Source organism: Physella acuta, unplaced genomic scaffold (genome assembly GCF_028476545.2).
Source record: "Physella acuta isolate Inbredline_101_S28 unplaced genomic scaffold, ASM2847654v3 ptg000876l, whole genome shotgun sequence".
In the NCBI taxonomy this organism is placed as follows: Eukaryota; Metazoa; Mollusca; class Gastropoda; family Physidae; genus Physella; species Physella acuta.
In genome coordinates this window covers 375,747-447,835 of record NW_026732393.1, presented here as the reverse complement: position 1 = coordinate 447,835, position 72,089 = coordinate 375,747, and the positions used below count along the sequence as shown (strand labels likewise).

The 72,089-nt window shown below is 39.6% G+C and overlaps 1 protein-coding gene across 1 annotated transcript; it reads left to right on the top strand.

The window, feature by feature from the left end:
• Positions 1-25,587: 25,587 nt before the first annotated feature.
• Positions 25,588-40,482, top strand: LOC131952553 (transcription factor ETV6). Its single transcript, XM_059315275.1, has 11 exons — positions 25,588-25,646; positions 28,681-28,779; positions 31,246-31,384; positions 31,704-31,801; positions 32,398-32,548; positions 34,157-34,315; positions 35,007-35,387; positions 35,697-35,831; positions 36,052-36,143; positions 36,936-37,039; positions 39,469-40,482. Exons 2-11 carry the CDS (start codon positions 28,732-28,734, stop codon positions 39,572-39,574), a joined length of 1,413 nt encoding a protein of 470 aa, XP_059171258.1. The 5' UTR covers positions 25,588-25,646; positions 28,681-28,731; the 3' UTR covers positions 39,575-40,482.
• The last annotated feature ends 31,607 nt before the right edge of the window (positions 40,483-72,089 follow it).

The following is a 72,089-nucleotide window of genomic DNA, read 5'->3' as shown; positions in this document are numbered from 1 at the left end:
GGAATGTGTGGGTTAGGGGAATGTGTGGGTTAGGGGAATGTGTGGGTTAGGGGAATGTGTGGGTTAGGGGAATGTGTGGGTTAGGGGAATGTGTGGGTTAGGGGAATGTGTGGGATAGGGGAATGTGTGGGTTAGGGGAATGTGTGGGATAGGGGAATGTGTGGGTTAGGGGAGTGTGTGGGTTAGGGGAATGTGTGGGTTAGGGGAGTGTGTGGGTTAGGGGAATGTGTGGGTTACGGGAATGTGTGGGTTAGGGGAATGTGTGGGTTAGGGGGATGTGTGGGTTAGGGGAATGTGTGGGTTAGGGGAATGTGTGGGTTAGGGGAATGTGTGGGTTAGGGGAATGTGTGGGTTAGGGGAATGTGTGGGATAGGGGAATGTGTGGGTTGGGGGGGGGGTACGTGTAAGCAATTTTCTGTCAAAAGGAATGAATAAGTGTCTTTTTTATACGCGATGTGTGGGTGGAATCTGCAGGGGGTGAGGGTGGGGGTGGGTGTGTGGTGGGTGTGGGGGTGTAGATGTATGTCGCAATTTGTAACAAGATACTGGAATACATTTACGTCTGCAACTGGTGGCGCTAAAGAATAATTCCAGTTTTAAAACTTTGGCGTTGTGTAAACACCTTTCACCTGGCCGAGAACTGCACAAGTGCAATAGCACAGAACAGTAAACTGTCTTCAAAGTAAGTGTTACTTTTATGGTCCGTTACTCGAGTCATTTTAGATATTTGACTGATTAGAATAGAAGAATTTTGTAATGTCATTTCAGATATTTGACAGCGTAAGAAAAATAATCTAATACAAAATGTCTGATATTCTACAGGCAGAGGCGTAGCGATCCATTCCAGCTCCCGGGGTGAGCTATCAATTTTGTGCCCCCCCCCCCCATTTATAAATAAATAGGGGCGTGGTTGAAAAAGCGCCACCCCTCTCCCCCCTAACTTGTAAATGTAGTCACACAGAAAACGGTTAAATAAGTCCGTAAAACTAGGTATCAGTCTATTTTCTTTACTTCGACTGTTGATAATTTAGTAATGCAGCTTCGAATGAGCTTTTAATATATATTTTTAGTCCCAGTTTGGCGACCCCTAAGGTCGGCGCCCGGGGCGGCCGCCCCACCCGCCCTACCCTCACTACGCCTCTGTCTACAGGTGGGAATAATTATTTAGTAGTTAATGCTGCTCAAAAGAATTGATTGTATTTCCTTTACTTTAAAAAAAATTCTCTTATGATTTATTTTTATCTGTGAACTTTTCAGAAAGTCATTTGAATCTTAACTGTCAGAAGATTGATGTTTAAGTAGATGACAGTTTGTCATAGATAGTTACATAATTGACCAAAATATGATTTTTCACATACAAGATTAAATAGTTGCCACAAAAATTATGTTTCACATACAAGATTAAAAAGTTGCCAGAATTATGATGATTGCAATTTATAATTAAATAATTTACTGAAATATATTGTTTCACATAGATAATTAAATAGCTGCAAAAATTATGTTTGACATAGAAGATTAAAACTCTGCAACAAATATAATGTTTGAAATTGATAATTAAATAGTTGTCACAAATATGTTTGAAATTGATAATTAAATATTTGCTACAAATATGATGTTTCACATAGCAGATTAAATAGCTGCCACAAATATGATGTTTGAAATTGATAATTAAATATCTACCACAAATATGATGTTTCACATAGAAGATAAAATAGTTCACAGAAATGATTAATGATACAAAAATACGATCTTCAACATGTGGAATAAAACTGTATGACATTTAAGCTTTTACATACAAATAGAAATATGATCTCTTCAAAACCTGAGGTTAAGATGTGTGTTAAATGCTATACATATAATATTTCACATTAGTTAAATATATCTGTCAAATACTTGACTTCATAAGATGTTATACATATGATATTTCACATAGGCTATGTGACTCAGCTATGACTTATCACCTATTTCACTCTAAAATGTGCCAGAAATGTGATCTTATGCTCAGCTGATGAAGGAATTAACCGACTAACTTAAGACACAGCGGGGTGTGTGTCCCATATTCCTTTAACATCATCTTATTCTTGCTCCAACATTGCTAAATAACATTTTTTGTTTGTTTTCAAACAGTAAACATGCTATTTTTAAAACTTATCTTCATATTAATTATCAAAAATGCAGTTTTAATGTTAACGAACTTTTTTTTTTTCTTATCTGCCTACTTAACCGATTTAAAAACGCATTTGTGCATTAATGTCATAGATATTTTGTACTGCAGGGAGGTAGTGTTATTATTTATCTTTTGTTTTACTAATAGCCCCCCTCCCCACTGTCCCCACTACGCCTACCCTTTCTATTCACGTATTCATATTGCCCATATTTTCCTCAATGAAAAGGCCACAAGCACATGTGCAACAGGCAATAGCGCACTCTAGTCGAGAAAAAGAAAATCGATTCCGACCACCGTTCGTGTTACGCAAAGCGATTCGCCGACTGTTATCCAATCGTAATTGGGCTAACAGGGAAGGGGAATCCCCATTGGCAAGAGTTCTCAACTTGCCGCCGAGTATGATGTAAAACGAGGCTAATGTCAACTGAAGTGAAGGCTGTTGCTAATGTTTTCTGGTCCAGAATTTCCCAATTAAATATGTTTATCGTTTTTTAATATGTTTGCGTTCATCTTATTAATTTTTTGTATCGTTATTGTTTCTTTTGAAAATAAAATAAAGAAAGAAATAGTATATTTAAGTCTAAATTAATTTAGTCTTCAAAGAGTTGTACATGTATGTTGTCGTTAGACAAGGCTGCTAAAACGGGTGTCAGGGGGATGTATCTGATGTGTGTGTGGTGGGGTGTATGTGGTGGGGTGAGGGGGATGTGGGGAGGGGTGGGAATCAGCTACATAAGCTCAAGTTTTTGGGAAGGTGAAACACACTTTTCGTGTCTATTTGAATAACTGTGTTTGATCTAACTTGATCTTACTAGATAGTATCATGGGTCCACAGGGGTACCGAGCAGAAAAATATTAAGGCTATAAGCTTAATGCTAAGCCTGACAATAGATGTGAATCTGCATATGGATTAAATCAAAGGTTGAAATAATTAATGTGTTTATTTAACCTCGCCCCCCCCCACCCTCTCCCACCCAGCTCCAGTGGAAGTGGGTCGAGTTCCATAGAGATGTGACCTTGAGATCCAGAGCCTGATTGGTGCAGCAGGACCCGTAACATTCTCCACCCCTCCCCCCTAACTCATCCAACAAACATCCCCCCTCCCCCGTCATAAGCTTTCTGTTTTATAAACGAATATCACTCTAGCGAGCCAGTTAAACAAACTGCTAATAAAAAAAAACCAACCCAGGTCGGCAGAACGGTACGAATGTGGGTCAGACCATGAGAACCCCTGGTCTAGTTTCTCTACCGCTGTTACGTCACGTGGCCTTTATCGACTAGCGCTTGATCTATGTCGCGCGGGCCTCGCTAATGTTTACAGTGCCGCAATTTAAAAACAAAGATCTTTCGCCGAAACAAAGCTAGGATCTAATCCTTGTATCAGGTCGCGTGGGATCTCCAGTGGTCACTTAAACTAGAGGCACAGGGATTAACTCGTGCTCATTTCTTACGTGTCTCGCTTCGATAGACTCAGTCACGTGAGTCTTCTGTCACGGAGGGGGGAGAGGGCGTAGAGTGATCAGGACAGCTATACCTACACCTACCTGTGTGTCTTGTTTCCCCAGCCTGCGTGCGGGAGTGGATCCGTGGATTTTCGTCCACATTCGGAAAAAGATTGATCCGTTTCTCGGATGTAAGCACGTGCACACTGGATGAGTTGTTGACGGACATGTCATTCAGTTCTAGACACACAAGGTAAGTGGACGCTGGATGTCTTTATGTACTCACAGGATGCATGTTCAGTTTTAATTTTCTTACACGACTATATACGATATTATATGACACATTCGAGTGTTTTAATTGTTAATAAATTGAGTACATCTTATATAAAAGAAATAACATTAATAGTAAAATTCAATTTTCAACAAATCATTTGAGACAAAATATAAATTTTAAAAAATCAACATATGAAAATAAGAAAATATAAGTTAAAAAAATTAAATCATATTAATATAAGAAATGCAATTAGTTGAAAAGAAAACAACCCCCACACTACATAGAAAACTGTCTTAAATTAACTTATTAATGCTGTAAAGAAAAGTTAAAATTGTGTAAAAAACAAGAGAAACCCAGTATAACCCAAGACAAATATAGCATACTGTTTTAAGGCTTTATACAACATAACATTGTGTAGAATTGTGTGGAAAACAAGATTATGTTGTTGTCTAGATGTATTGCTGCAGCTTTATGTTGTAAACAAGATTATGTTGTTGTCTAGATGTATTGCTGCAGCTATATGTTGTAAACAAGATTATGTTGTTGTTTAGATGTATTGCTGCAGCTATATGTTGTAAACAAGATTATGTTGTTGTTTAGATGTATTGCTGCAGCTATATGTTGTAAACAAGATTATGTTGTTGTTTAGATGTATTGCTGCAGCTATATGTTGTAAACAAGATTATGTTGTTGTTTAGATGTATTGCTGCAGCTATATGTTGTAAACAAGATTATGTTGTTGTTTAGATGTATTGCTGCAGCTATAAGTTGCACCGTTTGATGCTGTGTTTGTCTGTATACCCAACATTTACCACCACTAGCCCCACCTATTGTTTACAAGAGTTAGAATATCTCTTACAACTCACACCCCCTCGACTCCTGACCCGGAACTATTCAAACAAAAGGTGATGTTCGATGCTTGTGATCGATATTCTCACAGAAAACCAATCGATTTCTGTCCGGCGCTATTCCTCCACTTTTCTTTAGTGATGGTTTTATGCGCTAGTTCATACATCTATCCAAACTATTATGTCCATTATTTAGTTTTCTTTAAATTCCTTTTTTTCCCAACCTAAAGTATAATGTGTATTGTTTAATTTTAAAATTCTTCTGTTTTCTTATTTTATTTCTGTTTTCTTATTTCTTATTTTATTCTCCACTTTTTATCCAAATTATTGGATAGTTTTTAAACTCTTCTATTTTCTTATTTTATTCTCTAACCTTTTATCATTAATATGTTGTGATAAACTGCTGAGCTTACTAATGTTTTAACATAATTTGAACTTTATACTTTCTTCTTCCATACGGTACAAAAACATATATATTCAGTTAAAACATAAACAAGATAACAAAAGTTAAGACTAGCAAACTTTAATTTTAATCAAATACATGTTGGTCTGAAACTGTGTGTGTAAACAATTGAAGTTCTGCCGTGGGTGTAATGTAACAAAAACAAAAATATGGCAACTATTGGCAACACAGGAACCGTGGTCTAATCTAGAGCCGTTGACGCTGTTGTTACAAGACTTTGTGCGAACTGTTCGCATTTTACCACAAAATAAAATTTGTATGGCGGGTCCAACAGCTTGTCGTGACTCGCCCCGACAAGAATTATTTTGTAACCCCCAAAAATTTCCTCGGGAAACTTGTTGCAGTGTTGTATGTGCGAGTGGTCACGCTTGGTTGTTGATTGTAGACCAGGTAACAATTTGTTTGTTATTAATTAAAGGTGTGGGACCCATAGAAAATTCTAGACTCTCTTGAAGCAGGTGTAGATCCAAATTAGAACTGGGATAACACGAAAAAACATTCCGGGGTATTTAATCAACTGGGATATATTTACTGCGAAATAAAGCGAAAAATAGAATACACGTCGATTTAATTTAATTTTATCTTTGCAATATGATTACAAATACAATCAGTTTTTTTATATTTAAAAGATAAAAGATAACTTAAATGCATATATCTTTATATATATATTTCATAATCTAATCTAAGGAGAAATAAATTTAGCCATACTAAAACTATTTTAAATTTATTTTACTTTTGACGAAACAAATCTGGATAAACTTCGAGTGTTAGTTAAAAAAATATAGTGTTCATTTAGTTTTTCTATACACATCCTTTAGAAGACTTTATCATGCTGTACGTTTAAATTGTTCTTTATTCTTTATAACATTACAAAATTTAAACTAAGATACTTACATTACACAAATAAAACAAAAAAAAATTTGAACTAAAATACCTACATTACACGAATAAAACATGACGAAATTTAAACTAAAATAGGCTACATACATTACACTAATAAAACAAAAAGAAATTAAACTATCAAACTTAATTACACCAAAAAAAAAAATAATGAAATTCAAACTATCAAACTTACATTACATAAATAAAACAAAGACATTTTAAACAAAAAAATTCATTGTAAAATAAAATGTCTGCATAAAATAAAAGTAGACCTACAAAAATACGAAAATTTGGTTGTAATGGTTGCCTAACAAATGTATTAATAGTAACACAACTTTTGTGTACATCTGTCGGCCTATACATATAAGGATGATTATATCTACATCTGTAATTTATTCTATATGTACATGTGTAAAAGTAATTTTTTTTTTGCTTAAGCTGTAGACGTTAGCGTAATAACGGCTGTTAAAGTTATTACAATTATAGCCGTAAAAACCTAAACAATAACATAAGTACAAAAAAGGAGTAAAATTCTTATATTCACAAACTTAGAAAGTAACAATCTGAATTGCACAATTTTAGATAAGACGGTATTTCAGCACTAGATGAGGCTAAATTTAACACTGAATCCCCGGCTGTTGAAACTTATCACGTGTGCTTTGGTTAGCCAATCACCTGATCTAGAACAATCTGTCAACACACATAACTAACACATATGCTGCATACAATAGAACAATCTTTCAACACACAGAACTAACACATACTGCATACAATAGAACAATCTTTTAACACACACAACTAACACATACTGATGCATACAATAGAACAATCTGTCAATATACAGAACCAACACACATACTGCATACTATAGAACAGTTTAAACAAAAACATATGACTGAAATGTGTCTGTAATGACAAAGACACACATGGCAGACAGTAGATGTCTCCGTTATGTGAAAAAAAAAATACATTAAAGCCACAAAACTGACCAGCAACGTCTGGAAATATCTCATAGACTAATCCCAGCTATAAATAGGTCAAGCTACGTCATACGGGCTAGTACGCTCACACCAAAGATTCCAGAAGCCAAACCTAACAGATCAATGCGCGGCTAGCGGCTAAATCTCGAAACTGTGAGAAACATACTCACCACTGTCTTGTTTATTACTGCCACAGTGTTTCTTCCAGACTTTTTTTTCCGGGGGGGGGGGGGGGGGGGGCACTTGAAATTTTCGGGGGGGGGGGGGGTGACACACTGTTAAAAGTATATAATTTAATTTCGTTCGGGGGTAGCCTTTCTTTGGGGAGACGGGGAGGGGGGGGGGAACAGAGCGCCTGGAATAAACTCTGATTACTGGTGTTGTTCATTGCTGTCTACAGTTTAATAATGCGGTATTTTTTTTTATTATGTGGAGACTTGATTATTTTTATAGAACTTTTAATTAATGTAAATGAATTCTTAATACAATAACACACTATGCTAAAACCTATTTGAAGTCCCTTAATGGTAATTATGTTCTTTAAAAATGTTAAAAATATTATCTTGCGTGCTGTTTTCTTGAAGAAATTGATTTTAAAATAAAAATAAAAATATATTCCCTGCCCAAAATCTTACGGCGTCAGACAGCTTTTGTTACACCATTTCGTTAAGTAAAATTTTAAACAGCTGTGAGCCGCTTGTAACATTAGACGGTAAAATAAAAACGAGGTGACTAAACAACAATTTCGATAGTTGTGGAGACTACAAAATAGTCGCCAATCATAAAAAATTAATTTGTCGAGTAAAAAATTATATTAGCTAATACAGATGACAGTACTTATTATGTGATTTACTCATCAAATAACAGCAATTTATTTAGTTATTACCTGTTTTTACTTTCCCGTATATACGAAGTATAGAGAAAGTCTTGTAATCGTGCAAAAAAAAAATCGAGATTTTGCAAATCTCGACGTTTTACACCTCCCCGAGTCAGAAAAACATAGTTTTGCAATCTTGTCCGTATGTCTGTGTGTATGTGTGTGTGTGTGTGTGTGTGTGTGTGTGTGTGTGTGTGTTCTGTAAAAACAATAACTTGAGTACCGTTACAATTAGGTTGATGACATTTCATATATAAGTATTATATCAAAATCGTAGATCCGTATGAACTTTTGAGCGATTTCGATAACCAGAAGTGGATTTTTTTTTCTACTTTGAATTTTTCAAAAGCCTATAACTTGAGTACTACTTCAGATAGATGAATGAAATTTCACACGTAAGTAAAAGATCTAATTCTCTACCTTTACTCAAATTGTGAGTAATTTCCGTTGACCGGAAGAAGTAATTTACGCTATTTTTGTTTTCTCAAAAAACGAATGTAAATTTATAAAGTACAAATAATATTCCGCACTATTATACACATTTTATTTGGCATTCACTTGGTGTGCAATTCTTTTTTCTACGAGATTTTATTCTATTTTAAAAAGTTTAAGTATTTAAATTGGTTTAAAAATCATGTCTATATCCCGAGTTGCCATCCCCTGTTGTTTTATATAAGAATATTCGAGAAAGTTTAGGGGAGATCACTCCCAGTTTATTTACTGTGATAATATACTGAGAGAAATTTCATGATGCCCGATTTTGCAAATATTACATACATTCTTCAAATAATTATTTTGTGAATATTTACTGATTTCAAAGTTTTATAATTTGAGGTCAGCTCATAAAGAAAGAATCTAATAAATCTATTAAAATAACCAACAATAATGAATTGTAAATATGATTAACCGTTTAACTTGCAGACAAAAATAAAACAGTGCTTCTTGTCTAGAGTTTCAATACGTTTTAACACTGTTCTGTACATAAAATATTACCGAGTTTGTTCTTCCTGTTATTTTATTTATTTAGCATCATTTAAACATAATCTAAAACCACTGGTTAAGAGGTCCATGGCAACATTCCATCGTTGTCCTCTGTAAATTATCAAGTCTTTAAAACTGTACCTTGTATAACCAAATATCGCGAACAAAAGCGTTTTTAGCGTCGCCCAGTGATTTTAGCGGCATTAAAATTAAATGTTTTTATAAAAATGTTTACATTACACATGCTAATTATTTCTAAATAGCCCTATGCGAATACTCGTGTGATTCTATGTATTCAAACTGCGAAATGTGCTAGACGGTTCTTCAATATTACAACAATACGACAATGTAGCATACAATTACTTTTAGTTTAGAAATGTTCAGAAATAAATATATTTATTGAGATACATTCTTATTTTATTTCTCTTAAAGCTCGGGTAGACTTCCAAATAGCAATTAGTGCATTTAGAAAGGTCCCACTATTATCTACAAAACAGGAATTTACCCATTGATTATCGTAAGATAGAAAAAGAAATGACAGAAGCTTGGTACCCCCCCCCCTCCCCTTTATTCTGCTGGTCCTAGGACCTTTGACCACAGGTGCTTTGACCATAGGGGGTTTGACCATAGGGGGTTTGACCACAGCGGAGCTTTGACCATAGGGGCTTTGACCATAGGGGGTTTGACCACAGCGGGGCTTTGACCATAGCGGTGCTTTGACCATAGGGGGTTTGATCATAGGGGGTTTGACCACAGGTGTTTTCTCAGCAGATGGTCTTTGATCACAGGTGGTCTATCAACTGGTGTTTGATCACAAGCGCTGTGTCCGGCTTTGATCATAGGTGTTTTGTCCACATAGGGTCTTTGATCTTAGGTGGTTTTTCCAATGCTGTCCATATAGGTTAAAGATTTATTTTAAAAGTTGCTCAATTATATTTTAAATTTCGACATGATGTAATATGTTAAATCATCATGTATAAATACAAGTCATCTAAACTACTCTATGTCAAAAAGAACTTTGTTGTATCGTGGCCTAGAGTTTTGGCTACACAGAGAACGCCAGGACGGGCCACGCTTTTGGCTGTGTACAAAGAATCGCACTTGTAAGTGTAAAGCTTCAATAGTTTCCTTGAAGGTCTACAGATGGACTGCACACGGCAAATAACAACTTTCTTGCAAGGTGTCGCAAGGGCAAGCTACCCAGCTGAGAAGTGATATAAGATGCTGTACGAAAAAGTACAACGTACTGTCCAGACATATGGTCAAACAGATGTACTGACATATTTGCGTGCTATAGCACATCTGTCATTTAGTTAACCATTTTATGTATTACATCTTTGACTATATTGTTGGCAAGTTTTGTATCATTCTTTATCCTTTATATATGCTATGTATTTTCAAGTACATTACATTATTTATTTGTGAAACTTGTTATATGTCGCATTATTTGTGTTTCATTTATATTTAAAATAAATCTATGAGGCCTAGCACCAGACTTTATGTGGAGAATAAAATATAGTTCTTGGCTTTTTTAAAATACATGTTAATTTCTATTAACGTACTCTCAGGAAACATGTATAAAATCGTGTTAATTGTATCACACCTATGATCAAAGCCGGACACAGCGCTTGTGATCAAACACCCGTTTATAGACCACCTGTGATCAAAGACCCTCTGCTGAGAAAACACATGTGGTCAAACCCCCTATGGTCAAACCCCCTATGATCAAACCCCCTATGGTCAAAGCACCGCTATGGTCAAAGGCCCGCTGTGGTCAAACCCCCTATGGTCAAAGCCCCTATGGTCAAAGCTCCGCTGTGGTCAAACCCCCTATGGTCAAACCCCCTATGGTCAAAGCACCTGTGGTCAAAGGTCCGCGCACCATTCTGCTTACAATAAAAGTAATGCTGGTGGACATATGTGTTACATAGTTCACATTTTTCCCAATTAGTCAATTAGATATCAGGGAACAGATAAGGTAATCATTGTGGGAAACATAAAATCAATAATATTTCAATCCATTCGAGTTGTTTCCCTTGCTGACGGCTGTCTCGCTAACGGCAGCTACCTAGTTGACCAGGGGGGACAATTTTATTATTGTTGTCCTGGATATAGAGGTATACTTATCATTGTTGTCATGGATATAGAGGGATACTTATAATTTTTGTCAGGGATGGAAAACTCTGCCTGTCGTTTTTAAGGTTGTCTTATACATTTATGTTAATTACAATTAAAATTTATGACTTTATTCGATTGTGTATTACCAGAGACAAGCGAATACGTACAAGGTTAGATATTGACATCTTGATTTAGAAAATGTATTAAAGGAAAGCTAACTTTGATCATTGTTTGCTTTCAAACATGAGCATTTTTTTAAATTTAAGTTTTATTTGCAATGAGAAATTTTTTTACCCACCGATTTTTCGGTGTTTATTAAGATATTGAAAAGCAAATATTATAATATCATAGCTTAATTAAAATGGAAAGGATACAGTTAACACTAACTAAGGACACGTTAACGCACAGCATTGGGTAAAGACAGTTTAACATTGGGTTAGGACATATTTAAGATCGGGTTAACACCACATGCTACGAACAATAAAACAGTTGCTAACGACGCCCTATTATCTTAGCTCACTCACCCATGGCGAAACAAGACGACAGCGATAACTAGCATCCGTCCATAAAACAATATTACCACGGTTTCTGGAAGATTCCAGGCACACTGTTCAACAACAGGAAGTAGTGATGTGGTTAGAGATTGGACAACTAGGAAGATATGAGCCGCCATTTTGTCTCAAACATCCGGGTTCTGGCCTGAAGAAGGAAGTCAAACTTAAAAACCTTGAGAATTGAAAAAAAAAGTTATTTTCTTTCAGATTTCTATTTTGTTTCAATTTACGCTAATAACTGTTACGACTTTACAAATGTCACAATTTTCACAAATTGTTTCAGTTTTCCCAGTGGTTTGTGTATCCTAAAAACGGGCCAAGTTGTATTACCAATCCCCTTCTTGTTAGTTTTTAAAAACGTAAAATCGAAAATCCCTGCAAGATTAAATTTTCGAAAACGACACACCTTTTTTTAAAAATAAATTTTCCATCGTTACACAACTCTTCAACTGTAATGTTAAAACTAGAACCCTTTCATGTATTTGGTCAATCATTATATCGACTACATCAAATTGCTTGCAAGTTCGCTTAATTTTTGCAGAAATTTGTGTTTTTGTAAATAAAATACTTTTGAAAAATCTATTTTATTTTAACTCCGTTACTCAAACTCGCGCATGCAAAAAGGAGCAGACGCTTAAAATAATTAATTAATTAAGATGTTTAGTTGACAATGTATGTGGTTGGTGGTTAAATCTTTTAAAACAATTATGACGCATTCCTTACAGATAAATAATTATTTTATATTTCGCATGTTAATACATGACAACGCACGAAATCTCAAATTGAACCTTCTAATATTATTCTTTTAAAATTAATTTAAATTTAAAAATACAAAATACGATGTTAAAATAGACATAACTAGGAATACACCGGCGAGATGTTCATTACATACAATGATCTACAAATTACAGGGGAATGCTAATTAGTTGTAGACAATACATGTAGAAAGCTATTACACTTCAAGTAATAATTGGCTTCAGTTTAAAACATTTGTAAAAGCAAGTTTTCAAATACATTGACAAAATAAAATATACTTACTTTTCCTTGCCTTAACAATAAAAGCGATTGCAGATCTAGCAATGTATTCAATAACTTGTATTTTTTAACTGTTTTTTTTTGTACTTGTTAATTTTTTTTTTAGTTTGGATATTGTATTAGTCAGTTGATTTAAGTTTTGAAATAAATTTTTTAAAAGTGTAAAATTAAATAGATTTAAAGAACAATAACTTCTCTAAAGTATAAAATTTGGCGTCGCTATGGTGGTGCAGCGAGCTAGTTCCCCCCCCCCCCCCCCCGCTCTTCCTACATCTTTAACCAACTTAATTAACTAAATTAAGAGCGAAGTTAACAGTTGGCGATTTTTAAAATGCATAAAAATATCTTTAATAACACGCTTTTAAATAATTAAAAACTAAAAAGGAGAAAATACGTGTTTTTCTTTAAATATAATAAACTAGTATTTAAATAGCTGAAAATAAATGCGTGGATCGCATCTTAAATTCTAGTATAGGTAGACCTATTCAGTTCATAATATTGCGTCCCACGCTTTTATTTTTAATAGTAATAGTAGTTCATTATTATGTATTTAAAAAAAAAATCTTTCACTACTTTAGTTCATAATTGTATGAATGCAATTTATTAATTTTTTCTGCATTGTTTTTCAGTAGGCTTACTTAATTTTTTTTAGTACAATAGTGTCGCATGAGTAAAAACAATTGCATACAAAATGAACACGAAAAATGTGCGTGTAAAATACTTTATATAGGACATTTTAATTAACTGTTAAAAAAATAATTAAGCATTTAATTAAGTCAAATAAATGTCAGATTGCATTGTCATTGGGTGTTGACCCATATTTCAATTTTTAGAAAAATTGGTCGGTTAGAAGTGGTCAAAATTTTGCACGCCAGTTTCGATCCATGACGATAGATAAATGCACGACACAAATGTTCGACACACATATGCACGACAGACGGAGGAAGCAAGTTGAATAAATGCTTGAAAAAATAAAATATCCACTATAATAGACTTGAAAAACGTGTTCCAAATGGTTCGAAATTTTTGTTGCCAGAAAGCATATTTTTAAAACCAAAATTGAATATTTTCTAACATTTGTGTAACAAGTACAAAATTACTTCCGGTTTCATTAAGACTAGAAAAAGTCAAACAAATAATTACTAGTATTATAATAGTAATTTAGCAAAGACTTTTATATTTAATTTGGATTAGTAGAGTCATGACAGTGTGATGTGACTGGGGATGTTATATTATTTAATATAAATACAAAACTATGATATACTGAGAGATCACTATTGTGTATTTTTATCATGCAAAACAATTGTTCTGACTTTTATTGTTTTACTCTCTTTGGCCAATCCGATAGACTTCGAGAAGAGGTTGAAAGCAGTTTTTTAAATATTTGAATGGATAAAGAGGGTCGGCGTGGTCGAGTCGGTAAAGCTCATGGTTGCTAAACCGGCAAGTCTCGAGTTCGAACCCTGGGCAGATGAGGCTCGTTAGCTTGGAACAACCACTCCTCTCTAGGAGAGACAACTCCAAAATCAAACAACTGCTGGCTTGTAGGCTGAAATCGGAGTCAATGGCCTCAATGGCGCATAACCAGTTGCACGTAATCCTTGTTGCCAGATCCCTCCCAACACTAAAAATTAAGAACGAAGAAGAAGAAGAATGGATAAAATAATCCAAATCGGCATTTCAACGGCTTATATTCGATACAACAATATATATATGAGTGTAATCGATGGTTCCCAAACGGCTTTAATTTTTACAAATGTAACTATAATTTTATCGCTTGCCATATTTAAATTTTTTTTTTTAAACCTTTATAGTATGATAACATAGACTTTTCATGCCTATAGTTTCGGTATTCTGTCTGTCTGTCTGTCTGGAACGCTCTAGAGAAAACACAATTCAATTTATTTAAAAGATGCTTAGTGAAAGAGTATGACGTCGCATGGAACATATTGGAAGTTTTCAATACGAAACGAAATATGTACAGTTCTAAAGCCGGAAAATACACACAATAAAATGACGTAATTGATTCTAGAGTAAACATACAATTAAAAAATTTACGCAATACAAATAGCCTCATCGATACTTGATAATAAAGACACTAAGTTTACAACCTATTTGTCTAATCTTAAAAGTGGTCTACATGCAGAGCTTCTTTCAGGCATCTCCTTGGGTAAGGATGGGGGGGGGGGGCAAAGATCAAGGCTAAATCCGGTTAAAATGCCGACTCTGGATAAAAATCCGTTTTCAGTTACATTTTTCGTTTCCAGTTACATTCTAAGTTGAGGTTTCGGTTTTGGAGAAAAAGACAACTCTATCAGCCTAGCACCCGTTGTATTTCTCCCTCAACGGGCCATTCATCTAGTATGAAATAATACTAAATAGGAAGTGTGGGATAAGTCTTTACAATTGGCACAAGGCAGAGGCGTAGCGGGGGGGGGGGGGGGGGAGCGGGGGTGCGGATTGCACCGGGTGACACCATTTAGGGGGTGACACCAAGGCAAAAAATAGCAAAATATATAGGGAAAAAATTGACGGGAAGGGTCGCTACGCCTCTAGGGGGGGGGGGGGGGGGGGTGACACCATTAAGTGCCGCACCGGGTGACACCCGACCTCGCTACGCCACTGGCACAAGGTACGTTATTTTCTCCAGACCCTAATGTCCATTTTAGATACCGTCCACCTGACATACTCCGGCTGTACAGCCACTACTCTAGTGCCACTAATCTAATGCCACTACTCTACTTCCACTACCCTACTGCCATAACCCTACTGACACTCGTCTACTGCCAATAACCTACTGGCACTACCTTAGTGCAACTACCCTACTGCCACTAGTTAACTACCACTAGACTGACCCATTCTGTTGCAGGGAACACCACATAAACCGTGTTAGCTGCAGATCTTGGCCAGCAGACGACCAATAAAATCACGTGATCTCCAGATATCCAATAGCTTTCCCCCACTGTTTCGTCAGTCTATTCCATCTTCCTTTTATTGATATAATTTTATTCTACTTAATAACAACACTGACACTATTTTATTGTTATAATTTTATTCTACTTAATAACAACACTGACACTATTTTATTGTTATAATTTTATTCTACTTAATAACAACACTGACACTATTTTATTGTTATAATTTTATCCTACTTAATAACAACACTGACACTATTTTATTGTTATAATTTTATTCTACTTAATAACAACACTGACACTATTTTATTGTTCAATAGTTTTTTATCATGAGTTGACGTCTGCTTATCAGAGGTCTGGTGCTTCCCCTGTCTGCAAGGTCGTCTCCCATTGGCTAACTCAGCACATCCGGGCTATAAACCCAAAACATCGGAATTCCTTTATCATAATGAGCGATATGTAACATAATGTAATGTATTTACTGTCGTAAAATCCCCTTTTAGCAGGGTTAGGGCCATATAAACATGTAGATGTAGTACCTCAATGAAGGTGTTGGGTTGCATACGTGATGCCACAATGGATGACTCAATACGGGGGTCAAGTTTCACGAGACACGTTTTAACAATAACTGTTTGGCTTTGTTTAGGTTAGAAGGGCGAGAATGTTCTAGAACAGGGGTCTCCAAACTACGGCCCGCGGGCCAGATGCGGCCCGCGAGTTCCTCTCATCCGGCCCGCGCAGATATTTTTGTCCACGGAAAAAAGCGTTTGTTGGTGATGGCTGAGACACTATGACCAGAAAAATCAAAGACAAGACTGGCCCCCGAACTGAAATTTGATAGTTAATGCGGCCCTCGGACTGAAAAGTTTGGAGACCCCTGTTCTAGAACAATGCCAGTGTAGGTCAGCCATATTCTCGAGGACGTATGACGTCATAACCCGGTTCTTATCTACCTAAGTACCCCCGAGATTCAGAGACAGGTCTGGTTATCTTAGCAGTCAAGATACCTGTATATACCTGCCTGAGTCCCTATCTAACAAACCCGTGCATGTTTCACACGATGCTCACCGCGGGGAAGTTCTGACCAATAGACAAGTTGCTATCCTCCAGAGCTTAGTGTAAAATCCCCCCCCCCCCCCCTCTATCTTGTTTCATGTGTTTAGCGTGCCATTCTTTTCCAATTGAGTTTATGAATGCTCTGTCACATTGGGTACCCGGCATAAGCTAGAGGCACCAAATGGTGACCTGGTTCTACGCAATGATGTGCTGGTTATATCAAGTGGTAACTTGGTTCTACACTACCTTTGTGTAGCATCAGAAAAATGAGGTCAGCCCCTTAGTATTTGAACCCGGCGTGATGCAGTTGCAGTAGAGGTAACTTGGTCACGGGTTGTTACCGCATCGCGACATTCTCGCTTTGTTCAGCCATGCGTGTCCAGAAGCGCAACCTTCATGCCTAATTGACCTTCACCTTGGTGGGTTTTTTCAAACCGGATCTTCCGTATCCTGGACACCACCCGACCTGAAGAAAACTGTGTCACCAGTCAACTGTGTCACCAGTTAACTGTGTCACCGGTCAACTGTGTCACCAGTCAACTTTGTCACCAGTCAACTTTGTCACCAGTCAACTGTGTCACCAGTCAACTGTGTCACCAGTCAACTGTGTCACCAGTCAACTGTGTCACCAGTCAACTGTGTCACCGGTCAACTGTGTCACCAGTCAACTTTGTCACCAGTCAACTTTGTCACCAGTCAACTGTGTCACCAGTCAACTGTGTCACCAGTCAACTGTGTCACCAGTCAACGATGTCACCAGTCAACGATGTCACCAGTCAACTGTGTCACCAGTCAACTATGTCACCAGTCAACTGTGTCACCAGTCAACTGCGACACCAGTCAACTGTGTCACCAGTCAACTGTGTGACCAGTCGTTTGTCACCAGCCAACTGTGTCACAAGTCAATTGTGTCACCAGTCAATTGTATCACCATGTGAGCTTTTACATTCAAGCTTTTTCATTATCTAGTGGTCACCAGCAAGGTGTTGCCACTTAGATTTAGTACTACCTATATTTGTCATCAGTATTCGGTCACCATCCATACATGCCACTAGCCAGGGGTTACCATAAAAGTGTGTTACCACCCGCATGTGTCACCATCCAATGGGTTGCCATCTTAATATATTACTACACGTGTCACCACACATGTATCACCACCCATGAGCGTCACCAGCTACATTTCGCCAACGTCAAACACTTGAGCTATCGACTAGACCACATATCTTCCGGGCGGATCCACCGAGGGCGGGGGGGGGGGGGGGGCAGCTAAAATCTATAAATAGCTCAATGTCCGGGAGCGAGGCTAGATTTTCCAACTTTATGACGTCATGTAGACCTAAACCTACTGCCGTCTTGAATACATTAATAATACAGTCTAATTATAGTGTCTGAGTACTGTTCATCCAGTTGTAAGTAGTTCGTGGAAGTGTTTGGTCGATACGCCCTGTGTGTCATTATGGACTGGCCCGGTTGGTTAATGTTGTATACAACATTAGTGGGTGGGGCTGACTGAGCTGGCTTAAATTACTTGGGGCGTCAGTAACCAGTAAGGGAGGGGTAGGGGCTGGTTGAGGTGGGCGTACACCACCTGGGGCGCCACAAGCTTCGACTCACCTTACGAGCTACTCGAGAGATTTTGAAACAGCTCACGCTGAAAAACACATCTCCCGCCAAGAGAGACATCAGGTTCCAGGTTTTAGAAGAACTGTGTTGAGATGATTCAAGCTGTGGGTTCTCTTTGTCCCTCTCTGACATTATCGGCCACCCCTACCTTTCGGCCATCCCTGCCTGTTGGCCATCTCCACCTGACAGCCTTCATCTCCCCCTTGTCGTTAGTTCTTTCATCCCTTCTCTTCCTCCGACCCTGTCGGCCATATACCCCAGTCGGCCATATACCCCTGTCGGCCCTTTACCCCTGTCGGCCCTTTACCCCTGTCGGCCATAAACCCCTGTCGGCCATATATCCCCTGTCGGTCATATACCCATGTCGGCCATATTCCCCAGTCGGCCATATACCCCTGTCGGCCCTTTACCCCTGTCGGCCATATACCCCTGTCGGCCATATAACCCTGTGGGCCATATACCCCTGTCGGCCATATACCCCTGTCGGCCCTTTACCCCTGTCGGCCCTTTACCCCTGTCGGCCATATAAACCCTGTCGGCCATATAACCCTGTCGACCATATACGGTATACCCATGTCGGCCATCTCCCGTCTGCCCTGTCCGCCCACCCCCATTAGCGACAGATATCTAAACTGAACAGGAAGATAAAGTGTTTGTCTAGAATGATGCAATCAGGTGGATGCTAATTTTAGACTTAGTTAATGTCATATTTATAGCATAAGAAACTTCTATCCAGATAATAAATAGAAAATTTTGACAGCTTTAAAAATGTTTAGCTTTTACTGCTGAAAAAAAAAAGAGAAAATAACCCAAGTTAACTTCTTAGCAATAACTATTTCGATAATTTCTTGTATTATCGCCCCTGAGTATGTGTATCATCTTGTAGGCCCACATAAACAAAACAGTTTGAAGTTATCAATTATCTTTTTTTAACCTCAGCTGTGTTGTATGATCAACCTGTGTTTAACCGAGTTGACATAAATATCTGCCATTTGTTCAGTTTTTGAATCTAACAAGGTGTTGTCTCTCCTCGCATAATACTACCACGCAAATATTAAAAAGTTATGTCTTAGAAAATATTAATTTCTATCAGCATTTGTTCAAATAAAAAGGGTCGGCGTGGTCGAGTCGGTAAAGCTCATGTTTGCTAAACCGAAAAGTCTGGAGTTCGAACCCTCGGGCAGATGAGGCTCGTTAGCTGGGGACAGCCACTCTTCTAGGAGAGACAACTCCAAAATTAAACAACTGCTGCCTTGTAGTTTGTTCTTGGTTGGACAAAGGCTATGGAAGCAAATCCAAAAAGAAAAGCAGGCTGAAATCGGAGTCAATGGCCTTAATGGCGCATAACCAGTTGACACGTAACGCTTAATTGTGTCGAGTCGGTAAAGCTCATGTTTGCTAAACCGAAAAGTCTCGAGTTCGAACGCTTAATTGTGTTGGAGGCGTGGTCGAGTCGGCAAAAAGCTCAGGTTTGAGCAAAGTCTCGAGTTCAAACCCACTGGCAGATAAATCTCGATCCCCTTCAACACTAATAATTAAGAACGAAGAAGAAGAAGAAGAAGTTCAAATAAACAAAAAAATATTTTTTTAATTGTAATTAAACTCAGAAAAAAATGCTGTGGTAATATTCATTGTTCATTTTTTCGTTACGTTTATTTTCATATTATTACGGTGGAGTTAGTATGGGGAAGGTACGGGGAAATACCCTAGTAAAACATATTTTCCCTCTTCAATGAGAAAAACATTATTTACAAAGTACTTTTAGTTGCACTCCAAAGGCTGTGGGTTGTTTGTTTTAATCCACCAAACACTGAGGCGGATGTTGTGGCATAAAAACAACTCTATTGGTGCAGTTGTTGGTGCTTTATGGGCGACAGTTCACATTTAAGTACTAAAACAGCCTTGATCCTACAGGTAAACCAAACTACAAGGTGTCACAATCTACACCCCCCCCCCCCCTCCATAGATGGCCCCATTGGTTTTAATCTACCTGTATGTGTCAGCGCTGGTTGCAAAATACTTTCTGGGATAGAAATTGATCTTTTTGTGTACAGTTTTGTTGACATCATTGTTGACAAGTTTGTCAAATATTTCCTGGAATGTAAGCACCCGCCACTTGCAAAATGTTGCAGCTTAAAAAATGGTAAACAAACAATGTAAACAACCTGTTTGAAGACATCAGTATTTTTAAAAAAGTAAACAAAATATTAATTTACAAAATAGAGTTTGAGTTGAGAAAAGACGAGAGTCACTATGTTAAGCTGAGTTCATTTGTTCAAAGACTACCACACAGACAACACATCAGCAACACACCAGCAACACATCAGCGAAACACCAGCAACACACCATCAACACACCAGCAACACACCAGCAACACACCAGCAACACACCAGCAACACACTGACAACACACCAGCAACACACCAGCAACACACTGACAACACACCAGCAACACAGCAGCAACACAACAGCAACACATCAGCAACACACCATCAACACACCAGCAACACACCAGCAACACACCAGCAACACACTGACAACACACCAGCAACACACCAGCAACACACCAGCAACACACCACCACCACACTGACAACACACCAGCAACACACCACCACCACATTAACAACACACCAGCAACACACCAGAAACACACCAGCAACACACCACCACCACACTGACAACACACCAGCAACACACCAGAAACACACCAGCAACACACTGACAACACACCAGCAACACACCAGCAACACACCAGCAACATACCACCACCACACTGACAACACACCAGCAACACACCAGCAACACACCAGCAACACACCAGCAACATACCACCACACTGACAACACACCAGCAACACACCAGCAACACACCAGCAACACACCAGCAACACACCACCACCACACTGACAACACACCACCACCACACTGACAACACACCAGCAACACACCAGCAACATACCACCACACTGACAACACACCAGCAACATACCACCACACTGACAACACACCAGCAACACACCAGCAACATACCACCACACTGACAACACACCAGCAACACACCAGCAACACACCAGCAACACACCAGCAACACACCAGCAACACACCAGCAACACACCACCACACTGACAACACACCAGCAACACACCAGCAACACACCAGCAACACACAACCACCACACTGATACACACCACCACCACACTGACAACACACCACCACCACACTGACAACACACCACCACCACACTGACAACACACCAGCAACACACTGACAACACACCACCACCACACTGACAACACACCAGCAACACACCAGCAACACACTGACAACACACCAGCAACACACCAGCAACACACTGACAACACACCACCACCACACTGACAACACACCAGCAACACACCAGCAACACACTGACAACACACCACCACCACACTGACAACACACCAGCAACACACCAGCAACACACTGACAAAACACCACCACCACACTGAAAACACACCAGCAACACACCACCACCACACAGACAACACACCAGCAACACACCAGCAACACACCAGCAACATACCACCACCACACAGACAACACACCAGCAACACACCAGCAACACACCAGCAACACACCAGCAACACACCACCACCACACTGACAACACACCAGCAACACACCACCACACTGAAAACACACCAGCAACACATCAGCAACACACCAGCAACACACCAGCAACATACTTAAAACACACTAGCAAAACACCAGCAACATACTGAAAACACACCAGCAAAACACCAGCAACATACTGAAAACACACCAGCAAAACACCAGCAACATACTGAAAACACACCAGCAAAACGCCAGCAACATACTGAAAACACACCAGCAAAACACCAGCAACACACTGACAACACACCAGCAACACACCAGCAACACACCAGCAACACACCAGCAACACATCAGCAACACACCAGCAAAACACCAGCAACCCACCAGCAACACACCACCACCACACTGACAACACACCACCACCACACCACCACCATGCCAGCAACACACCAGCAACACACCACAAAACACCGGATACACACTCACCACCACCAACACGAAACTACCCGCTACATGACTACTAAACTTGGTACTTCGTGGAAATGAGGAGGGACGTCCGTCTTAGTGGGAAAGTTTAGTGGTTCACTTTTAAAATCCTCTGTTCAAACACAACTATCTTCGGCCCTTCCCTCCACATTTTTCTTTCACACCCAAAATTTTTAAGTCCACACCCAGAAAATTTTCGTTCACTCACAATCAACTTCTTATCGTACACAAAACGTGTATTGCTTTTGTTTGTAATATTGTATTGGGCAAAACAAACTGCTCAGAGTTGACTAAAGGGGAATCTCTCTCTATATTTGATGAAAACCCCCACTTAATTAATGAATCATTGTCTTTACAGGAGTAGCGCATGTTGATAGAATACTGTAGACAGGCAGACTCACAGGCAATATAATATAATATATCTATATATCTATATATCTATCTATCTATATATCTATCTATCATATATATATATATATATATATATATATATATATATATATATATATATATATATATATATATATATATATATATATGTATATGTATATGTATATATATATATATATATATATATATATATATATATATATATATATATATATATGTATATGTATATATATATATATATATATATATATATATATGTACATATATATATATATATATATATATATATATATATATATATATATATATATATATATATATATATATATATATATATATATATATATATATATATATATAGATATATATATAGATATATAGATATATATATATATAACCTGTGACAATATCCTTACAAAATGTTTTACATTCCTTCGTTTGAAAAAGCTTATAATAAAAAAAGTTTTCAAATATACCACAGAGCTGGCTATAGCTATGTGTCTTCAAAGTATGTGTAGATCAAAGTCCGGGAATTTCCAGTCTTTTGGCTACCGGATGCCGGGTATCTAAAGATATTCTGATATAGTCCTAAGGAGTGTTTGGTAGAACCTACGTCAAAGTTATGCGGCCATGTAAAACTTAAGTTTATTGGAAATCGGCTAATTATAGCCATCGACTAATTATTCCTCCCCCTTGGGCGCTAAAAATAGAAATTGATGTAATGTTTGCGGAAAGTATCGTTGTATTGCAGATGAAACAGAACATTGAGTGATGTGTTCAAAGGGGTGTTATTTGGGTCTACGAATGTTAGTGTTCCTTAAAGATATTGTATTACATCTTTATCAAAATGCAAACAGCCATTATGATGTCATATGTTCCTCTTGGGTAATGGGTGATGGTTGGGTAGGTTTGTGAGTTGGTGGTGTATGGTGATGTGAACTTTGTTGCAGTAGCGTAGCGAGGGGGGGGGGACATATGTCCCCGGGCGCCGACCTTAGGGGGCGCCAAAATGGGTTGGAAAAATAAATTGAAAGGAGGTTGAGGGGGGTGCAAATCGAAAGTTTGAGGGGGGTGGGTGAAAATCGAAAAGTTTGTCCCCGGGCGCCGGGAAGGGTCGCTACGCCTCTGCTTTGTTGACGTGTGATGATCTGAACTTTGTTGATGTGTGGTGGTCTTGTTTTTGTTGATGTGTGGTGATCTTGATTTTGTTGATGTGTGGTGGTCTAGATTTTGTTGATGTGTGGTGGTCTTGTTTTTGTTGATGTGTGGTGATCTAGATTTTGTTGATGTGTGTTGAAGTGAACTTTGTTGAGTGTGTACGTCAATGTAATGTACGGCTATCAGCAAAATGAAATTGGTATGTGCGGCTTCAGTCCAAGATTAGCACGAGAGATATGTCTGGCGATTGGACTTTATGGTGCCAAGGTGGCACTTGATCAAACATCTATTTTATTGTTAGACAACAAATCAGTCAAATATCCATTCTATTGTTAGCCAAACGTCATTCATTAAAAGCATGCTCACATGATTTTATTTAGTAGAAATAACAAAGGACAACCTGTGTTTATAATCTGAGAAGCAAATAATTTTCGACATTTTTGTGTTTTCATTCATTTGAAGCGAGAAGCGAACCGGGAAACAAAGAGTCAACATCCGATGGGTTAAGCCAAACAATTTGTCTATCCTCTCTCAGTAGGAGGTAACGGGAACTCAGACCGTAGAACTATCACATTAGGGAACTCAGACCGTTGAACTATCACAACCTTGGTGCTGATAGCGGAAGTCAGGATGTCGCAATACCTCAGCGGAAGATTCAGACACACTGCTATTATCTCTGAGGTTCTGGTGCGACTTTCATGTGATTGGATGTTTGGTCTGGTCTTGGCAACATCGTAATCAGCCTCGCCACTTGTGTTTTGTCGTGTCAGCTTCTCGAAAACCCCATTCAGATCAACTCATATGTGTACCATGTTGGGCCTTTTCGTCGTTTTACTTGCCGCTAGCTCGTGGGAATTCCCTTCCTTGTACTATAAATAGCACGGAATACCCGCAGAAAAGCTTGACCGAGATAAAAGCCGCATGAATTACGTCGGAAAACACAAAGATCGTAATGAGGAAGTTTAGGGGTCGTGACAAGCTTTCCAGCAGGGACAACTATAGCTGCGGTGACGCCCCACCCCTCGGGGCTGTGTTGATATCCCCCCACCCCCCACCGGTACTCAGGGCAGACGAACTACATTACATAAGACCAATACAATTTTTAGTTCTTAAAGTTGGTTCCTTTAGAAAAAAAAATCCTCCACCTTTTCCAGGTGAAAAACTTCACCTGTTCTTCCCTTCAGGAGAAACTTTTTTCTTTCTGTGATAAATGGTCTGAATTTAGTCATGTTGAAATAACTGTGGCCTTACTTTTATGTTATTAATTTCATTGTTATCTCCCTTGTAATAAAACTGTCAACGTACCCTAAAGTGTAACCTTGGTAAGGCGCTTTTTGTGCAACTTGTGTATGACGCTTTTGGTTGCAACTTACAGCTGTGTATAGCATGCATGCTAAGCGTTTGCAATCTTTGTTCTACAAATTTAAAACATTAAATAATACTGTAATTATAAGCATCTCGCCAACCTTTCTACAACCTTTTAAACACTGATAACACTCAAATCCCCATGCATTTGCCCCCCCCCCCCCTACTACCACTGTGACATCTCTGAACATCCCCGCTAGTTATCTAAGAAGGTTTTCACTAATGAAAACAAACAGTATGTTTTAATGAGGGGTGATGGAGGGGGGGGGGAGAATCTTCAAGATCCGGCTTACACTTATGTCGCGCGCGGGAAATACGAGGATGTTGTTTCACTTGATTTCTGCTACACGGGTCATTTAACCCATGTGGGTCTACGTGGATGTACACTTTGCTTTACTGGATAGTTACAGAGCTGCTTCATGTGTTATGCTTACATTGTGTAAGTATTGATTACATTGTTTAAGTATTGCCCGGTATATTTTCTATTTAGTCGGTGTGTTCAGTTTTTCAGATGACTTGTTTCGAAAAATTAAAAAGTTAAAACTGTTAAATTTGTATGGCCACATATTCAAAGCTTGCACAAACGGACAACAACTGCGTCAACCCGACCCGATGAAAAGAATTACCGTTTGGTCTTTGACGGGATTAGAATTACTGCCCCTGATTTTGAATTACTGCCCCTGATTTTGACTTCCACACGAAATCAATGCTATTATTCGGATCAGTGAAGTGGAACGGCAGAACGCAGACGGCGTGTTATGATTACATAACAACTCAGCTAATGTCGTATTGACGGGTCCCTCCCATCCCGGACCACGCCACGATAAGGGAAATCTAAAAATAGCTATCCGAAAGGGGAATCCCCCCTGTCAAACAGCCGTGGTATACCTGGCGCCTGGGCCTGTGGCTGTATCAGTCTGAAAAATCTGGCCATACCTACTGGGCAGGTTTCTTACCTCAGCCCGCCCAAACTTGTAACCGCCATACACAACTTAGCAGACGATTGGTCCTACAGAGCTGACCTACCAGGGACGCTGCAAGATTCATTAACAGTTGCACACGCTTCATCTGTCCAGCTAGCTCTCAGTAAACTTCTACCTCACAACACAAGCAAGGATTACGTGATGAATTGATTCTATGGAGCTAATCAGTACAGGATTTATACATTTTAGACCTTGTTAGCAAACACGAACACATTTTGGTGGGATTATTTTGCTGACGTCATTGTAATTAATCTCATCACCTTGGATTGGCACCGGCGCCGGTCTAATCACATAATTAAACAGGCCTAATTAACGATTTTTGAAACATAGTTTGTGATTAAGAAAAGAGTAAGGATGTTTTTTTAAATAAAATAATTAACTTGTTCTAACTGGTCATTAGAGACCCATCAACGTTAGTGTAATTAGTTCTTTAGTTGTTATATCTCATGCTGTTTACTGTCGTATGCTGTTTACTGTCGTATGCTGCTTACTGTCGTATGCTGTTTGCTATTGTATGCGGTTTATTATCGTATGCTGTTTAATGACCTAGTCATCGCTCGACCACAAACAGCGACTAAATGATGGAAAGAGCGACCAAATAATGACTAAATTGTCGGTAGATTTAGCACGACTAAAATCAGTATAGTTCTATTTTGGAGTTGCCATTTGTAGTTTAGAGAGAAAGCCAGAAATTCAACATCCACAAAGCTTTTAGGCAGACTTGCGTTTTTCAATCATATTCTGGCTTTATTCAAATTTGTAAACCATATTCTAGTAATTTTCAATTATTTTAATATTTTTTGTTGTGTGTTTCGAATATTGCAATCATATTCTAGTTAGTTTTAAAACATTTCAGTCATATTCTGGTACCTTTCAAATATTTCAGTCATACTCTGGTCCTTCAAATATTTCAGTCATATTCTGCTACATTTCAAATATTTCAGCCATATCCTGGTACATTTCAAATATTTCAGTCATATTCTGGTACCTTTTAAACGCTATAAAAAAGTGTTCCCAAAAATACCAATGTTGTACCAATGTTGTACCAATTTTGTACCAATGTTGTACCAATGTTGAACCAATATTGTACCAATGTTGAACCAATGCTGTACCAATGTTGAACCAATGTTGTACCAATGGTAACACAATTCCCACTCCACGTGGCGTAACGTGTTTAAAATGTCACCAGCTTTATCATTCACGTCTGCCACTTCCACCATCTAGGCTTGAAATTTCCCGGGAGAAATATTTCCCTGTTTCCCTAGGATAAAGTCAACACAACACACCAGATTCCATCGGTTGCTGTTTGTGTTCAACACAACTTGACCTACTCACGGGGTCAAGGATCAAAACTATTGACCTGCTTTTATATTGCTACACTTAGTGATATAAACACAATTCTATTTTTAAAAAGTATTTTTTTTAATGTAATGCGTCCTTTTTTTTTTTAAAAAAAAAATTTGCTATGGTAGGTTTCTTGTAAACATTTATAATCACACTATTTATAATAAATATATTGTTATCAACAAGATTCTAAATGCAATTAAATGAGCAAATGAGATTATATGTATATCAGAAAAGTAAAATTGATTGTAGATTTTAGAATTGTTTTCAAAAACGTTTTAGCGACAACGGTTTTACAATATCATTAGAGCTTAAGTCAACATATGTTCATCTTATTTTCTTTACTTTTTAACATCTTGTAAACTAAACATAAACATTTCCATTCTAGTCCTTTTTCTATATTTTAGCATCCAGGACTATATAAAATAATATCTCAGTATTTACATTCTAGAAGACCGTGTAATATTAACCTAAAACGGTTGTTCGTTAAAACTGTTTTGGAAATGTTTCTGTTCTTAGTTTTAACATTTTGAAATCGTACAAATTATAATTTGTCAATTTGCTGGTTTAAGTTTGAACTGACTTCATAAAACCAAGTCATTGTTTGCCAAATATGCTTTCTAACGTATCAAATGATATTTTCTCTAATCTAGGTATGTTAACTATCTAATCTGTGTATCTTAAATTTCCTTTCGGGTAATTTACTAGTTAATCGAGTAATTTACTAGTTAATCAATGAAGAAAAATAATTTATCTACAGTTATTGTACAATAGTGTATAGCATAAAATGTGCATTCAAATTTTAAATTTACTGAACCAAAGAAAAAAAATTAAATTATAAATTTTAGAACTAAACTGACGTGAAAAACCAATCTTTATCCCACAGCTTGTTTAAAGCCAATTGTATGAACATATGAGATTACAAACTGTATGAAAACAGTTAACAGATTACCCTTATATGAATTTACAAATGTTAGTTTACAACCAACGTCTTTATACTACAATAATGCGAGTCGGTTGTGTTTGGTTTTGTACAGCTTTTGTTGCCTATGTTTTTACCAGTTGTGTTTTCTTAGTTAACTTTTGTCTGATCTCTCCAGTTGACCTTTTGTGTAACGTTTGTCTGACCTTGACCTTGTGTTTCAGGTGCAAGTGCTGACCCCATCCAACGCGCCAGAGTGTTCTAGAAGCCAGACGATGGAGCTGGGCTACTCTATGCCCGTCCGGTACGATCAAACACGTTTTGTGAGTACTCACTTTATTTCATACTCACGTCAAACTATAGACACGTTTTGTGAGTACTCACTTTATTTCATGCTCACGTCAAACTATAGACACGTTTTGTGAGTACTCACTTTATTTCATGCTCACGTCCCACTATAGACACGTTTTGTGAGTACTCACTTTATTTCATGCTCACGTCAAACTATAGACACGTTTTTTGAGTACTCACTTTATTTCATGCTCACGTCAAACTATAGACACGTTTTGTGAGTACTCACTTTATTTCATGCTCACGTCAAACTATAGACCCGTTTTGTGAGTACTGACTTTATTTCATGCTCAGTTCCAACTATAGACTGACGTCACAACAGCAGTTTCCTCTAATTGACATGGTCACAGACAGACAAACCGACAAACACACGTTTTAACAAGATAAGGTCAACAACCATAAGATGATGTGACAACCATGTAATGAAAGATCTGTAGGCTACACCATGTCCTATGTAAGGACATAATGCACATGATGTCCCATGTAAGGACATATACGCACATTATATCCAATTTAACGACAGATACGCAGAAGATGTCAGCCACAAAAGGCAATATTAAAATCAATAACCGATAATTGCTAAAATTTAAAAGTTATAAGCTAAATAAATTCATTTTCAAATGCAAAAAAGCTACTTTTTTTCAAAACTTTTAGAAGACAATTCAATGGCAAATTTTAAACATCATGCAATCATACTGTTAACATCATTCATTCAACCAATTGACATAATTCAATCATCCTCTTGACATCATTCAATAAATGTACTGACATCAACATCATTCATTCAACCAATTGACAACATTCAATATGAAAAAAAAAATGTTTTGTGGATTTTTCTGAACAATTTTATTGGTAAAAATTAATAACTCTTAAAGTCAAAATTTGTCATCGAAATTCAAGAAAATAGGTCCAACTTTTGTTATTTGCTTCATTGCAACAAAATATCGACAATTATTTAGGATCTGTTAAAAATGATAGGTTCTAGTTAACTAATTTACTGATTACATTGATTGCATGATATCAATATCGTAAATAGACGAGTATCTCCGAATGTTTGTTTTATAGAGGGATGGAAAACTCACACAAAGGGAAAAAACGTCGGTGGGATGGAGGGGGCGTGGTTTGGTGAGTAGAGGTGCTAGACCAGTCCACCCCCCCCCCCCCCCCACTATACAAATTGCCTTAACAGATGTCATTGCTATAGATCGCTATAGAAAACAGCCCACCACTACAAAACTCCCCACTTCATAGTTTACACCGAATTACGCAAAAGTAATTTTTCCAGGAATAAATCTATTTTTAAGTCGTTGACCTTGGTGGTGAGCAAAGTGAAAATCACGTGCGCTTTAGCTCAGACGGTGGATAGCCGTGGATATGGATCACTTTCTGTATCTTCATCCACTGGTGAGTGTGGGCTAGGTTACAATAGGTTCACCCTAGGTTTACGTTAGGTTCACGCTAGGTTTACTTTAGGTTTAAGTTACTCATGCTAAGACTACGCTACGTTCACCCTGTTCACGTTAGGTTAAGGTTAGGTTTAAACTATGTTCACGCTAGGTTTACACTAGGTTCAAGTTAGACTCATGTTAAGTCTACTCATCGTTCACGTTAGGTTTAGGTTAGGTTTCATTTGGTTTATGTTAGGCTCAAACTTGGTTTATGTTAGGCTCAAGTTAGGTTCAAGCTAGCCTCAAGCAAAATTACGCTGCGCAAAACATCAAAAGTAAAACTAAATGCTGCCAACTTCGACCATTGCGTAGGTCTAGCTGTACCGGAAACACTTTTATACTCACGCTTAAAAAATAGCAAATTGTGTTTTGTTTCTGCATCTATAATTAGCACAATCTGAACGTCGTATGCTTCACTTAAATGTCGTCATCTCTTACATTTCACGTCAAATTATCCCTGCCAATGCAGGATCTCAGTGTCATTGCAAGGACTCTGGCACCATCGGGACCTCCCTGACCCTGTCACCCACAGCCCCCCCCCCCCACCTGACCCTGTCCCCCACAGGACCTCGGTGACCCTAATACCACAGGGTCCCTCTTACGCAGTCACCATGGGGTACCTCTGATACCACAGAGTCGGGTTTCCTTAGAACAGAAGCATGTAAAGCATCAGATCGCAACTTGGAAACCCTGTGTTTTGTAGTTAAACTAATCTAAAAATAGAGCGCCAATTTAGTTAAGTGTACACATTAAAAAAATAACAATATCAAATAAACACGACTACAACATCGACCTGAAAAATGTCACTATGACTGTATGCACAATAGAGACATTGATTTACCAGTAGTTTTATCATTGAGAAGCTTTTACGGAAATTTGTCATTGTAATGTTAACCTCGGTGGACACCAGCCGACGAGAAAACCTGCACGTTCATGTCCGCTCACTCTATAGTCCGAGTTGTTCATTAAACTAATGTTACTCATCCCCAGCCCCCTGTACTAGGTCAAGGTCAGGTGTGCATCAAGCAAGAGCCTGGACTCGACAACTACCACACCAATGACAGCTACAGCAACCTCTCGTGCCAGCAGATGGACGAACCCAAACGGTTTTTTCTCAAGGACAAGTCAGGTATGTGGTGAAATGTTTGTATTGTGGTTGACTTAATGTAACAAAAGTTTGGTAAAGTTTTATAGGATTGAAGCCACGTTTAATGGAACCGGATGTTTCGTAGAATTTGTTGCGTTTCTGTGTCAACTTTAAATCAGTCAATGACCCTAAACAAATGACAAGTGCAAATGTCATCTTTGTGCTAAAAAACAAAGACAACAAACATCAATGTCAGCACGATATGTCACCTAAATTTTTAACTTGACATCAACTAAAATTTCACCCACCCAACCCAACCCCACCCAATAAAACCTGACGCATGTTGACCTTGACCCCACAGTTCTGAGCGAGTGTGAGCTGAGTAGCTGGATCAACACTCACCCCAAACACTGGACCAAAAAGGAAGTCTTGGACTGGATCTTCTCAGTGGTCGAGACGGTAGGTCATGGTCATTTTTTTAAATCTCAGCATAAGTGGACTGGTCATTTTTTATCTCATTACAATGCTTAAAAAAATTGGCCCTTTCTCGCGACGCTGCTATCAAGCCTATTTTGTTTGTTCTCGATATCCCATTTTTTAGTCCCGTCCCATCTTTTTATTTTCTTAGTATTTTAAATCCCTCAAACAGAGATAACTCTTTATGATCTCGGTTTGTTATAGCTACACCATACAGAGGTTTCAACCACATCGCATGTTTATATCAATAACGTCAATTCGAAAACACTCCAATTCTAACCTTTTAGAATCGGGGCAGTTTTACCTATTCATAATCAACATAGTTTCTCGTTCGTGCCCAAGACACATGGGGCAGATGAAGTAGAGTTCGACTGCTTCAGAGACCTCGGCATATAAAATGATAGTTGTACCAATAGTGTCCCACTACTGCGGCCCATCAGTAGCTGCAGAGTCGGTCTGTCATAAAGTCACCCTCTAGCCATGAAAATCTTCTGCTGTCTTTTCTTAAATCATCAATTCTCAAGTTGAACCGTATTTTGAAGCTAACATGACTTACAAATGACCACTGTCCACTCTAGGACCAGCTGGACGGGTCACGTGTCCAGGGCGAGGCCTATCGAGACCTGACCGGTCAGGCGCTCTACCAGATGTCCAGGGAAGACTTTGAGAGCGTTGACCCCTTGTACGGCAGCCGGATGTACGAGACCTTCAGGAACCTGGTGAAAAATAGTGAGTACTCTAGGACCGCTCACACTAGGGTAAGGGAGGGGCCAGGGGGGAGAGGGGGCAGGTGGCGGGGAGAGGGGGCTCGGGAAGGTGGTTAAAAGTGGGGATAGTGAGGGTGGGGGACAGAGGGGCTCGCATTGTAGGGGAACCGGATGGCTCGGAAAGGTGGGGGAGGGTTGGGGGGGGGGGGTCTCGTGAGAGTGGTTGCACACGCAAGAGCGGGTTGGCTCAGCTAATTGGGCAAAAAGTAACAGCAAATTTTTAAGTTTTTGGGCTTTTTGTGAAAACGACAGGTTTGTCTAGAACATTCCAGTTGTATCGACTGGTGTGAAAGATCTAGCCTAACACTTAGTCTAACGCCACAAACAGGAAAATAATTATTTACATTTAATCATTTCCTCTGGTGCAGTGTTTATTTTTCAATGTATCGGTGAAATCAACATTCAATCTTAACTGGTTCTTGGTGTTTCTTTCTTCCTCGTTCACCAAAACACGTGCACAATAATACCTTTCATCTTCCTTGTTGGCTCCACCCCAACCCCCAGACAACCCGTTTCCCTTCCCCCACCCAACCCCACCCCCAGACAACCCGTTTCCCTTCCCCCACCCAACCCCACTCATGCATCCAAACCTTATCTAGTCCCTACCCCACCCTTCCCCACCCTCTAAACAACCTACCAGCATGCCTCTGCTCATCTGACCCACACATCCTGCCCCTCTCTCCCCCCCCCCCCCCCCATCGCTGAGGATAACTGTCCTGATATTCACCACCATCCCCCCACAACCAGACGTTATCTGACCCCCCCCCCCCACACCCCTAAGTCCGACCCACATCCTGTCCCACCCAATACACCCCCACCCCACCCCAGTGTTCACCTATCTGCCTACCTTCCCGGAGAAGCAGAATGTTTGCGGCCCCCCAAAAAAGGACCCACCTATTTACTTCCTTCTTTCAAAAAACCGTCTCATTTTTTCGCCAAACTCCGTTTAAAATGTACAAAAATCAAGTTCAAATCTTGTGCAAATAGGGAACTAAATGTGCCATTCATTATCTAAGTTTGTTTGATTATGCGTGCAATGAAAACATCCGCTGTTGTACTATATATAAAAACCTAGTCAGTTTATATCTAAACAAAAATCTTCGAATTTGTGTTCGTCTTGCAGCTGAATTATCCCAAATTAAATTCTGAAAACTAGGTAAAGTATACGATTATATCTCGGCATTATTTTAATTATAGTTTACAGATTTACAGAAGACGCTTTCTTTTATTCTTTCGTTCTATTTGTGTTTTACTACATTTTAGACATGTTTTGCCGGATTTTATCGTTTCGATTTTGTTTTAAATATACGCTTTGGTGCAACTTTTATTTTTTATCTAACCTCCATGTGTATGTTACTGGGACATGTTCCTGTTAAACATGGAACATGTTGACTGGCACATGTCGCTGGTAGACATGGAACATGTTGCAAACATATGTTGCTACTTAACTAGGAACACGTGGACTGGCACATGTAGCTAGTTAACACATGGAACATGTTGACTTGCACATGTCACTGGTACACATGTCACTTTGGTGATGACATCTCATGACATCTTGTCAATATTTCAGTCAACTTCGAGAAACCTGTCCACGTGACCGGTGACCAGAGCCTGGACAACTTCAACCAGATCAACAGCGACATCAACAACAACATCAGCAAGGACATCGGCGACCGCATCTTTGGGAGGTCAAGCTGTGCCCACAGGTCGGAGGGGGTCGATTCAGATGGTAGGTCCCGACAGCATTAGGTCATTTAGGTCCCCACAGCCTTAGGTCATTTAGGTCCCTGGCTATCATATGTCACGTAGGTCACTGGCATTACTAGGTCATACTGGTCCAAAGCATCCTAAGATTCTTTAAATCAGATCGCGTAGGTTCTTGACATCTTTAGGTCATGTATGTCATGATATCAAGACATGTCACATAGCAAGCTGCTGTCAGTGCACGATGTTGTTGTCAGTATACTATGGCAGTGATTGGTTTCCCGTGTTGTTGTCAGTACGGGATGGTAATCAAACACAGGTAGTTGTACCTGCCACCTACCTGACCTGTCGTCACGCCTCAGTTGATGAGCTGCTCCAACACACGCCCTCCGGCCACACGCTGGCCAGGTGAACACACGATTCATCTTCTCACCTTGTTCTAGAGAGTTAGTACATGTGTATATCGGTTGTGTGTGTGTGCGTGTACTAGTATGTTTGTGTTGTGTATGGGAGTGGGGAATGATCCATGTTACAAAAACCATATTTTATCACCTCAAAATTTTGTATTATATCTCAACACCATCCAGCAAAACACCACTAAAATTTTGTGTTTAACTCGCCTACAACATGATGGCCACAACTTATTTATGAAATTATCGACATTTTATTCAAGCACCAAAATGTGCCTTTCTTAGACCGTTGATTGTCTTCTGCAGGTCTCAGAGTAATTCAAACCGGAAATGACGTAACGGTGGAGATCCCGTCCATGGGATTGTACTCCATCTCCCCCGACATCGAGTTCCCGTTCTCCTCCAAGTCCCTCTCCTTCATGACCCCTCCCTCCCCCTGCTCCAGCCACCACCCCTCCTCCTTAAACTCCTCCCTCAATTCTTCCATGTCGTCCTCACACCACCCCTCCCACCATCCCTCACACCACCCCTCACACCACCCCACAGACCCAGCCTTCAGACACAGCAGCTACAGAACCTCCCCCCTCAACATCCCCCTCTCCGTCCAGTCCCCTCCACCCAGGTCATCCTCCTCCTCCTCCTACCATCACGTGATCGACGACCGTGATTCCGGCTGTTCCAGTGATGGTAAGGACAGCCTGTCATAAGTAGACAATAGATGGTGTGGGTTCGAGTCTATCTGTCTCTAAGTCCTTTTCAATAAATGGTTTATCATATTAGAACGGCTAGGAGGTATATTAAGTACCTATGTTTTCCTTAGCGTTTAATAGAACTACGAACCAACATTGCTATTTCATTAAAGTATCACTATGTTTTATTGTTAAAGTATAAAAAGAAAAAAAATCAACAAACTTTTTTTTATAATTATATGTAATGTTTATAGTGTGTAGTAATGGCCAATAGCTTTTGATTTTTTTAAATCATGAATGTCTCCAGATTCAATGACAAGACAGCCTACTTTCATGACGTCATCATTAATGGACATGGACGAGTCATCAAGGCTGAGTCCAGATCTGTGTGACGTCATGGTGTCCAGCTCTCGGGGGTTGAAAAAAGGCAGACACAATGCCAGTAAGCAACAGACGTATTGAAGTCTGGCATTTCACTCTCGACTTTTTAACACGACATGTTAGCACCAAACATTTTAGCACTAGCCATTTTTAGCACTAGACATTTTAGAGCTAGACATTTTAGCACCAGCCATTAGCACACAAGCTGTTACATATTTCACACACTGAACTCATAAAACTCACATGTTTAATACGTTGAACTCATGTTTTGTTTACCCCAGCCAAGAACGGGAACCACTTGTGGGAATTTGTTCGGGATCTGCTGAGGGACCCAAAAACCAACCCGAAACTTTTGAAGTGGGAGGATCATGAGGTGAGATTTTCTCAGGGTGGGAGGATCATGAGATGAGATTTTCTCAGGGTGGGAGAATCATGAGGTGAGATTTTCTCAGGGTGGGAGGATCATGAGGTGAGATTTGGTCAGGGTGGGAGAATCATGAGGTGAGATTTTCTCAGGGTGGGAGGGTCATGAGATGAGATTTTCTCAGGTTTCTTGTTGGTCAAGATTCCTTGTCATCCCACGGGTACAAACTGGTGCCACGGGACTTTGGTCGGGACATTGGTACTAGCTAGCGGGACATTGGTACTACCAAGAGGGACATTGGTACTACCAAGAGGGACATTGGTACTACCAAGAGGGACATTGGTACTACCTAGAGGGACATTGGTACTAGCAAGAGGGACATTGGTACTACCAAGAGGGACATTGGTACTACCAAGAGGGACATTGGTACTACCAAGAGGGACATTGGTACTACCTAGAGGGACATTGGTACTAGCAAGAGGGACATTGGTACTACCAAGAGGGACATTGGTACTACCAAGAGGGACATTGGTACTATCAAACTGCCAATGTCCGATTATAAACTTTTCTGAAAATAGTTGTGTTAGGTTGTGAGCATTATTATAATCTCAATAATCAGTGTTAGGGGCAGAAATTAGGGTTAGGGTTATGGTAGAACTTGAATTAGAGCTGAGTTAGCATTGGGTTACCAAGACATACTAGCAATTTAACACCCTTTTTATGCAAGATTTTATATTATGTCATTATCGGATTCTGGTTAATTGTTGCCATGGTAACCATGTGGTCTGGTGTCGCCCACAGAACGGCGTGTTCCGGTTCGTCCAGTCCGAGGCTGTAGCGAGGCTGTGGGGAGAGAAGAAGAACAACCCTCTGATGACGTATGAGAAACTCAGTCGGGCCATGAGGTGGGTTTCACACCGTGCGGTGTTTGTTGTTTAAATTTAGTGCAGTATCAGTCACCCACACCCTAAGAATAATTTTAAAAAACCTACAATTTTACAATCTACACATCTATGAACGAACGTACCTTTAAAAATTCACTAAGATATATTTCTATAGTGAAGCGAAATATTTTTATAACGTTTAAACATTAAATAATTTTTAGGTGCCAATGGTACCAAACTAAATATAAAAGTTGTATGGTGTATGAAGTATAGAAACAAGGCCCGTAGTGTGAAAATAATGACATTTGAAGAATGTAAGAAATCTAAGTTATTCACTCAGAACACAAGGAGAGGGGGTGAGGATCCAGTACCGTTCTTCACTACAAGCAAACATGGTGTTATGTGAACTGAAATTAAAACGGGACGCATGGGTCGTATGCTGTGTGGGGGGGGGGGGGGGGGTACTAACATTCCATAAAACACAAATAAGCATTAGATAAGTTTTTGTAGAAGACTACGGGTGCAATTGGAAGTTTTAAAAGGTCACTAGATAAGAATGATTAGGGGGGGGGGATTGTTTAATGGGGAGGGAGGGTGTGGGTGGGTGGTAAGCCAAAACTAAATTATACCTTGAGTCAGCTATCTGCATGTCACGTAGGACTGGCCCAAGGTGTTCCCAGAAATTGGGGACCCTCTAAGTGTTTCTTTATCAGTGGGTACCCTGACCTCAGGCATGCCATTGTCTTCATTTAGGGTTCGGTGTATTAGATCTCTGATTAGCGTGTATTAGATCTCTGATTAGCGTGTATTACTTCTCTGATTAGCGTGTATTAGGTCTCTGATTAGCGTGTATTACTTCTCTGATTAGCGTGTATTACATCTCTGATTAGCGTGTATTACTTCTCTGATTAGCGTGTATTACTTCTCTGATTAGCGTGTATTAGATCTCTGATTAGCGTGTATTACTTCTCTGATTAGCGTGTATTAGATCTCTGATTAGCGTGTATTACTTCTCTGATTAGCGTGTATTACTTCTCTGATTAGCGTGTATTACTTCTCTGATTGGCGTGTATTAGATCTCTGATTAGCGTGTATTACATCTCTGATTAGCGTGTATTACATCTCTGATTAGCGTGTATTACACATTTGATTTTGTAATCAGTTGTTAGCTGCAGCTAAGCCATCGAATATTGGAGAATGGTACAAACTGTAGAAACACGACGGGTGTTATACATTGGTGTAAACATTGACACAATAGTGCAACCATTGGCACATTAGTGGAACCATTGGCACATTAGTGCAACCATTGGCACATTAGTGCAACCATTGGCACATTAGTGCAACCATTGGCACAATAGTGCTATTATTGGCACATTAGTGCAACCATTGGCACAATAGTGCTATTATTGGCACATTAGTGCAACCATTGGCACAATAGTGCAACCATTGGCACATTAGTGCTATTATTGGCACATTAGTGCAACCATTGGCACAATAGTGCAACCATTGGCACATTAGTGCAACTATTGGCACATTAGTGCAACCATTGGCACTTTAGTGCAACCATTGGCACATTAGTGCAACCATTTTTAGATACAACTTGAAAAAGTTGTGCTGTGAACTCTGACCCCCACGTCATGCCACCTCCCTCCCCGGGCCAAATGAGTTTGTACACTCCTGTGACAGAGAGCATCAGCCGCGCTTTGTTGATGGTCAACATCTTGACGTGGTCTCTAATTGGACAAGGCCGCCATTACGGCCGTAGCCTCGGTGTCATAGCGAGATGACGTTGCTTGCAAGGGCCGACAACTCGAGTCATTCATCTCTATAATCGACTGTCAGACCAGACCTATCAAACACACGGTAATGACCGGTCGAGTTAGCCGGATCAGAGCCGGTTGATCTGCGCGGATAATTGATTGGGAATTGACACCCCCTCGTCGGTCTGTTTTCCCGGGGGCTGAGGGCCGGTTAGCCGTACACAACCAACGAATGACAGCGTCAATGGTATGACTGATTGCTCTGATCCAAGTGACCCCCCTACCCCCCCTACCCCCTAGTTGATCACAGTGGCTTCTAACAGCTGCCCCCCCCCCCCTCCTGTCCACACCTTCTTTACATTCATCTCAGATATTGACACTTTAATAGTCTAATAATTTATAGTACTCCCCCTAATTAGTTCTTAATTAATGTTATATTTTATTTTTAAAAATGTGTTCATTTTGTTTACTTTACTATAAGATGAACAGATACAATATGAAACCAGAGAACTTGTTATACTATATTTGGGTTTGAAGTACTAAAACCCAAGAAACAGATGGGGCAGCCATAACTATATCATTCATATGATTCACAATCCTAATATTATCATCATTTTGACAATTGGAATTGAACAAAATATTGGAAACAAAAATTTCTATCCCATAATTCCCATCTCATTTCACCCACAGGTTCTGTCGGACTGCCGGCTACTTCGAGACCGTACCTAAGAATGGAAAGTTCCCGAAGAAACTTTGCTTCATGTTTGGCAGCCGAGCGCACGGGTGGAAGGACTAGAAACTTAACCATTCGCCTACTTGACACCCGCTGAAATCTTGACAACTGACCAATTTTTGCCACTCCGAAATTCTGAACCACCAAAATATTTCAGCATGCAATAGAATCTTGGCAAATGCACTAGAATCTTGGCATATGCACTAGAATCTTGGTATATGCACTAGAATCTTGGCATGATTCTGTCGTTCAATGAAAACTTGGCAACAGTTTCTCAGTGACAAGTTGTGATGCCTACGATGGTTACAGTTCCCACAATTCAGCGTTTGTACATACGAGCACACCTGTTTTGTTTACAGTTCACAGCAGCACGAGGCCTATAAATAGAAACACGCATGGACTTATTTCTCTTTTCACACACATTTCAAACTTAATCTCCGTGATGTAACGTGGGTTAGACATAGCCTACGTTCAACTTGATACAACTCTCATTTACTCAAATCTTTTCTGATGGTACATCGTGCTTCGAGTCAAGGGTTCTAAAACTGCTTTGTTTGATGGTACATCGTGCTTCGAGTCAAGGGTTCTAAAACTGCTTTGTTTGATGGTACATCGTGCTTCGAGTCAAGGGTTCTAAAACTGCTTTGTTTGATGGTACATCGTGCTTCGAGTCAAGGGTTCTAAAACTGCTTTGTTTGATGGTACATCGTGCTTCGAGTCAAAGGTTCTAAAACTGCTTTGTTTGATGGTACATTGTGCCTGCCTCAGGTTAAAGGTTCTAAAACTGTGGGTGAGATGAAGCGATCTAAAAGTATTTTGTTTTGGAACTACGTTGGAATGATCATCTTTTTACTGAAGTCTGCTTGAAGCATGATCTAACAATCTGGTCTGACCTGGTTTAGAACCCACGCTAATTTAGCTTTGGTTGGTGGTCGAAAACAAAAAACCTAAACTCCCCATCAACACATTGTGTATTCGAGTTCGTCACGAAAAGTTCGACGTTTGACACCCTACCTAAACACAGCATGAAGAAATGAACGACCTGCGGACACGCTCCATTGCCTTAAATATTTTCATCTGACACTCAAGAGATCTTGTTGATTTGGTGTTGTCCAGTAAGTCACATGACCCGTCACGTACAGTACAGTACAGTACAGTACAGTACAGAAAAGTACAGCACAGCTATTTGAATTTCACATGTTTTTATTCTTGCATTTCACATTTTACGCTTTTTTGTTTGAACTAAAAATGTGTTTTAATTTTTGAGGGGGAATCTTCACCATGTGGCCAGATGTTCACCCAGTGGCCCAGATGTTCACTCAGTGGCCCATATATTCACCAGCTGGGTTGGTCAATGTGGCCAAATATTCACCCAGTGGCCCAGATGGTCACTCAGTGGCCCAGATGTTCACAAGCTGGGTTGGCCCATGTGGCCAGATGGTCACCCAGTGGCCCAGATGTTCACAAGCTGGGTTGGTCAATGTGGCCAAATATTCACTCAGTGACCCAGATGTTCACTCAGTGGCCCAGATGTTTAATCAGTGGCCCATATCTTCACAAGCTGGGTTGGTAAATGTGGCCAGAAGTTTAACCAGTGGCCCATATCTTACACAGTGGCTAGTTGGTATTATTTAGGCCATTTCACCAGAGTTAGTGGCCGTTATTTAAAGCAGTGACCAGTTGGTCACACAAAGGCCAACTAATTAAAAACAATATGGCCAGAAAAACTAGAATCAGAAAACGCTGGCCAACCTTCATTAGACAAATGTTTTCATCAACTAAAATAAAGCCGTGAAATTGTGAAACCAACCCAGCTGTGTTCGACAGCTCAGCTATAAATAGATTACACGTGTAGCTTATAATGTAACGTTTCACAAAATGTATCTTTATTTAATGCTTTTCATGTATATGTAATGTTAGAAAAAAATCACCGGTAATGGTCAAAACCCCGAAAGAGTTTTTGTTGTCGTATTTCAGCATTTGTTGGATGTATTCTTGTGTAAAGAAGGAAGCCTTGTCTTACCACTACAATAAAAATGTCGCTAATTAACTGTAAAGTTTAAAATGGTTATCTACCTTTCACTGTTATAGAACTATTTTTTAAAATGTTAATTTTGTTTTTTAAAAATATTTTTAACTGTTAAAATATTTGATATTCATGGTGAAAAATGCATTGTAAATGTTTTATTTTGAGAAAAACATTGTTGTACAATTTGTAAAACAGAATTTTGTATTTTTGAATTGTTATAAAATTAATTTCGATTACGATTAACGATTTATTTATGCTACTCTAAGTCATGTATAAATTACTGATGAACATGTATGTGCATCGTGTTTACAACATATTTGAAAACAATTTAAACTAAATGAAGCTGTAAAACAAATCTAAATAAAAATTTTCAGAATTGAATATTTGCAGCAAAAATTGATATTGATAAAAAATGAATTTAACAATTAAAGCTCAATGAACAATGAGTTCTACTTTTAGAAGATTAACGGACAGTTAAAACTTAGAGAATGTATTCATGTGATTCACCCTTTTGATAGTTATAGAAAAAAAAAACATTTTTGATAGTTAAAATTCTTTGTTGGCAGTTTGAAATCAAAGGAAACACTTGTTTTAGAGCAATGTTTATTACAGCGAAAACAATTTTAGAGAGTACAAAATTTGTTGAAAGTTTAAATTCCATAAAAAAAACCTTTTTAGAGTAAAAATTGCAACAGTTTAAACCAATAGAAAATATGTGGTTAGTATTTTTCAAATAATAACTTTAAATGCATCTGTTTTTTTTAAATGTACAAATTTGTTGATCGTTAAAACAAAAACAAAAATTTATTTAGGGTTGACAGTCGAAGAGTAAAAAAATCTTCAGGCTCTGATTGGATGCTAGATGGTTGCTATGGAAACCAATCAGAACGTTTCAATGCTGGATGTGGCTTGCAAACCTCTCGCGTAGCTCTGTTCTAAGAGCGCTTAAATCAATCACATAATAATCAATCATGTATTTAATCAATCATACAATAATCAATCACACAATAATCAATCATGTATTTAATCAATCACACAATAATCAATCATGTATTTAATCAATCATACAATAATCAATCACATAATAATCAATCATGTATTTAATCAATCATACAATAATCAATCACACAATAATCAATCATGTATTTAATCAATCACACAATAATCAATCATGTATTTAATCAATCATACAATAATCAATCACACAATAATCAATCATGTATTTAATCAATCATACAATAATCAATCACACAATTATCAATCATGTATTTAATCAATCATACAATAATCAATCACAGAATAATCAATCATGTATTAATCAAGCACACAATAATCAATCATACAATAAGCAATCATGTATTTAATCAATCATTCAAAAATCAAGCACACATTAATCAATCATACAATTTTGAATAATCATCTGTTATGTATTTAAAAGATCACATAATATCAATCACACAATAAATAATCATGTATTTAATCAATTACACAATAATCAATCATGTTTTAATTCATCACACAATAATCTTGTATTAAATTTATCACACGCTAATCTATCAATAATCCAATGTGTAATAGAGCTATATGCATGCCTCTTATTTTCGAATAACTTATTGTCGAATTTTTGTTGATTTGTCAAACTTGCGAAAACATGAAAAATCATTTTTCAAAAATAAAATAGCGATACTTTTCCTAAAAGGATGATGCTGATTTAAAAAACGTAACATATTTACTTGATATTTCAACTGGCAAATTAAAACAATTTCGGAATTTCGGAACAACCCTCAATGTGAGACTCACTAATTGAAGACACAAACTTGAGACTCGTTGAAAACAATTTCTGACGTTTTAATAAATTTTAATGACATTTTTTTTCTTTTAATTAATTTTTATTTAAAAATGTAAATCATTCCTTGACACTTTATCTCACTTTTGCTAGTATTTATTATTAGTTCTGTTTGCATGTATAATAAATGTTTTGAACTATATTCCATGCTTTATCGCAATATTAATTATTGTATTAAAATTAATACATTGCTAACATTCCAATCCTGAAATTAAAAACACATTATTATCTAATAAATTATTATCTAACACATTATTTTCTAATAAAGATACTGCTATGAACTGAAAGAAAGATAAATAATGTGAATTTTTTGGGGGGAATTCAATTTAATGTCCATACAATTGAGCGGAATAATTTACCTTTTTCTATTTTTTGATTCCGTTTTTTTTACGGTAAAAACTTTTGTTCCATGTTTCCATATTTTTAAATTTATTATTTTTATAGCATATTGTATTTCCATTATTATTATGTTGTACTGTTTTTTTTTTAAAATTCAGTTTATGAAGCACTCTCATTCCATTCTGTTTATGATGTACGGTCATTCCATTCTGCTTAGATGTCCTGTTTACTGTTTATGATGGCCTGTTTCCACTCTGTTTCCATGTATGCTATAATGCTACACGCTCAAAAAATCATTACATAACTTATACACATGTTGATCAAGTTTTGAAAAAAAAATTCCTAATTATCTAATTATGAGCCTCTGTAATTTAACAAATTATATTTACTGAAATAAAAAAAAATATTTGAAGATTATCTTTGATTTACTTCTTTTTACTGAGACCTATCATTTTTTTATCCAACTGTAGTTGTGAGTTGAGAGAATAGGAAGATGATGGAGTGGGTAGGTGAGGGGTGCGGAGAGTGAAACAATATAGTGGATGAACAAAGAAGCAATCTACATATGATAAGAAATTCAAGTAAAGAACTTTAATGTGCTCAAATATTTTTCATTATTTGGTGTATTGCCTTATCAGTGGAAAATTGAAAAACTTTCTCGAAAAATGTTGAAGTTTTAAAAAAAAAACTCCCCCAAATTATAGGCTGGTCAAGGTGTTATAACATCAATATTTTATCAAAATTTTAGTTTCCATTTGTGAATGAAAAAGTAATATCAAAACGAGGGCACGATATGCAAAAATACAATAATTGAGAATTAGTTCTATACTATTTTGATTACTAGTAATTTTAATTCAAATGTTTCAAATGTTACTTAGTGCAGTAAACCAACATTAACATTATTACAGCAGTAAACCTACATTTACATTACATACTGCAGTAAACCAACATTCGCATTACTTACAGCAGTAAACCCACATTCACATTACAGCAGTAAACCCACATTCACATTACAGCAGTAAACCCACATTCACATTACAGTAGTAAACCCGCATTCACATTACTTACAGCAATAAAGCCGCATTCGCATTACTTACAGCAGTAAACCCACATTCACATTACAGCAGTAAACCCACATTCACATTACAGCAGTAAACCCACATTCACATTACAGTAGTAAACCCACATTCACATTACTTACAGCAATAAAGCCACATTCACATTACTTACTGCAGTAAACCATCATTCAGCTCAGTATAAAGACTGAAATGATGACCATTATTATCCTGAATATTCCGGTTGATGTGAATCTTTGATTGCAGCTTTCTCGCACTGTCATGTTGTAGTTTCATTTATATGAAATGTGTTGCAATGTTTTTATATTTTTGAATTTCTGTCAGTTCTTCCTGATGATGTATAGTTGATATATCAGACAAATCCCAAAAATGTGTATGCATCATTCATGGTGTGATGAGGGGGGGGGGGGGATGGGTGGAAGGGAAGGGAAGGGCAGTTGGGGACGGGTCTACATGGGAAGGGGTTTTTGACAAGTTCTATGGTAATTTGGTAGAAAACAAATAAGTCTAGTTTCGTGCTTTCAGTGGTAAAGACCGACGCACATGTTTTCGTATACAAATGTTTCATTACAATACTATGTTTGTAGATTTTGTTTACTGAAATACTTTAGGAAATATTCAAAATAATGTATCATAAAGGGAGGAAACTACTGTCTCTCACAACAGTGCGAGTGTTACTTGTGAGGAAAAAAAAAGATCAAATGAACAAGTTGTTGGTTCAAACAGGGCCAGACGTCACGAAGATAAAACAAACTCCTTGATGAAAGTTAATATCGTAATTAAAGTGTAATTTAATAACAAGTGATAAAATCTATTTGCCTAACTTTTTCAGTTTGGTAATCAAAGGGCAAGAACTCACTTAAATATTGTTTTATCAGTACGACCAGGAAAACATAATTTATACTTGAAATAAGAAATAGAAATAAAAATTGATTTTTCTCCCTTGTCCCAAAAAATCTAAAAAAACTTTTCCCTAACGTTACTAAATTACACAAACACCCTGTGTTTTCATTTGGAGGAATACATCGTAAAAATGTAATTTTTTTTTTACTAACGCTTAGATTTTCAATGGTTAACAATCTCAGTAAATTCTTTAGAAAGTTTACTTCTAAAACATTTAGCAATTTGTTGTGTAGTTGGATGTAGTTAATTAAAAACTTAGATTGAATCAAAGATCCAAATGTTGACACAAACTTTAGTTATTTACACTAATAAGAAATGAGAAGGCACATCACTATATTTTGATTTGCGATGAAATAGGCCTAAGTCGTAGCGTTACAAACACAGGCCTAGTGACTAAATCGTCATTTAAATTAACCTAACGGACTTTGGTCAAAGAAGATTTCCAGGCTATTGCTGGAGTTTCTCTGAACCTGTGCGGGAAGTGATGGAAGTTTCGTGCCATTTGGTGTGGTGCTAATTACTGTCTGATTGGGCTCATGCTAATTACTGTCTGATTGGGCTCATGCTAATTACTGTCTGATTGGGCTCATGCTAATTACTGTCTGGTTGGGCTCATGCTAATTACTGTCTGATTGGGCTCATGCTAATTACTGTCTGATTGGGCTCATGCTAATTACTGTCTGATTTGGCTCATGCTAATTACTGTCTGATTGGGCTCATGCTAATTACTGTCTGATTGGGCTCATGCTAATTACTATGATGTTGAGTCCATGCCAATTAGTGATGTATTGGGCTCATGCTAATTACTGTCTTATTGGGCTCGTGATAATAAATATTGTGTTGGGATCATGCTAGTTAGAATCGTATTGGGCTCTTGCTAATTAGTATCGTGTTTGGCTCATGCTAATTAGTGTAATATTGGGCTCATGCTAATTAATATCGTATTTGGCTCATGCTAATTATTGCATTATTGGGCTAATGCTAATTACTGTCTTATTGGGCTCATGCTAATTAGTATCGTGTTGTGCTCATGCTAATTTGTTTCCTATTGGGCTCAGGCTAATTAGTGTTGTATTGATTTTATGCTAATGAGTGTGGGTCTGGCCTGGTGCCTATATATATATATTACAGCACAAGTACAATTCCTTAAGGTGCGTTTAACTTAATAACAGCTAAACCACGGGCAATTGTCAGATCTTTATAAGTTGATGCCAACCTTCCATTGTCTTGTAACGCTAACCTGATCCTGCAATAACCCAATCCGGCGACCGCTCTAATCCTAACCCTAACATTAGCAACAACAGCAAAAAATAATACAAACAACCTTGAAGCGATAATTGATTTAACCCCAACCATTTACCGCGCGGTAAAAAGAAAGCTGACTTGTTGATGTTTGACTTAGTTATCTCACCATCAGAGGAAGAGCTCAATAAACCATTAGAGGTGACTGAAATTGTTTTTTTATCAGATTTTTATTGGCTGGTACATCACGACAGTAAGGGTAGGATGATGTAGTTGTTACAGTATGGGTAGGATGGTGTGGTTAGTATGGGTAGGATGGTGTGGTTGTTATAGTATGGGCAGGATGGTGTGGTTAGTATGGGTAGGATGGTGTGGTTGTTATAGTATGGGCAGGATGGTGTGGTTGTTATAGTATGGGTAGGATGGTGTGGTTGTTACAATATAGGTAGGATGGTGTGGTTGTTATAGTATGGGTAGGATGGTGTGGTTAGTATGGGTAGGATGGTGTGGTTAGTATGGGTAGGATGGTGTGGTTAGTATGGGTAGGATGGTGTGGTTGTTACAGTATGGGTAGGATGGTGTGGTTGTTATAGTATGGGCAGGATGGTGTGGTTAGTATGGGTAGGATGGTGTGGTTAGTATGGGTAGGATGGTGTGGTTGTTATAGTATGGGTAGGATGGTGTGGTTAGTATGGGTAGGATGGTGTGGTTAGTATGGGTAGGATGGTGTGGTTGTTACAGTATGGGTAGGATGGTGTGGTTGTTATAGTATGGGCAGGATGGTGTGGTTAGTATGGGTAGGATGGTGTGGTTAGTATGGGTAGGATGGTGTGGTTGTTACAGTATGGGTAGAATGGTGTGGTTGTTACAGTATGGGTAGGATGGTGTGGTTGTTACAGTATGGGTAGGGTGGTGTGGTTAGTATGGGTAGGATGGTGTGGTTAGTATGGGTAGGATGGTGTGGTTAGTATGGGTAGGATGGTGTAGTTGTTACAGTATGGGTAGGGTGGTGTGGTTGTTACAGTATGGGTAGGATGATGTGGTTGTTACAGTACGGGTAGGATGGTGTGGTTGTTACAATATGGGTAGGATGATGTGGTTGTTACAGTAAGGGTAGGATGGTGTGGTTGTTACAGTATGGGCAGGATGGTGTGGTTGTTACAGTATGGGCAGGATGGTGTGGTTGTTACAATATGGGTAGGGTGGTGTGGTTGTTACAGTATGGGTAGGATGATGTGGTTGTTACAGTACGGGTAGGATGGTGTGGTTGTTACAATATGGGTAGGATGATGTGGTTGTTACAGTAAGGGTAGGATGGTGTGGTTGTTACAGTATGGGTAGGATGGTGTGGTTAGGATGGGTAGGATGGTGTGGTTGTTACAGTATGGGTAGGGTGGTGTGGTTGTTACAATATGGGTAGGATGGTGTGGTTGTTACAGTATGGGTAGGGTGGTGTGGTTGTTACAATATGGGTAGGATGATGTGGTTGTTACAGTAAGGGTAGGATGGTGTGGTTGTTACAATATGGGTAGGATGATGTGGTTGTTACAGTATGGGTAGGATGTTGTGGTTGTTACAGTATGGGTAGGATGGTGTGGTTGTTACAGTATGGGTAGGATGGTGTTGTTGTTACGGTATGGGTAGGATGGTGTGGTTGTTACAATATGGGTAGGATGGTGTTGTTGTTACGGTATGGGTAGGATGGTGTGGTTGTTACAATATGGGTAGGATGGTGTGGTTGTTACAGTATGGGTAGGATGTTGTGGTTGTTACAGTATGGGTAGGATGGTGTGGTTGTTACAGTATGGGTAGGATGGTGTTGTTGTTACGGTATGGGTAGGATGGTGTGGTTAGTATGGGTAGGATGGTGTGGTTGTTACAGTATGGGTAGGATGGTGTGGTTAGTATGGGTAGGATGGTGTGGTTGTTACGGTATGGGTAGGATGGTGTGGTTGTTACAGTATGGGTAGGATGGTGTGGTTAGTATGGGTAGGATGGTGTGGTTGTTACAGTATGGGTAGGATGTTGTGGTTGTTACAGTATGGGTAGGATGGTGTGGTTGTTACAATATGGGTAGGGTGGTGTGGTTGTTACGGTATGGGTAGGATGGTGTGGTTAGTATGGGTAGGATGATGTGGTTGTTACAGTATGGGTAGGATGTTGTGGTTGTTACGGTATGGGTAGGATGGTGTGGTTAGTATGGGTAGGATGGTGTGGTTGTTATAGTATGGGTAGGATGGTGTGGTTAGTATGGGTAGGATGGTGTGGTTGTTACAGTATGGGTAGGATGGTGTGGTTGTTACAGTATGGGTAGGATGGTGTGGTTGTTACAGTATGGGTAGGATGGTGTGGTTGTTACAGTATGGGTAGGATGCTGTAGTTGTTACAGTATGGGTAGGATGGTGTGGTTGTTACAATATGGGTAGGATGGTGTGGTTGTTACAGTATGGGTAGGATGGTGTGGTTGTTACAATATGGGTAGGGTGGTGTGGTTGTTACAGTATGGGTAGGATGGTGTGGTTGTTACAGTATTGGTAGGATGGTGTGGTTGTTACAGTATGGGTAGGATGGTGTGGTTGTTACAGTATTGGTAGGATGGTGTGGTTGTTACAATATGGGTAGGATGGTGTGGTTAGTATGGGTAGGATGGTGTGGTTAGTATGGGTAGGATGGTGTGGTTGTTACAGTATGGGTAGGATGGTGTGGTTGTTACGGTATGGGTAGGATGGTGTGGTTGTTATAGTATGGGTAGGATGGTGTGGTTAGTATGGGTAGGATGGTGTGGTTGTTACAATATGGGTAGGATGGTGTGGTTAGTATGGGTAGGATGGTGTGGTTAGTATGGGTAGGATGGTGTGGTTGTTACAATATGGGTAGGATGGTGTGGTTAGTTAGGGCAGAAGGGTGTGGTTAGTATGGGTAGGGTGGTGTGGTTAGTATGGGTAGGATGGTGTGGTTGTTACAATATGGGTAGGATGGTGTGGTTAGTTAGGGCAGAAGGGTGTGGTTAGTATGGGTAGGGTGGTGTGGTTAGTATGGGTAGGATGGTGTGGTTGTTACAATATGGGTAGGATGTTGTGGTTGTTACGGTATGGGCAGGATGGTGTGGTTAGTATGGGTAGGATGGTGTGGTTGTTACAATATGGGTAGGATGTTGTGGTTGTTACGGTATGGGTAGGATGGTGTGGTTAGTATGGGTAGGATGATGTGTTTGTTACAGTATGGGTAGGATGGTGTGGTTAGTATGGGTAGGATGGTGTGGTTGTTACAATATGGGTAGGATGGTGTGGTTAGTATGGGTAGGATGGTGTGGTTGTTACAGAATGAGTAGGATGGTGTGGTTGTTACAGTATGGGTAGGATGGTGTGGTTGTTACAGTATGGGTAGGATGGTGTGGTTGTTACAATATGGGTAGGATGGTGTGGTTAGTATGGGTAGGATGGTGTGGTTGTTACAATATGGGTAGGATGGTGTGGTTAGTATGGGTAGGATGGTGTGGTTGTTACAATATGGGTAGGATGGTGTGGATAGTATGGGTAGGATGGTGTGGTTGTTACAATATGGGTAGGATGGTGTGGATAGTATGGGTAGGATGGTGTGGTTGTTACAGTACGGGTAGGATGGTGTGGTTGTTACAGTACGGGTAGGATGGTGTGGTTGTTACGGTATGGGTAGGATGGTGTGGTTGTTGTTACAGTATGGTTAGGATGGTGTGGTTGTTACAGTATGGGCAGGATGGTGTGGTTGTTACAGTACGGGTAGGATGGTGTGGTTAGGATGGGTAGGATGGTGTGGTTAGGATGGGTAGGATGGTGTGGTTAGTATGGGTAGGATGGTGTGGTTGTTACAGTATTAACTAGGGTGGTGTGGTTGTTACAGTATGGGTAGGATGGTGTGGTTGTTACAGTATGGGTAGGATGGTGTGGTTGTTACAGTATGGGTAGGATGGTGTGGTTGTTACAGTATGGGTAGGATGGTGTGGTTGTTACAATATGGGTAGAATGGTGTGGTTGTTACAGTATGGGTAGGATGGTGTGGTTGTTACAATATGGGTAGGATGGTGTGGTTGTTACAGTACGGGTAGGATGGTGTTGTTGTTACGGTATGGGTAGGATGGTGTGGTTAGTATGGGTAGGATGGTGTGGTTGTTACAATATGGGTAGGATGGTGTAGTTGTTACAGTGTGGGTAGGATGGTGTGGTTGTTACAGTATGGGTAGGATGGTGTGGTTGTTACAATATGGGTAGAATGGTGTGGTTGTTACAGTATGGTAGGATGGTGTAGTTGTTACAGTGTGGGTAGGATGGTGTAGTTGTTACAGTGTGGGTAGGATGGTGTGGTTGTTACAGTATGGGTATGATGGCGTGGTTGTTACAGTGTGGGTAGGATGGTGTGGTTGTTACAGTATGGGTATGATGGCGTGGTTGTTACGGTATGGGAAGGTTGGTGTGGTTGTTACAGTATGGGTAGGATGGTGTGGTTGTTACAATATGGGTAGGATGGTGTGGTTGTTACAGTATGGGTAGGATGGTGTGGTTGTTACAGTATGGGTAGGATGGTGTGGTTGTTATAGTATGGGTAGGGTGGTGTGGTTGTTACAATATGGGTAGGATGATGTGGTTGTTACAGTAAGGGTAGGATGGTGTAGTTGTTACAGTATGGGTAGGATGGTGTGGTTGTTACAGTATGGGTAGGATGGTGTGGTTGTTACAGTATGGGTAGGATGGTGTGGTTAGTATGGGTAGGATGGTGTGGTTGTTACAATATGGGTAGGATGGTGTGGTTAGTATGGGTAGGATGGTGTGGTTGTTATAGTATGGGCAGGATGGTGTGGTTAGTATGGGTAGGATGGTGTGGTTAGTATGGGTAGGATGGTGTGTTTGTTACAGTATGGGTAGGATGGTGTGGTTAGTATGGGTAGGATGATGTGGTTGTTACAGTAAGGGTAGGATGGTGTGTTTGTTACAGTATGGGTAGGATGGTGTGGTTAGTATGGGTAGGATGGTGTGGTTGTTATAGTATGGGCAGGATGGTGTGGTTAGTATGGGTAGGATGGTGTGGTTAGTATGGGTAGGATGGTGTGTTTGTTACAGTATGGGTAGAATGGTGTGGTTGTTACAGTGTGGGTAGGATGGTGTAGTTGTTACAGTATGGGTAGGATGGTGTGGTTGTTATAGTATGGGTAGGATGGTGTGGTTGTTATAGTATGGGTAGGATGGTGTGGTTTTGCAGTATGGGCTGGTGGTTGTGTGACTACTTCATGATTGTGTTGTGTGTCTATAATTTATAGTTTTGTAGATGTGTGGTTGCGTGCGCTGCTGATGTCTGTGACTATGTAGAAGTCGATGTTTGTTGGCCTATTGATACTACGGTACCTGACCTTGGTTCCACGTGACCCGACCTATCAAGGTCGGTTGACGCGATACCAAGCACATCACGTGACCAACAACACACAAAAGGCCCCCATAAAAAAAAAACAACGTCAAAATAAACAAGACAATTTGATACTCGCAGAAGAAATGAAGAGCTTTGAATTTTGACACCTGACACATCAATACAACCTGACTTGTGGCTCGTATCCACGCATCCATTCTTCCACTGGCACAGAGGTTTAATCCACGCTGGCTGTTTACGTGCTGTTGACTTGCTGTTTACCTGCTGTTCTTGTAGAACCAGGATCTACGTCGCTCACATCAACAAACACCTGAATCACACTACCTTCGTCGCTTTACATCAACACTCGACAACAAACTGGCACCACTCACCTGAGTTCTAGCGCTCACCGTTGTAAAGTCCCGGCCCTCGCCCTCGATCAGCGCGTGGTCTCACGTGCCTCGCCAGCTTGCACGCGCAAACGTCTGCACGTGAGCTGATGAGTATCACTCCAAGCGTGGGTGTGAGCTGTTAAAGACAGGTTAAGTAGCCAACCCAATCCTGATACAGTCTTGCTAGTAACAGCTGTAGGAATAGCGTCTTTGTTTTATGAAAGCAACATTTTAAATATCCCATAATTCCTAAATCTGCTCACCCTGTTATCACTTCCGGTTAGGAGTGTAACGTGTGCGACATTGTCTCGTCATGACGTCAGTAATGTGTATACAACTTCCAGGTTCGCTTGGACAAATAGATTTGTTGTAGTGTTGGATTAGCTAAAGTTAGACCAGATGTACCACTGTATTATAACCATTTTATCACAATATGTTAAAAGTTAACTTGAATAGCTGTAATTTAATTTTTTTAATACACTATTTTCTATCTCTATTAAAGAATACTATTCTGTACATCTTTGTGTCGAGAGTGTTCTCATAAAATATTATTTGCTTTTAAATTCAATTTTTTACGTCTACAACAACCACACTAATGTTGATACACAACAACCATTCAAATGTTGAGACATGACAACCAGATAAATTTTGAGACACAACAGCCACACCACACAAATGTTGAGACATGACAACCAGGTAAATGTTGAGACACTACAATTACAACATCCAAGGTTAGCCGCGTGCTAACATCTAGACACAGTTGAAAACAATTGAAGCGAACAGAAATATAGAGGTACTAGCATTAGCAAGAGAGGGGTGTGTGGGTTACTTTACCGACTTACAGTTTCTGTCGCGGGATCACCTACTGATACAGCCTTGAGGGAAAAATGGAATGCAATTTTGGTTGCAAATGGAAACTCCCGTTCTATTTTTAACCTGATTATACACCAGTAAAGGCAAGCGAAAGAAAACACCATGTCAACCGGTATTCAATTTACGCAAAGTGCGTACCACACTGTATGTTGTTCACAATCTTACTTAGTGTTTGTTTGAAGTAGGTATTAATCTGTTTATTAGATCGGTATGGACTGTATGTGTACATTAGGGACGAATCATTAATGTTTGAAAGATTAAAGACATTTGAAGATTTGGTTTGTTAAGTTCGTATAGATGAGTTTTATGGCAGGTTCCTAATGCAGTATGATTCATAGCAAGCATCGAGTAGTTGCACTGCTGTGGTAGTAGTAGCTGTTTATAGAGGCCCAGCTGTAGTAGTTGCCCAGCTGTAGTAGTTGCCCAGCTGTAGTAGAGACCCAGCTGTAGTAGTTTCCCAGCTTTAGTAGTTACCTAGCTGTAGTAGTTGCCCAGCTGTAGTAGAGACCCAGCTGTAGTAGTTTCCCAGCTTTAGTAGTTGCCCACCTGTAGTAGTTGCCCAGCTGTAGTAGTTGCCCAGCTGTAGTTGCCTAGCTGTAGTAGTTGCCCAGCTGTAGTAGAGACCCAGCTGTAGTAGTTTCCCAGCTGTAGTAGTGAGACCCAGCTGTAGTAGTTGCCCAGCTGTAGTAGTGAGACCCAGCTGTAGTAGTTTCCCAGCTGTAGTAGTGAGACCCAGCTGTAGTAGTTGCCCAGCTGTAGTAGTGAGACCCAGCTGTAGTAGTTGCCCAGCTGTGGTAGTAGCTGTTAATAGAGACCCAGCTGTAGTAGTTAACCAGCTGTAGTAGTTGCCCAGCTATAGTAGTTGCCCAGCTATAGTAGTTGCCCAGCTGTAGTAGTTGTCCAGCTGTAGTAGAGGCCCAGCTGTAGTAGTTGGCCAGTTGTAGTAGTCGCCCAGCTGTAGTAGTTGGCCAGCTGTAGTAGTTGTCCAGCTGTAGTAGTTGCCCAGCTGTAGTAGTTGCCCAGCTGTAGTAGTTGCCCAGCTGTAGTAGAGACCCAGCTGTAGTAGTTTCCCAGCTTTATTAGTTGCCCAGCTGTAGTAGTTGCCCAGCTGTAGTACAGACCCAGCTGTAGTAGTTTCCCAGATGTAGTAGTTTCCCAGCTTTAGTAGTTGCCCAGCTGTAGTTGCCTAGCTGTAGTAGTTGCCCACCTGTAGTAGTTGCCCAGCTGTAGTAGTTGCCCAGCTGTAGTTGCCTAGCTGTAGTAGTTGCCCAGCTGTAGTAGTTGCCCAGCTGTAGTAGTTGTCCAGCTGTAGTAGTTGGCCAGCTGTATATAAGGGCACAGCCGTAATGTTCGGCTGTAGTATAGGCACGGCTGTACAAGTTCGGGAAACCACAAGAACCTTAGTTTAGCAGTGGGTAATAACTCTGAAAACATACACACATCTTTGTAAAGTCGTGAAACAACGACTGAATTTTTTTTGTTGAAACCTGGAGATTTCTTGCTGACTCAGCAAAAAGATAAGGATCAGTGCTGGTGAGTAGTAGAACCGGCTCCAGCGGGTCAGCGGTCAAGGTCACCTGGACTCACTGGTCAACTCCTTGATAGACAGACCGTGACCAGACTAAACAAAACCTAACGTCGGTAGCACCCGGCCTAAACCCTGATCTCACACTACATAAATTATGCAAATTTCCATCCAACATTTGGTAGACCCCCCCCCCCCCTCCCCCATGCTCATTTAAACCCAGCCCCCGTAACTTGTATTCACCCCCGGTAGTTAATGGAGCATTCATGCAGATACTTGTTTGGAAATGTTTGTGACAGAGCCAGAGTGTATGTGCACACTGATACAACAGGCCGTGCTGAGACTTATATCTTGGATCTATTCAACTCGAAAAGGTATTGAAGCGGGACGATATTGTTTATATGTAACATGATGCGTTTGCGATTTCCAAGCGGTGTTTTCATCTGATGTTGGTGTTTGATCCAATGGTTAGATGAAGGTTTGAAGTGGGCCTCATGGTGGTGGTGTGTTGTAGTTCAGATGGATGTTGTACAGATGTTGAGAGTATGCCGTGTGTTTGTAAAATGTGTGCGATAACTAACTGTAACAATTTACCAACACAGATGCACGTGAAGTTTAAGGTGTGCTCACCAACACGTGTTTAACCGTCGCGTGAAAATATGCTGATTTGTGTAGTTAACCATGCGTGACGGAAGTATTTAAACGTGACCTCGAGAGATGGAGGGAAGAAGAGATAAAGAAAGTGAAGAGAGGGGATAAGAGAGATGAGAGAGATAATGAGAGAGATAATGAGCCTGATTTTATGAGACTTTTAGCTGTTTTATGTTTGTTCCTATACTAAGGCGCCAACGAAATATTTATGACAGAAATTGAAAATATTATCTACCTCCATAGGAATGGTGTAGCTACCATTTGTATTTATCTAGGAATGGTAAACACCTTTTAAATCCCTGAAAGGTAGGAGCCATCACAACAATAACAGACATTCCACACTACCTGAGACGAAAGTTAAGGTAGGAGCCATCACAACAATAACAGACATTCCACACTACCTGAGACGAAAGGTAGGAGCCATCACAATAATAACAGACATTCCACACTACCTGAGACGAAAGGTAGGAGCCATCACAACAATAACAGACATTCCACACTACCTGAGACGAAAGGTAGGAGCCATCACAACAATAACAGACATTCCACACTACCTGAGACGAAAGGTAGGAGCCATCACAACAATAACAGACATTCCACACTACCTGAGACGAAAGTTAAGGTAGGAGCCATCACAACAATAACAGACATTCCACACTACCTGAGACGAAAGGTAGGAGCCATCACAATAATAACAGACATTCCACACTACCTGAGACGAAAGGTAGGAGCCATCACAACAATAACAGACATTCCACACTACATGAGACGAAAGGTAGGAGCCATCACAACAATAACAGACATTCCACACTACCTAGACGAAAGTTAAGGTAGGAGCCATCACAACAATAACAGACATTCCACACTACCTGAGACGAAAGGTAGGAGCCATCACAACAATAACAGACATTCCACACTACCTGAGACGAAAGTTAAGGTAGGAGCCATCACAACAATAACAGACATTCCACACTACCTGAGACGAAAGGTAGGAGCCATCACAATAATAACAGACATTCCACACTACCTGAGACGAAAGGTAGGAGCCATCACAACAATAACAGACATTCCACACTACCTGAGACGAAAGGTAGGAGCCATCACAACAATAACAGACATTCCACACTACCTAGACGAAAGTTAAGGTAGGAGCCATCACAACAATAACAGACATTCCACACTACCTGAGACGAAAGGTAGGAGCCATCACAACAATAACAGACATTCCACACTACCTAGACGAAAGTTAAGGTAGGAGCCATCACAATAATAACAGACATTCCACACTACCTGAGACGAAAGGTAGGAGCCATCACAACAATAACAGACATTCCACACTACCTGAGACGAAAGGTAGGAGCCATCACAACAATAACAGACATTCCACACTACCTGAGACGAAAGGTAGGAGCCATCACAACAATAACAGACATTCCACACTACCTGAGACGAAAGGTAGGAGCCATCACAACAATAACAGACATTCCACATTACCTGAGACGAAAGGTAGGAGCCATCACAATAATAACAGACATTCCACACTACCTGAGACGAAAGGTAGGAGCCATCACAACAATAACAGACATTCCACACTACCTGAGACGAAAGGTAGGAGCCATCACAACAATAACAGACATTCCACACCACCTGAGACTGCATACAGCCTTACATTGTCTAGTTGCTAACAACCACCTAGATTATTTTTTTTGGTCATTAGACGCCGATTCTTTTTTTATAACAGATCTATTTGTGTGCATTTAAAACTGATATATGTTGTTGATGTTTTAAAGGCTGATATATTTAGTGTATGTTTAAAGGTTGATATATTTGGTGCATGTTTAAAGGCTGAAATATTTGGTGTGGTTCTGAAGGCTGATATATTTGGTGTGTTTCTGAAGGCTGATATATTTGGTGTATGTTTAAAGACTGATATATTTGGTGTATCGTTAAAGGGTTGATACACTTGGTGTATGTTTAAAGGCTGATATATTAGGCGTTTGTTTAAAGACTGATATATTTGGCGTATGTTAAAAGGGTTGATATATTTGGTGTGTTTCTGTAGGCTGATATATTTGGCGTATGTTTAAAGGGTTGATACACGTGGCGTATGTTTTGACGAGTGACTACCGAGGAATCAATATTTACTCTGGCCGCATTGTTTCGGTTAGTTGATCTCATCGTTTAAATACCACAGATAAAACACAATCTAAGCAAAGTCAAGGACACGTCTGACATTTTATCTTCTCGCCGGTTATCGGGTATCGATTGATTGTACACGGGTGTTCGATCGGGATATCGATCAACAAAACACTTCGATTTCGCTGGAGACTAAAAAGCAGGACAAAAATCTCGTTCTACGTTGTAAGGTGTTGATGGTCCTGTGTGACGTGTACACAGCCACACGGTACAGCCTCGATCTGGTAAATATATTTATAGTACAGCTGTGTTGAAAGTGCGTCGTCGTGTGACCCGGAACTGGACACAATGGCGTTCATTTGCACATCTGGGTCAAGGCTTTCTTACCGCCAATGAGGAGAAAAATCCTTGACCTTTGTCTATGTTTGGTTGCAGGGGGAGACCGAGAATTAATTAATGCAGATATTTACAAAATGACAGTCTCAATTTTTTGTTTATTGTAAACAAACATTTTTTATAGAGTACAAACAAATAAACAGGATTGTGAGAGCGCATTGCGATAGAGTCAGTGGAGCGTTAAGAATTAGGATTTTGGTGCTAGCACGGCTGGGATCAAGTTTTGGCTGAGTTAAGACGTGGGGATTAGTTAACCAAATTGCTAGATAAGTTAACCAGATTGCTAGATAAGTTAACCAGATTGTTAGATAAGTTAACCAAATTGCTAGATAAGTTAACCAGATAGCCAGATAAGTTAACCAGTTCGATAAGTTAACCAGATTGTTAGATAAGTTAACCAGATAGTCAGATAAGTTAACCAGATTGTTAGATAAGTTAACCAGATTGTTAGATAAGTTAACCAGATTGCTAGATAAGTTAACCAGATAGTCAGATAAGTTAACCAGATAGCCAGATAAGTTAACCAGATTGTTAGATAAGTTAACCAGATTGTTAGATAAGTTAACCAGATAGCCATATAAGTTAACCAGATTGCTAGATAAGTTAACCAGATAGTCAGATAAGTTAACCAGATAGCCAGATAAGTTAACCAGATTGTTAGATAAGTTAACCAGATTGTTAGATAAGTTAACCAGATTGCTAGATAAGTTAACCAGATAGTCAGATAAGTTAACCAGATAGCCAGATAAGTTAACCAGATTGTTAGATAAGTTAACCAGATTGCTAGATAAGTTAACCAGATAGCCGGATAAGTTAACCAGATAGCCAGATAAGTTAACCAGATAGCCAGATAAGTTAACCAGATTGCTAGATAAGTTAACCAGTTAGCCAGATAAGTTAATCAGATTGCTAGATAAGTTAACCAGATAGCCAGATAAGTTAACCAGATTGCTAGATAAGTTAACCAGATAGCCAGATAAGTTAATCAGATTGCTAGATAAGTTAACCAGATTGTTAGATAAGTTAACCAGATAGCTAGATAAGTTAACCAGATAGCCAGATAAGTTAACCAGATTGTTAGATAAGTTAACCAGATAGTCAGATAAGTTAACCAGATTGTTCGATAAGTTAACCAGATAGCCAGATAAGTTAACCAGATTGTTAGATAAGTTAACCAAATAGCCAAATAAGCTAACCAGATAGCCAGATAAGTTACCCGCTGGATATCCTCATCTATGTAGTACTAAGGGGTCGTAACAGATCGACTTTTCATATTTTGTATTCTGGTCTGTCAAAAACAATTCAAGATTGCATTCGCATGTATGACGCTGCCTTAAAGAAACTTTAAGATTGAGTTCACATAAAGATTTGCTATGTAAGGCGAGATTCAGATATAATACAATCTGTGAATAGGGGACAATAATTTAGCTCATGGCTGATAGAGACAGGTGAGAAAAATCAAAGCAGTCAGGGACATTACTTCCATACACAGGGGAGATAAGTCAAAGCAGTCAGGGACATTACTTCCATACACAGGGGACATTACTTCCACGGGAAAGGTAAAAGTCAAGTTCCCCTTTCAGACCTAATGATCCATAGGGCAGGTGAAGTAGAGTCCATATGTTTCTAGACCTCGGCATATGAAGGTATGCTGTAGACATCACTGGTCCCAGCCGCTTTTACTTTCCCCAACGTAAGTCAGGTACCGATAAGAGCTGGGTGGACCCAGGTATGCCAGGCAGTCTCGAGTCTTGAACCCAAGACCATGGGCTAGCAGTCGAGAGCTCAAACACCCAACCACACCGTCCCACCTAAACCCAAGACCATGGGCTAGCAGTCGAGAGCTCAAACACCCAACCACACCGTCCCACCTAAACCCAAGACCATGGGCTAGCAGTCGAGAGCTCTAACACCCAACCACACCGTCCCATATTGCATAGGTAAGACCTGCCATCTCCGTGCGTCGAAAAGTACAGCTTAAGTTCAAGTAATGTTTAACATTATCTCTATACATAATTGCATTATTTTAATTCATGCAAATGCTCGTTTTAATGCACGCTTTAATATGAGTGCTTTGGTCCAAGATTTAAGAACCCACGCATGTAGCTGGAGTGTTTTGGTCCAAGATTTAAGAACCCACGCATGTAGCTGGAGTGTTTTGGTCCAAGTTTTAAGAACCCACGCATGTAGCTGGAGTGTTTTGGTCCAAGTTTTAAGAACCCACGCATTTAGCTGGAGTGTTTTGGTCCAAGAACCCACGCATGTAGCTGGAGTGGAGGAACTTACTGTGTACACTCAACAAAAGAACCTCTCGGCCAATCTCCTCTCTAAACCTTCAGCTTGACGAGAGAAACAAGATATTACCCGGGTCAGGCTTGCAGCTAGGGTTTCATTTATCGACAACTTTTCAATCGAGCTAAATCGATAATCGTATTGAAACCGTTGGCAGATTTTCAATGCTTGCAGGCTGTAAATCGGCATTCTTCACCCCCCCCCCCCCCCCCCCCCCCCTGACGCTCAGCAGGGGCTGCAGATTGGGCGAAATTCAGCCAACCTTATGTTGTTTATGGTGCACAAAGATTTGAATAGATCTCCAATGCGGAAGTTTTCGTCGACTATAGATGTGGGGGCCTATTAGTTTCTCATAATACATACACCTTTTATTCTCTAGATGTGGGGGCCTATTAGTTTCTCATAATACATACACCTTTTATTCTCTAGATGTGGGGGCCTATTAGTTTCTCATAATACATACACCTTTTATTCTCTAGATGTGGGGGCCTATTAGTTTCTCATAATACATACACCTTTTATTCTCTAGATGTGGGGCCTATTAGTTTCTCATAATACATACACCTTTTATTCTCTAGATGTGGGGGCCTATTAGTTTCTCATAATACATACACCTTTTATTCTCTAGATGTGGGGGCCTATTAGTTTCTCATAATACATACACCTTTTATTCTCTAGATGTGGGGGCCTATTAGTTTCTCATAATACATACACCTTTTATTCTCTAGATGTGGGGGCCTATTAGTTTCTCATAATACATACACCTTTTATTCTCTAGATGTGGGGGCCTATTAGTTTCTCATAATACATACACCTTTTATTCTCTAGATGTGGGGGCCTATTAGTTTCTCATAATACATACACCTTTTATTCTCTAGATGTGGGGGCCTATTAGTTTCTCATAATACATACACCTTTTATTCTCTAGATGTGGGGGCCTATTAGTTTCTCATAATACATACACCTTTTATTCTCTAGATGTGGGGGCCTATTAGTTTCTCATAATACATACACCTTTTATTCTAGGACCTTGAACCTGCCTTGACATTTATCCACCCCACCCCTCCCCCTTTTTTGCGGAGATTCCCGAGAAATTTTTCTTGCATGAAGTTCCCAGGCTACAGTGAATAAAAGCTACAAGGGGGAATCACCCAAGCTTGGCATTACATAATACACGATGCAATTATTACGACGGTTTATGTAACACTACACCGATGCTAGCTGAGAGGGATTACGACGTTTGATCCAAAGCCCGGCCATTTGTGTACGTCAGAAGACGAAGGTTGTAAGGAAGAAAAGTCTTGTAGCAGCTAATGTGTGGACATTTGTAGCGGGTAGTGTGTCAGTCGGGTGTGATGGAGACACCCTATGTCATTAGGCTGTGCGGGTCACCTGTATGTCATTAGACTGTAGGATCACCTGTATGTCATTACACTATACTGGTCATCTGTATGTCATTAGACTGTAGGGTCACCTGTATGTCATTAGACTGTAGGATCACCTGTATGTCATTAGATTGTGTGAGTCACCTGTATGTCATTAGACTGTAGGGTCACCTGTATGTCATTAGACTGTGTGGGTCACCTGTATGTCATTAGACTGTATGTCATTAGCCTGTGTGGGTCACCTGTATGTCATTAGACTGTAGGGTCACCTGTATCTCATTAGGCTGTATGTCATTAGACTGTAGGTTCACCTGTATGTCATTAGACTGTAGGGTCACCTTTATGTCATTAGACTATACTGGTCATCTGTATGTCATTAGACTGTAGGGTCACCAGTATGTCATTAGGCTGTATGTCATTAGACTATAGGTTCACCTGTATGTCATTAGACTGTAGGGTCACCTGTATGTCATTAGACTGTAGGGTCATCTGTATGTCATTAGACTGTAGGGTCACCAGTATGTCATTAGGCTGTATGTCATTAGACTATAGGTTCACCTGTATGTCATTAGATTGTAGGGTCACCTGTATGTCATTAGCCTGTAGGGTCACCTGTATGTCATTAGACTGTGTGGGTCACCTGTATGTCATTAGACTGTAGGGTCACCTGTATGTCATTAGCCTGTAGGGTCACCTGTATGTCATTCGACTGTGTGGGTCACCTGTATGTCATTAGACTGTAGGGTCACCTGTATGTCATTAGCCTGTAGGGTCACCTGTATGTCATTAGACCTTCTGATGATCTAGGTTTAGCAAGACTGCGCATATATGACCACCGCAGAGAAAACTGTAACATCGTTTGATCTGAAAACCAACCTGGGTTGATGCTGTAAAACTAGTTTTACATCTCCGTCTGATTTGTTCTCAATGTTATTAGCGCCCGTTCTTATTAAGCTGGATAATTTTTAATTAACTAATTAAGCAAAGTCTCCTACAGTGCTACACCTGGTTAAAATCAAAATTAATAAATCTTGATAATTTGGCCTATTTTCAAGTTCGGGTGCATGTTTTCCACGACCCAATAGCCCTTCATAGCTGTTGATTTCTGTCACGTGACTTCTAACCCCTCTCGCTCGCTATTCGCTACAGTGGATCCAATCAACTTACGAGATTGGCTTGTTTGTGTGTCTATAAATAGACTGCACGATGTTTTCTTCAAATAGGCTCTTAGATACGTAAAACTGCATCTACTTGAAATTAAATTCCACCCATTTAAAGTAGCTAGAGAATGTTTAAAAAACTGTTGTTTTTTTATTTGTATAAATCTTTATCACTAAACAAACCACACACACAAACACACACAACGAAACAAAATAAACAGATCGTTTTACTACCAAGAACTGAAACGTTAGTTGCATTGCTTGAGGGGACTCTCTCAGGGGGGTTAATCAAATCTTTTATTGACGTACTCGGGTTTCTGTGCACGAGTTATCTAAACAATGCACGAACTATCTGAATGTATACAGTATACAGGTCAACACGTCTATTTGAAAGATGCGATGTTGATTAGGAATTTTAAATATGCAGTAATAATTATTGCTGACTAGATATGTAGAGGTTTATTAATAGAATAACGTATATTTGTATCAACCTTGAAGGAAACAGAACAACATTATCAACTGGTGAACTAACAGGTTTATCAACGCGTTGAAATGCAACTCGATATATTATTGTAGATATTGGTATATCAGTTAAACTTTCGTAATACATAAGTGGTACATCCAAATATATCAACATATGAACTGCTGCAATATAGAAAACATATCAGATGATCTGCATAACTGAATGTTGATACAAACATAATATATGTGCCAAAGTTTATCCTTTGTTATCAACATTCTCACGATACCAATCTAAAACTGGCTATCAATACAAAACGACAGCCACAATCATGAGTGTCGACATTTTTTTATTTATCCTTTTAATTTAATTTCCATCGAGTTTCGCTTGAATGATTTTTGAGATGTTAATATTGACATCGGCTGTGTTGTGTAGAGTTGTGGTCCGTTGAATGAAGAAGGTAGTGGCGTCACAGCGAGTTGGCTGACGCTAACATTCACCACTAGAGAACACTAACATGACATGAGTCACTGGAGTCGAGTGTGGGAACCGTGACGTGGGGTCGTGACCCTGACGTTGGGTCGTGACCTTGCTGTGGGATTGTGACCCTGACGTGGTGTCGTGACCTTGATGTGGGGTTGTGACCATAACGTTTTGACCATTCTATTGAAACTTAGCGTACTTAAAACCTAGCAAAACACCGTTAAATAGCGATAGAACAGGATCTAATAGCGACATAACAGAGTGGGTTTCTAAGCGACTCCACGCTGAAGGCAGTAAAACGTAGAGGACAACATACATCTGATAATTACCACATCTTTATAATATCTTTATCACATCATTACTATCTCAGAACCACATTAATACCACTTGATTACTATATGATTACAACCTCATTCATCATCTTTCCCTTGTTTTCCCATGACACATTGGGTCGCTACAAGAAGCTCCCTCCACTTGTGTCGGTCTCCGGCAATTTTCTTGGCAGTCCACAATGACAATCCTGCTTCTGCCAGCTGCTTCCCCGCCGTGCGCTTTGTCCTTCCTTGCTTTCATTTTCCTTGAGGCGTCCATTTCTGCGATATTATAATTTTGGAAACAGCTTTCATTTCCATCTCTCCTAATACACTATCATTGGAGATGGCGTTAGACCAGTGGATGCATTTTATCCTTCTCAAGCATTTAGTTTGCAAAGAGTCCAGTGATCTGCTGGTGGCTGTTGTTACTCTCCAGCATTCACTGCCATACAGTAGGACGCTAAGGACATTACTTTTGTAGTCTACATTTGGTCTTGAAGGAGATTTTCTTCGGTGGCGCATGTTTTTGGCATGGTTGCCAAGGCTTGCCTGGCTTTACCACGTGATTACCACCTAAATATCATATCATCTACCGCCATAACGGCCCATAACACGAGAAAATGTGGTGCTAAAAACGAGTGTACAGTCTAATCCACTGTATACTAGACAATCTCGGGTAACATTGACCAATGCTCCCTTAAATGTAACCTATAATCATTCGGTAATATTTCTTTAAACACATTCCAACATCATGGCTATAATTTCTTTAAAACAGACTATAAACATTGACCAATGGTCAGTACCGTCGCATTCCACCCAGGCCGTTATTGTAACGTTTATAAAATCAAATATTCTTTCCAAAATGTATATTTGCATGCCTCTATAGCAGTGTTGAATGATCTTTACCCAACAGACACTAACCCACACTATCTCAGACACTAACCCACACTATCTCAAACACTAACCCACACTATCTCAGACACTAACCCACACTATCTCAGACACTAACCCACACTATCTCAGACACTAACCCACACTATCTCAGACACTAACCCACACTATCTCAGACACTAACCCACACTATCTCAGACACTAACCCACACTATCTCAGACACTAACCCACACTATCTCAGACACTAACCCACACTATCTCAGACACTAACCCACACTATCTCAGACACTAATCCACACTATCTCAGACACTAACCCACACTACACAGACACTAACCCACACTATCTCAGACACTAACCCACACTATCTCAGACACTAATCCACACTATCTCAGACACTAACCCACACTATCACAGACACTAACCCACACTATCTCAGACACTAACCCACACTATCTCAGACACTAACCCACACTATCTCAGACACTAACCCACACTATCTCAGACACTAACCCACACTATCTCAGACACTAATCCACACTATCTCAGACACTAACCCACACTACACAGACACTAACCCACACTATCTCAGACACTAACCCACACTATCTCAGACACTAACCCACACTATCTCAGACACTAACCCACACTATCACAGACACTAACCCACACTATCTCAGACACTAACCCACACTATCTCAGACACTAACCCACACTATCTCAGACACTAATCCACACTATCTCAGACACTAACCCACACTACACAGACACTAACCCACACTATCTCAGACACTAACCCACACTATCTCAGACACTAATCCACACTATCTCAGACACTAACCCACACTATCACAGACACTAACCCACACTATCTCAGACACTAACCCACACTATCTCAGACACTAACCCACACTATCTCAGACACTAACCCACACTATCTCAGACACTAACCCACACTATCTCAGACACTAATCCACACTATCTCAGACACTAACCCACACTACACAGACACTAACCCACACTATCTCAGACACTAACCCACACTATCTCAGACACTAATCCACACTATCTCAGACACTAACCCACACTATCACAGACACTAACCCACACTATCTCAGACACTAACCCACACTATCTCAGACACTAACCCACACTATCTCAGACACTAACCCACACTATCTCAGACACTAACCCACACTATCTCAGACACTAATCCACACTATCTCAGACACTAACCCACACTATCTCAGACACTAACCCACACTATCACAGACACTAACCCACACTATCTCAGACACTAACCCACACTATCTCAGACACTAACCCACACTATCTCAGACACTAACCCACACTATCTCAGACACTAACCCACACTATCTCCCGAACGTATTAAAAGCTACTGCAACAAAATGTAGTGTGATAAAGTGTCAAAGCTTGAAATGACTTGAGTGAATTATTGCTCTCATTTGAATAGCCGAACTAGGGGGCGACTGAAACATGTTCATACATTGGCATAATCATACAGCTACTCAGAGGGATGGGGGTGGGGGAGGGGGGACGGATGGGGGTGTAGGGGGCCGAATTTATAGTTTATACAACCTATGTTTTTTTTATTGTGTAGTTTTAAAATCGTCTCAAATTACCACCGGAACTGATCAGCTGATCTGAGTGTTGGTGCAAGTCAAACATGCAGTGAATAAGGGGTGAGGGTCAGTTTATCTCAGGCTGGAATAGTTGACCACTGAAGTTTCTGTCTGGTCAGTTATCTCAAGCTGGATGTTGTGAACACACGGTCACACCTTTACGGTTTATCCAGTGTGTCACGCATGATATAAGACGACCAGCAACAAACGGGTTACAAAACACAACACAACTAAATGAAACGAAGGCTCGTTAAGATTAAAAGAGATTAACACATTGGTTATCTAACAATACATAACTAACCTACACTAACCTTGTGGAACAACTGAATTAAACTGAGTCAATAACACACGTTCTCACACCTGATATACCCTTACAGAAAACAGGTATAAACCGGACTGTAACAACGCTTAGCACGAGGATGGAACAGGGCTAACGTTACAAGGTACACAGTTTAAACGCCATTCACCACCCCCTCTCATTCACCCCTTTTACTCATTCACTACATTGCAATAGTTGACCACTGAAGTTTCTATCTCGGCGAGAGTCAGTTTACCTCATGCTAGAATAGTTGACCAGTAAAGTGTCTAGTCAGTTTACCTCAGGCTAGAATAGTTGACCAGTAAAGTGTCTGGTCAGTTTACCTCAGACTTCAATAGTTGACCAGTAAAGTGTCTGGTCAGTTTACCTCAGACTTCAATAGTTGACCAGTAAAGTGTCTGGTCAGTTTACCTCAGGCTACAATAGTTGACCAGTAAAGTGTCTGGTCAGTTTACCTCAGACTTCAATAGTTGACCAGTAAAGTGTCTGGTCATTTTACCTCAGGCTACAATAGTTGACCAGTAAAGTGTCTGGTCAGTTTACCTCAGGCTACAATAGTTGACCAGTAAAGTGTCTGGTCAGTTTACCTCAGGCTGCAATAGTTGACCAGTAAAGTGTCTGGTCAGTTTACCACAGGCTAGAATAGTTGACCAGTAAAGTGTCTGGTCCCCAGGTATTACGTCAACACCACCCAAGATTACCTTTTCTTCCACTACAGGTAAGAACCGTGTACTCCTCCCACCCCCACCCCTCCCATATTCCTTTAGTGTATTGTTCTTGTTGTCAAAATATTTTAGTAACTTAGTTTTACCCTTTATTTCTCCAAACACTTTTGGAAAAAAAATTTCTTGTATTTTCTAGACATCACATTTGTGTAGTTAAAATCTGAAATTTTATCACGGATAATATTAGGCACATCAAGGTCGCCTTGAACAAACACTGACTGAAATTTAACACTCTGCCTACACCGTGTACACTTTCTTTACGCCGTTTGAAATGGTTGGACAGTTTATTTCATCAAATATTTGCAGCAGTTTCAGTCGGTACTAGCATCCCCTGCTGTGTTGCCTTAAAAAATATTTTTTACTGCTCAAGATCTACAGATCTTGTCGACTTTTAAAGATCTAAGTATCTTGTCGACTTTTAAAGATCTAAGTATCTTGTCGACTTTTAAAGATCTAAGTATCTTGTCGACTTTTAAAGATCTAAGTATCTTGTCGACTTTTAAAGATCTAAGTATCTTGTCCACCTTTAAAGATCTAAGTATCTTGTCTTCGCGTAAAGATCTACATATCTTGTCCCCCTGTAAAGATCTACAGATCTTGTCCCTCTTTAAAGAGCAACAGATCTTGTCCCCTGAAAACTTCTCCCAATCACGCCTCCCTGTAAAGATCAACATACCACTCTGTGCATAAGTCTACAGATCTCTGTCTAGATCGCCAGATCTTGTTTCTGACACAATCTTGCCGTGCCATCTCGCGGCCCGGGTATTCGATTGTTGCCCAGTTTACCGGCGACATCTCGTGGCCCGGGTATTCGATTGTTGCCCAGTTTACCGGTAACATCTCGCGTCGTCTCCCGTCCAAAGGTTTTCTTGTAAAATAATTCCCCAACGTCTTTAAATAACTGCAGGAATGGATACCTATATAAGTTTCAATCATATTCTCGGGAAACTTTTATTGTTGAATTATTCCTGAAACAACTGAGACGCACCAACGCACAAGGAATTTAGGGCGATATTATTTTAATCGGGTCTTTATTTTACTGCGCTAGAATATTTTTTCAATCTACTGAAGATTTCCTTACTGTTAATCATTTCTGGGCATATGTGGTACGATAAATAGAACTAAAAAAAAACTTAAACAATTTGTAACACATACGGTTTAAGTGGTCGGAATAACTGAATATAAAAGTGTTTATGGCTCATTTACAGAATGAATATACATATGATGAAAAGACTGTTGGACTATTTTTTCTGCCAGAAAATTTTTGAATATTTTCTATCGACAGCCTAAAATTTATTATGGGGTCTTTCTACAGAACGCCCGATTTCCGTATACTTTTTCCGTATACAAATATTTAAATAATATTAAAAAGCTGGAAATGATAAAATCCCAATCCACATAAACTAATACTAAGAGAAATCTAATGTAAAGCTATTAATAATAATGAGTGAATAAGAGAAATCTAATCTAAAGCTATTAATAATAATGAGTGAATAAGAGAAATCTAATGTAAAGCTATTAATAATACGGAACAGACTCCGGCAGGGTAAATAATTTTACTGTAAAACTCTTAACGTCGCAGTCGGAGTTTTGGTATTAGGTGCTTCGACCACAGGTGCTTTGATCATAGGGGGTTTGACCATAGGGGGTTTCATCATAGGGGGTTTGAACATAGGGGGTTTGACCATAGGGGGTTTGACCATAGGGGGTTTGTCCATAGGGGGTTTGACCATAGGGAGTTTGACCATAGGGGGTTTGACCATAGGGGGTTTGACCATAGGGGGTTTGACCAGAGGGGGTTTGACTATAGGTGCTTTGACCATAGGGGGTTTGACCATAGGGGGTTTGTCCATAGGGGGTTTGTCCATAGGGGGGGTTTGTCCATAGGGGGTTTGACCATAGGGGGTTTGACCATAGGGGGTTTGTCCACAGCCATTTTGGCTAGAGCTGTATCAGAGGTCATAGGTTATGAGCAGCTCATGGTCACTAAGTTATCTGGAAGGATATAGCGAGTGAGTTTTGGAGATATCAACATTAAAACATTTACTATTTTATAAAACACTATGCCACACGAAGAGCAATCTAGTGCAGATGGACAGGGTCGTTTTAACGGTGACAATTTCGTCGAGGGTTTATTAACTGAGAGGTCATGAGTTGGTTCATTGAGTACATATTTTATAGCGACACATTTGTCTGGACACCGTCCTGATTAATGATATATAAGTTCAGCATACAGCAATAAAATGAGTACTTAAGCTACATGAGACTAGGAGAAAGTCTTCAATTTAGGACTCCCATAGACGGCAGCACCAGCGGAAGTCGGCGGTCAATGGACCTCGGCTGGGTAAGGAGGAGAACGTCTTTAAATTAGGACTCCCACAGACGGCAGTACCAGCGGAAGTCAGCAGACAATGTACTCCAGCTGGACAAGCCTGGTCTGGTTGGTCGTGGTGCCACTTACATGCCTGGTCTTGTATTTCCGTCCCAACCTTGGACTTTCCCTCTCTCCTGTACCAGGTTCTATCTTATCAAAACCACCCACCCGTAACGTTCAGGCCGTCATGCTTCAACAGGTAGACCATAAATTTGTCAGCTTTCATAATCACAGCTTGTTTTATTAATACATTTTTTTCAAGCATTGTAAAAAAAAAATAAAAAAAATAAAACTAGTCTGAAGTACGGTAAGATTCATTTTTTTATTCAGTGAAAAGAAAATTCTTGTTAGTTTACTTGGTGACCTTGACGTTGGGCTCATAAGTGTAAGCGATTGAACTTTGCTGGTCGTTGGCAGAACATTTATGTTCGACACAACACATGCAGGCCATAACATAACGTTGAGAAGTGATAAAATATGCATTACACTGCACCAAATAAATATCCGATGGGCCCTGATAGTTTTATAATGTGGCATTTCTCTACTTCACCGACTGGGTTTCTGAGACCTTAATATAACGTGGCATTTCTCTACTTCATAGACTGGGTTTCTGAGACCTTAATATAACGTGACATTTCTCTACTTCACCGACTGGGTTTCTGAGGTCTTATTATAGCAGCCACTCATGTCTGGCTATTTTGGTACACGGATTTACCGAAACTTTACCTTGGTCTACATTTAGGGCCGTGCTACTACACGTTTGAAACATATAGGTTAGAGCTAGGTTAGAGCTAAGGTTAGAGCTAGGGTTAGAGCTTAGGTTAGAGCTAGGGTTAGAGCTAGGGTTAGAGTTAGGGTTAGAGCTAATGTTAGGACTAAGGTTAGAGCTAGGGTTAAAGCTTAGGTTTGAGCTAAGATTAGAGCTTAGGCTAGAGGTTAGGTGACATATATAGGCAGATACCAACTAGATATCAGCCAGATACAGCCAGATACCAGACAAAAATCTACCAGATACCTTTACACAGTGGGACAATTTCTCAGGAAATTTATCGCAACAATTATTTCGTGACCCCCTGAAATGAGTCATTGAGATGTTTGTCCTTCATCACATTTCATTTCTTTAAATTTCCCAACCGTATCACATTGTTTAATATTATAAATACTATTTTATTAACGTGTCTTTATTTGTTTCTTATTAAAAACTCAATTGAAAAAAAAATTCTGTCTACCGTTTGTCACAATCGACATTTTTAAATTATGAATATAATATCTAACTGTGTACAATTGTGCCAGCAAGTGGTGGTGTTTGTGTGTGGGGTGGGGGGGGGGGGGGGGCATAGTTTCCTTCTCGATTATTCCAACAGGTCTGTGATCGTCTATAAATGACGTCACTCACCTTTGGGTATTACATTTCTGACGATGTGCTCGGGGGGGGGGGGGGGGGGAATTGGGGGAATTTGAGAAATGTGGCCACAGAAGTCGTCAACATACAAGTTTTATTCTTCTTGGAAATAAATTAATGCAAAACATTTTAATTTACATACGAGTTATTTTTAAATAGGGAGGTAGAAATTGTTACGTCATTTAAAATAGTTGGATAGGAGGAGGAGGGGTGGGGGCGTCTGGTTAATTGTAATGATGTGTGGCGACAGGACAGGAGGGTACCCATGAGCCTATGACGTCATGTGTGGACGTCAGATATGAAGTCTGGAATCTAGCCGGGCTGTGTCTGTGTGTCAGCGATACCGTTG

Excerpts from the sequence above, each read along its gene's own strand:
- LOC131952553 (XM_059315275.1), top strand. The coding sequence starts at position 28,732 with ATGGAGCTGGGCTACTCTATGCCCGTCCGGTACGATCAAACACGTTTT. Across the intron at positions 34,316-35,006 it reads GGAGGGGGTCGATTCAGATG|GTCTCAGAGTAATTCAAACC; the intron begins GTAGGTCCCGAC and ends TGTCTTCTGCAG. Across the intron at positions 37,040-39,468 it reads AAACTCAGTCGGGCCATGAG|GTTCTGTCGGACTGCCGGCT; the intron begins GTGGGTTTCACA and ends TTTCACCCACAG.